The sequence below is a fragment of the Scleropages formosus genome, chromosome 1, assembly GCF_900964775.1.
Source record: "Scleropages formosus chromosome 1, fSclFor1.1, whole genome shotgun sequence".
NCBI lineage: Eukaryota > Metazoa > Chordata > Actinopteri > Osteoglossiformes > Osteoglossidae > Scleropages > Scleropages formosus.
This window is the reverse complement of record NC_041806.1, coordinates 12,741,882-12,809,024: the sequence shown is the minus strand read 5'-3', so window position 1 is coordinate 12,809,024 and position 67,143 is coordinate 12,741,882. Positions and strand designations below refer to the sequence as shown.

The following is a 67,143-nucleotide window of genomic DNA, read 5'->3' as shown; positions in this document are numbered from 1 at the left end:
CTGTAGCAGTGTGAGTTTTTTACGGGATGGGGTCGCTAGCCCCATGTTCAACCCGCCTCCTTTATCCGGGCTTGGGACCGGCAGGGGACCCCTAAGGAATCCGTAGGCGGAGTTAACTAAAGCTTAACAAAAGCATAATCATTCAAGAATATCACAAAAAGTTGTTATTACAAAGTGTGAAGGTGTTTCTACAAATAGAAAAAGGAATGGTGTGTTAATTCCATTTGGAACAATAACACATTTTTATAAAAGATGCAAAGATGGCAACTGAGAGAAGGACAACTTTAAAAGTAGCTGAATCTTGAGCTAACATATTTTGTGGCTTGGTGAATGAGCGATGACTCTTCACCTAATCTTGAGGGAGTACTGTGAAGCTTGAACTTTTTCTTTATTTTTTCCCCCAAAAAAGTGAATCCATCCGAATGCTTGAGGGGGTGGGTTCAAGGTTCTGATTGACAGGTGCATAAGCAGATCGGGGGGGACGTGCGCGTGCGCGTGCGCGTTTCTGACGCGTGCTTTGTTGCCGCCGTTATGTACTATTCATGTTACCGCGCAATCCACCCGTGACGCGCTCAGCGCCTGTTCGGGAGCGGAAGGGTCGCCGGTGGAAGCGGGGAACCCGCGTTCACAGAGCGCCTTCCCTGGGCGCCTAGATCAGACACAGCGGAAACCCTAAGGAGCCTACGAGACCTTCAGCATCGTCTCCGTCTGTCCGGCCGGAAGAGAGAGTGCTGGTCCAGGCAGGGTCACAGCTGAAGCTGCCGAGTATCGCGTCGAGGGCCGCACGCAGGTACGGAGCAGCCGCCGGGCCCCGACGGATGTGCATAATAATTGTCTGTGTGACTGTCTCCGGGTATGCGGGTTGGTTATGTGTTAGCGAGGACAGTCGAAACCCGGGGCAGCGGGTTTACACCACAGCGTCCCCGGGAAAAGAACGGTCGCCTGCGCTATAGTATGTGTGTGTTCTCCCTTCATTTTTGTCCCTGGTTCACTCTACTGCGTTTTCTATGCCGATGGAACCGCCAACGTTACGACCAAGTGACAACACAACGGGCCGTAGAGCCTCCACCGGAAGTTTGTGTGCGCACACAGCGTGTACCGGAATGTGTTCATCCGTGAACCCTGAGAACAAAAACCGGAAGTTAACATTTCCTAGCTCCCAAAGCCCCTTAAAAGTTAGTGAGTGAGTGAATGAGAGACAAAAAAAAAAAAAACAACATCATCATCCCACCTTGTGTGTGATGGCCTCCCTGTTGATCCTCAGTTCGTTGCCATGACATGTCAGGATGGGAAGGCGGACGCTTGAAAATGAAACAGTACATGTTTACTAATTTTGTCTCAGACATGACAGTGAGGCTTATATTTGAGTTAAACTTTTCCTTAGTAAGCATATAAAACAAGTTTGGTTTTATGTTTTAATCAAGTGGTGAACCAGTCTTTGAAGAGCCTTATTTTGGTCCGTCCTGAACCCATCAATCACAGGGCTTGGACTTTGCGCTGTGAAGACATCCTGAGCCCACTTGCTCTTGGGTGTCTATGAGACAGATGCCAGCTGTGTCTTCCAGGGCATTGCTATGGTAAGAATTTTTTTATACTCTGCTCTGTCCACACAGGGACTGCTGTTGTCTCTGAGCACTGATTCTGTAGACGTGTGTAACAATGACGGAGGCATGGCAGCAGCATACTGTGACCCAGCCTGTGGTGCACACCATACCCCCGGGAACAGAGAATGCACTGGGCTGTGCTGTGTATGGCATCGTCCTGCAGCCTGATGCCACCCTTCAGCAGCAGCAGCAGCAGACACAGCCACAGCAGCCCTCCCTACAGGTAGGGGGCGATGGAGGGCACAAGTGTGGAGCCTGTGGCCACGACATCTCTCACCTGGCTAACCCTCACGAGCACCAGTGTATGGTGAGTCAGGATCGCTCGTTCCAGTGCACCCAGTGCCTGAAGATCTTCCACCAGGCGACGGACCTGCTGGAGCACCAGTGTGTGCAGGTGGAGCAGAAGCCTTTTGTGTGTGGCGTGTGCAAGATGGGCTTCTCACTGCTCACATCGCTGGCTCAGCACCACACCGCACACAGTGGCAGCAACCCCATCAAGTGCTCCATCTGCGAGAAGACGTATCGGCCAAGCTCCTCGGGCAGTGCCACACCCACATCATCTGGCGCGAACCCCCAGCAGCCGTCAAGTGAGGCGGCAACAAGCGGCACTGCCCTAGGCACGCCCTCTGTGGTGGACCGGCCATATAAGTGCTCAGTATGTCAGAAAGGCTTCCGGCACCTGTCAGAGCTGTCACGGCATGAGCGCGTGCACACGGGCGAGCGGCCTTACAAGTGTGCCACCTGCGACAAGAGCTTCAGCCAGTCGTCACACCTTGCACACCACCAGCGCACGCACAGCTCGGAGCGCCCCTACAAGTGCGCTGCCTGCGACAAGAGCTTTAAACACCGCTCGCACCTGGTGCGCCACATGTACGCCCATGCTGGCGAGCACCTGTTCCGTTGCAATTTGTGCGAGATGCATTTCAAGGATTCATCAGAGCTTCTGCACCACCAGTGTCAGCCGGCTGGCGAGAGGCCCTTCCGCTGTGCCACCTGTGCCAAGGGCTTCAAGCGCCCATCGGACCTGCGGCAGCATGAGCGCACGCACTCGGAGGAGCGGCCCTTTCAGTGCGACGAGTGCCAGATGAGCTTCAAGCAGCAATACGCACTGGTGCGCCACCGCCGAACTCACAAGGCACCTGCCGAACGCCCCTTCAAGTGTAACCTGTGTGACAAAGGGTTCCTGCAACCATCGCACTTGCTCTACCACCAGCATGTACATGGCATCGAGAGCCTCTTCAAGTGCGCCTCTTGCCAGAAGGGCTTCAGCCAGTCGGGTGACTTACTGCGGCACAAGTGTGCTGGTGGTAGCAGCACAGCAGCCGAGGCTGAGCGGCCCTACAAGTGCGACGTGTGCGGCAAAGGCTACAAGAAGCCATCAACATTGCAACGGCACCAGAGCGCACACTGTGGAGAGAAGCCACTTAAGTGCTCACTGTGTGACCGTCGTTTCCTGTCTTCCTCGGAGTTTGTACAGCACCGCTGCGATCCAGCCCGAGAGAAGCCGCTGAAGTGCCCCGACTGCGACAAGCGCTTTAAGTACTCATCAGACCTGCAGCGGCACCGGCGTGTGCACACAGGTGAGAAGCCCTTCAAGTGCCCCAGTTGTGACAAGGGCTTCAAGCAGCGTGAGCACCTTGCAAAGCACCAGAGCGTACACGCACGCGATGCCCAGTTCAAGTGCGTGTGGTGCGGTGAGCGCTTCGGTGACCTAGGGGCGCTGCAGGAGCATACGGTCCAGCACACGGCTGAGGGTGGTAGTTACACTGTGCCGTCTTGCATACAGTAGCAATGCCCTTGTGCTCCGGACATACAGACGCACACTTTTGATCACCTGATCTGTGTTCTGCTGGTGCCATCTGGTGGATGGAGGTAACACAACACCATGGAGGGGTGTGGAGTGAGGGGGACTCATCTCTCACACTGTTAAATAATAACTGACATTTCATGATATGAACATGGCAGATATTTAAACATCTGAAGTGCTGTCACCATGGAAACAGCAATGCTTACCAAATTCTATACTTTACAGCATCTGACATGAACAAAAACTAAATGAGCTAATGGGTCAAGGAGTCCCTGTTTTTTTTTTTTTTTTTTTTTTATTATTATTTTTCCCCTCATTGGCTGCATAGACGGAACACGTACGTGAATCTGTGTGTATATCTGTGTGTTGATGCGTGTTGAATCATGGCGAATCATTCTGTCATTGGGAGAAATTATCTCCTGCTAGGAAACCTGCCAAGGATCTCTGTTATTACTGTATCTACGTAGTGTGTTACAGCTGTGCTCACACTGCTGTAGTCATCTCTTGCTGTTTAGGACCCTTCCAGTCCCAACCTCTTCCCCTACCTTGGTTCCTTTATACATGTGGCATTTTGGGGGCAGTGGCTGTCCTAGGAGGGAGTGTCACAGTTCATCATGTCTCCTTCCACACTCCAGCAGTAACGCATCATAAACCTTCCAGTAGTTTGCTCTGTGCAGCGTTGCTCCTTCAGCCCCCCTCCTGCACCCTGTACCCCCGCTAGACAGGAGACAGGACCTCAGTCAGCACACTTAGACAAGACAGCAGAGTGTCCCTTGGTGGACGTCCTGGAACTTGAGAATGCAGAACATAAAACAGGTTAGGTCAAGATTGCGACAGTTGTCATCTTTTTTCTTTTTCATGTTAGAACTGATGTCTGATGTTTTGTGCAGTGTTTACTGAAGTGGTTCTCTATCTTTGGGCTGTATGAAATATTATTCATCTGCCGTGGTTAGATGTGTGGAGGCAGCAGTGTGTGAGTGCCACAAAGATATGTTCTGTGAAACACAGTAGTGACTAGGGTCAGAGGTCATTCCCTCACTCACTGTCTCGTACATTCTACGACTAATACTAGTAAAGGTTGCTGTGAAACAACTATATGATAATTTACAATCAGTAATGAAATGTAAATAATGAAAAATATGGGACTCAAGACACAAATTCCTTATAATGGTTTAAGTGGGATCTTTTGTTTATGGTTACAGGAAATGTTTTTCTAGTAGCTTTTTCCATGTGTTTCCCCTTCCACATGTGCTATGATGTGCAGGGGGCCACTGCTGTGGCAGAATGGAGGGAATGTGAGTCTCTGTGCCAATGCCTTAGACATGGGGTCGAGACCTCCAGTGTTGGACTGTTTTGTTGGATCTTCTGTGCTTTTATTTGTCCTTTTATTGGTGTCTGGTTTTCCTGAGGTTGTCATGAAATATTCGAGTTTTTAACCTAACACTACAATTACGATTGTTAGATATAAAACAAGATGTTTCGTTATATGTAAGTTTGTGTGTATTTTTTATTTTTGATATTTTAATGTATTCTTTTCTATAAATGATTATATATGCGAAGCAGAAAGGCTTTGGGGCAGTCAGTGTGGTTTTTGGCCATGTTTTACTCCAGCAGTCTGTACCACCTGTTTGCTGTGCACATGTGCTTTGTTTGTTCTGTACTCTATTTCCCATATTTGTCCTTTACATCCCACCTTGCCTTCATTTTCTCAGTAGTCGCAGTGGAAGAGCTGTTTGAGTTCTCATGTGACACTGAGTGTCTCTTGTTTTAAGATAGCATAAGTGAACAAACACCACTAACAATTAAACTTTTTCCATTAACACCGAAGCAGTGTCTTTGATAGGTAGATGTTTATATTTGTAGTCCAGTATCATGTTGTCTCATTTACCTGAAATGTTTGCAGATTAAGGAAAACAATTTACTAATGGCGATTTCAGCAGCAGTTTGGTACTTTTAAAAAAGTACTAAAAGTAATATATATTGGAATCAGAGAGGGAAGACTTGAGGCTAATTACTTGACAATCTATGACTTTGGATTTGACACAAATTTTTTTTTGAAGACTTGATATTCTTGCTGGTGCAGTTCTTGTATTCCTTTATTGACACATTAATAACAGGATACATCACCAGGCTTCAGTGTATAGTGATAGGAGGAAAAATGTCTGCACAGACCAAGAACCAACTATGGCAGAGGCATGGACACCAAAGATTATTTTTGGATATAAACGGTTTACACAGTAAAACAGCTATTTGCAAAACCTGTCAGTCAAAAATGAGCAAACATACAAATTACATTAGTCAGTTCAAGACTCACATTTCAGTTTTCTCCAAAGTGACTTTCAATGTTAAGCAATTTACAGTTATTTACATTTATTAGTTAGTTCAATTTATTTTTATAGAGCACTCTTCACACGCAGTGACACAGCACTTGAACACAGGCATAAGGAAAAGAAACAAATACATCAGAACAAAGGAACAAGACAGTTCACTATAGATTAGCATAATACAAATGCTTTTATAAAGCTATAAGTATGGTTACTGGCCATGTAGGAAACAAACAAAAACTCCCAACTTTAAGTCTAGGGGGAAAAAACCTCTGGGGGTCCAAGTGCCAGAGGCTGCCCACCCCTCCTGGGCATTCTAAAGTCAATAAGAATTGTAAAGCAGTTTACAGGTAATAATGGTATTGTTGATGTATGGTATGTCTTGTTATGCCTCCTACCCCTCCTGGGGTGTAGACTTCCATTTATACAGCTGAGTAATTTTATTGGAGTAAAGAAAGTTCAGTAGGTGGTTTAAGGGTATGAAAGTTAGAGGTGAGTTTTGCACTACTGACCTCTACATCCATAAGCAGCTGCTCTAACTACTGCACTACCAGCTGCCCCATGAATCATCTGTGAATTATAACCATATAACCCAATTGTGAACAGCAGACAGTCCTAACTTTTTCTGTTGCTATTTCCAACCAATCAACTTTTCCGAAGTGGGGTCGTGGCAAGTCAGAGAATACCAGGAAACACAGGTTGAAAGGCCGAAGGGGAAGGGACACACCCAGGACAGGGCACCGGTATGTTGCAAGGTGACCCAAGGACAGCTTGAACCCCAGACCTGCCACACAGCAGGCACTGGCCAAAGCCACCACACCATCACAAAAGTTGTTTCTCATCTGAAAAATATGTTTATTGAAACTCTTTTTTTCTCCATTTTAACCACAGTATCTCGTCCTTCCATTAGCTGCTGAATGGCAACCTGTGTGTACCTGGAAATTCAACAAATGTGAAATATGAGATGTTACGAAACCAAAGTGTTTTACTTAGACACCAGACAACTGTAGGAAAATAACAAATGAACACTGAAGACAAGAATATCCATTCAGCATGAGTGCTATTTTACATAAATCAGAGGTTTGCATTCTCCAGGTTTTGAATTGTGCATACAGATGTGGAGTCTTTACAGTCTGCAAAATATTAACATTTCTACTGTTTTTTCCATCTTTAATTGTTCCTGAGACTAGAATAAGGGCATTAATTTACAGTCTTAGAATTGTTAATTTTTTACAGTGGAATAATTGGAATGTAAGCTATTTTCATGCATTGTCTTAAAAATAGCTAAAAAAACTTGAGTTTTAAATTGTTTCTCTGCTATTTAACATTTCACATTTGCATATGTAAAAACATCTAAACACTTCTTATCCTCAGCAGCCACAATGTACTCCTTTTACTCAGTTCCAGGAATGTACAACAAAAGTCTCAACTGCATAGAGCAAATATTTTTACAGTTTAGCTTCTTCCCATGTGTAGCTTTGTTTTGATGTGGAAATTATATACACACCTCTGTCAATTTCTGAAATTAATTCATGTAAATAGTGCTGATATTGAAATATGATGTGATTGAAATGTCTTTCTCTGCTATTTAAAATTTCACATTTGCGTATGTAAAAACATCTAAACACTACTGATCCTCAGCAGCCACAAAGTACTCATTTTACTCCGTTCCAGGACTGTACAACAAAAGTTTCCAAGATGCATAGCGCAAAAATTTTTACAATTTAGCCTCTTCCCATTTGTAGCTTTGTTTTGATGTGGAAATTATATACATGCATCTGTCAATTTCTGAAATGCATTTATTCATGTAAATAGTACTGATATTGAATTTTTTTCACATTACTGAAAGCCTATTTCCCTTTATTATAAATGTGACAAATAATAATAATGCATTTCCAGCCTGCCCAGAAAGCCCAGACCAATTGTCCCAAAATAACCAGAACACTGTGAAACACCTATGTAACAACTCACAATTTCAGCACAATATAGAGCACATTTACTGCTGTGGGGGTTTTCACACTTTTTATCAGTTCTCCACATTAGCCACAACCTAAACAAGGATCCACAGAACACATTGTGTTTATTATGGACAGTTTCTAAAACTCCACACTGCTGCTAAAATGTTCATACATGCTTAAAAAAAGCAAAACATTTCCTGGAATTTTCTCTGCTGTCCCCCCAGTTATTCAGCTAAATAACACCCAATACAGGTGAAGACACTGTTATACCAAAATTTCAGTGTTCGCAAACTGATAGATCCCTATAAATGCAAATTGTAATTTCATAACAAAACAGTTAATTCCTAGGCAATATCTAATTATTCTACTTACTGATTCTGATAAAGACATGACTTGTACTGCTGAATATTAACTTAACTTTCTTGACCAAGTATAGGCCAGCATGGTGGCACAATGAGTAGCGCTGTGGTGGTGTAGATGACACAGGTTTGATTCCTGCTCAGTCTGTGTGAAATTTGCATGTTCTCCCCCTGTCTGTGTGGGTTTCCTCCCAGAGTCCAAAACCATGCTGTTCAGGTTTATCCATAGTGTGTGAGTGACAGCGAGAGTGTGTTTCACTGATGTATGGATGAGTGACCCATTAGAAGTATTGTCTCTAGCAGTGTAAGTCACCTTGGTGAATAAGGTGTGTGGGCTGATAACACTACATAGAATTCACTGGAAGTTGCTTTGGAGAAAGTGCTAAATTTTTGTAGGTGTAGTGACATAACTTGTTAATGACTTGAAGGTTGACAGTTGAGACTTGTTTTTAACTTGCATAGATATGACTTACTACCACCTCTGATTGGAATTGCCAAGAAATGCTTCAGAGCCTAATGAAAAAATGGTGACTAATTGTGCTTTGACGAAATATCTTCAACACCCTTGTCTCTCATTGTTAGGTACTAATCATCTCTCCTGATTTTTCCTTTTGTTGTTCTCACTAGTTGTAGCTTGTGGGCAAACCAGTCATGTCTGTGTCTTCAAAGTGCTTTAGCCATGAACTGATCGCTGGTGTTCATGCAGACAGCTCCACAGGCAGGGTATAGCAGTGAAATTCAGTGAGTGTACATTATCCCCCACAGCTGTTTGTTTATGCTAACATATGACTGAAGCAGCTGACATTTTTCACGCAGATGTGAAATGATGGATAGATATGATTTGGTAACTGTAGCATGTGTGGCAGAAACACCGTGTGCACAGAATGACCGGCCACTTATTACAGGCCAGTCTGGAGATGGGCCACAACACATTTCTTCATTTAGCAGTCCCCAGAGTGACATACATCGCCTAGGGAATATAATATGTGCATTACATTACCAGAAAGAGAGACTTAAACGCAGACATGTGCTTCTTTCTACAATATAAATCAATGTACAGCACACAAGTAGCTGTGTTGACAATTCCTGCCTAGTTTTTTTTTTAACAACATTTAGCAGAAGCTTTTCTCCAAAGTGATGTACAATCTAACAGGAAATACAATGTGTGCATTACATCAACAGAAAGAGACAGATGCAGACACATGACACTAGAGCACAGATAATTTGTTACTTTCTAGCATATTTACATCCCACAAGTAGCTGCATAAAAGTTTAGCCAAATCGACAATTCCTAACCCCAATTTCTTTACACTACTACATGTTGCATGAGTACTTGCATAAAAGTTGATTTATTTGACAGTTATGATCTCAAAATTAGAGATCATCAACATCAGATGTACTTAGATCACTGGAGAATGGAGTTTGGAAGAGGTGAGTTTTAAGATCATTCTTGAATATAGAGAGAGATTCAGCAGTTCTAAGCAAGAAGGGGAGGTCATTTCTCCATACTGAAGCCAGAACCAAGAATCTTCAGACTTTTCAACCTTTTGTGCATGGGACCACCCAGTGGGCAGAAGTGGAGGAGTGTAGCCGATGATCAGGTCTTGTACATATCTGGGAGCAGTTCCATTTATGCTTCTGTAGGCCATAAACAGTCTTGAATTTTATCCACATAGCTATAGGAAGTTAATACAAAGAGACGAGGAGGGGAGATATGTAAGAACACTCCAGCTAGTCAAACAACTCCTGCGGCAGCATTCCGTATCAACACGGAATTTGTCAAGACTGGCCACCACTCGAAAGTAATTATACCACCCGTTCTTACAGACTGCCAGAAATTGGTCTACTTTAGTTTTTTTTTTTTAAAAAAATATGGGTGAGCCATGCCAACACAATAAAGGTGAACCCTACTCTTAGTGATACCCCTACCAAATTAAACAAAAATACATTATGCTACCCTGTTTCCCAACTGAGAAAAGAAAAAACAGGAGAAAACCTGTACAAATAAAATAGCATGCACCTCTTTTTGGCTGTTGCTTATTTATACTTACTTTCAAGGAATTATTTACAATACATAATTCAGGTTACATAGACCACTTACAAAGTATCCCCACCACTCATAATAGTGGGTAAGATCTATGTGTCATACAACAAGACATAGTTCCAACCACTGTAATCATAACACCAGCAAGAATCACATAATTTTCTCTGCTATATTCAGCCCTTTATCTTGCTTAGCTGTCCTTGTTGCTTATTAGCTTTCTTCATTATCAGCTGACCAGGAGCAGCCCATTGCCAATTAGTTTCCAAAGCTTCACCTGTGAATGAGAAGAGGGGGGGAGAGAGAAACACCCAAAATACCACAGACTTAGAAGGGCCATAACAAACCACATTGCAGATGCCAGCAGTATCTACATACACTGCAGGAAGCTAATAAGTACCACATGCTAAGAAACGGGGGTCCACCAAACACGTGCTACCAAAGTGCTGGGGTCTGGAGATTGTTATAGTTATTGATTCTGAGCACCAGCAGTTACAAGTGTGGCAGCCGGTGCATGTGTTCAGCAATATCGAGTGTTGCACTCCGGCCTGTCGAACATCCGTACCTCTGGGTGGCGCGCTCAGTCTCCGCCCTCTTTATCATTCTACACCTCTGAACAGGTTACATCCACATCCGGGTTACTGTACGGCGGTGCGTTCTCTGAACACGCCACTGAAAGCCGATCTGTCGGCCGCGGTTCTGCAGCGCGCTCCTAGGACGTTACTTGTCGGTCTGGTTGCTTGTCGCTCAAGGTTCGGTCCACACGGAGCGGAACCTCCGCCGAGCAGCTCGCCTCGAGCTCCTTCGTCTGGCTGGGGAAGCTGGCGGGTGCCGTCCTGCGCTTGCCGCTGGCCGCGCGGCTGCTGCTTCGCCTCGGCTCCCCGCCGGCGCGTTCGTCTCCGGTGCCGCTGTGCGCGCAGCTCGCAATGCCGGGCCCCGCGGCGGGTAACAAGGCCCGGGTGTACGCGGATGTGAACACGGCCAAAAATCGCGAGTACTGGGACTACGAAGCGCATGTGCCTACCTGGAGGTGAGTGGCGACACACGCACGCAGACACTGTGCCTGATGCTCGGCATGGCGCACAGACAGAAGTAAGTTAGTTACACACACGCCGGCGTTAAGTGCTGCCAGTGCTGGCTTTAACACATAACACCAGAGCACAAGCGTATTTCAACCAGCGAACCTGACGTCTGTGTTTGGACACGGGCTGTCTGTGTGTATTGTGTTCAGACAGTCACACAGAGAGACTGTGTGTGCTTGTGCCTGGGTCCTGAACTGTAAACAGTGGAGTGGTTGAACTGCCTCAGTGTGACAAGGATCATGACGTGCATGTGTGTTTTCATCGTGCCTAGTACTGCAGGCCTGATGCTAGTAAAAATGAAAAAGCTTTTAAATTAAACCCAATTGTGAATAGCAGTGTCATAGGGTCAGGTGCACTTTGTCACATGTCTTCAGAGGTTTGTCTGCTCATGTTGCCATAGCAACCAGGAGGACTACCAGCTGGTTCGGAAGCTTGGCCGTGGGAAGTACAGTGAAGTGTTTGAAGCCATCAACATAACCAACAACGAAAAGGTGGTCATTAAGATTCTCAAGGTGAGCGCACCTGTGCTCGGCTCTGATTGGCTAAGCTGTTGGAGGCACCTCTCCAGCTTGTTGCTGTTTGAGCACAATAATCAATCGTGATAATAATGACAGTGACCCCGATGTGTGTTTTTCCTGAGAAGTGCAGTTCTTGTGTGCGTGGCTGGGCTTTGAGTGGGTCCTGCCCTTTGTAATTGGCTCCACTGGTGTTGAGCTCGTGGTGCCATGGGATTTAGGCCTCATTATGATGCTATGACCCTGATTGGCAGCCTGTGAAGAAGAAGAAGATCAAGCGGGAGATCAAGATTCTGGAGAACCTTCGTGGAGGGACTAACATCATCCGCTTGGTGGACACTGTAAAGGACCCTGTGGTATGAGCTGCTGACCCTACACCGTAGTATGTTTTTAGTGTCCTAGGTGGAGCTGCTGCTATCATGGGCTCTTGTTAATGTTTTTTCTTAAGGGTGAATTGCTTCCCAGATTAAAAATGTCACTTGAATAAAATATTAAATGATTACAAAGGTAATGCAGCTATATTTTATATTATTGGTAAATTTGTTTTTATCTTGTTAATGATATTTTATCAATCTGTCAGGCTTTGGCTCTGTTTGGTTTGTGGGTGCTTACAATATGAAGTTAGTGGGGCCTCTGCATGTGTTGCTGGCTCAGACATCGTGTGTGTGTGTGTGTGTGTGTGTGTGTGTTTCTAAGGCCTGTGTGACAATAGATTTCTGTTATTGAAGAGCTGCAATAACAGTAATTAAATACAATTGGCTGTGATTCATATTTACCTTAACTGATTGGTGCTACGATAGGAAGTGGGAAAGTAAAAGTTGGTTTTCTTATGGAAGTGTAACTGTTCCTAATGATCACACTTAATGTACTGTCATGTATTTAATGTACACTTAGACTGTAAGCATACGGTACTGAAGTCTAAGATGCCAGGTGTGTATATGTGTCCCAGAATGTGCAATATGAGCTTCTGAGAATAGTAAAATACTCCACGAATGGACAAATATGTTGTTGTACTGAATTATGACTGTTGTATATTTTATAATCTGCTGTGGTTTTTTTGTTGTATGTGATTTTTTTTTTTTTTTTTTTTTTTTTTTTTTTTTTTTTAAAATGGAAAACATAGTCCTGAGAGTATGGTACATTAACACATGTAAATATATCACACACTTTTCTCCAAAGCAAAGTACATTGGTTGTTACCTTTATCACATATCTTTGGACTCTGGTAGGAAACCCACACAAACATGAGGACAATATGCAAACTTCACACAGACTGAATAGGATTTGAACCCACATTTTCTTGCATTGTCCAGGCTCTGTGCTAGTTGTGCAGTTGTCATTGCCTGAGAATTGAACCTGGGCATCCTGCATAGCAGGCAAGAATTGTACTGCTGAGCTACTGCTGCTCAGTACATGTGACACACCCAGCCTTTCACCTCCACCTTTTGGAATCCAACTGTTTGTTATAGAACCTCACGTGTCAGACTGCTATCCGCTCTCATGCATGAGCGGATCGCTGATTCTGATACTCGCCTAAGTTGCTGTGAAGGAGGACTTGCAGTCACTGTTGTCCCTCTTTGTGTCCACAGTCCCGTACCCCTGCACTCGTCTTTGAATGCATCAACAACACTGACTTCAAGGTAGGAGTCCTTCTTGCTTGCTCCCTTGTTGCCATTGGATCGGTGCTGGGGTGGAGGCATTCTGCTCATATGTTTCCTCTCCTCAGGAGCTGTACCAGAAGCTGACCGACTATGACATTCGATATTACATGTTTGAGCTGCTCAAGGTGAGAGACACAAGCTTCTGTTGTTGGTGCTTGCTGGTTGTGTCCCTCCCATGTTGAACATGTGCTTAAGCATACCTTTTCCGTGTATGTCCTTGTCCTCAGGCCCTTGACTACTGCCACAGCAAGGGGATCATGCATCGGGATGTGAAACCTCACAACGTGATGATTGACCACCAGCTGCGGAAGGTTCGTGGAAGGTTTGTGACACGCACAGCCGTTTCCTTGGGACCTTGTGCTGTGAGCTTAATTCTGTCTGTCCTCTGTCCATGTGCCTGCCTGTGCATGTGTGGGTGCTTCTGTGTGTGCAAATTGTAGCTGCGTCTCATAGACTGGGGCCTGGCGGAGTTCTACCACCCTGCACAGGAGTACAATGTCCGGGTGGCATCCCGCTACTTCAAGGGTCCTGAGCTGCTGGTGGACTACCAGGTAGGTGTAAGTGCAGGTGGTGTCACATTGCAGGTTTTGGTGTGTGTCACTGCAGATTGCAGTGAGTGTGGAGCTTGGCGCTGCCTTTTATAGAGCCACGTCTTCTCCCCACACAGATGTACGATTACAGCCTGGACATGTGGAGTCTAGGCTGCATGTTGGCCAGCATGATCTTTCAGAAGGAGCCCTTTTTCCATGGCCAGGACAACTATGACCAGGTATGTACCCACTGGACAAGACCCCAACAGCCAGGGGTACCAAGGCAGGTGTGCAGCACAGTGTTCCACTTATATTTACATTTATTCATATAGCAGACACTTTTCTCCAAAGTGACGTACATGTCAGTGAAATTTGACACTTGATCTGTGACATTGCCCGATGCCTGCTTGTAGCGGCACCTACCACGTGTAGAGACAGATTTTTGAGTGTGTGATGTGCTAATGCATTTGCTGCCTTTTGCTCCGAGCTCGTGCGAATAGCTAAGGTTCTGGGGACAGATGAGCTCTTTGGCTACCTGCGCAAGTATCGCATTGAGCTGGACCCACGCTTCAAGGAGCTGCTGGGCCAGTGAGTACCACTGGGTGGCACAGGGTGGTGGGAGGCCTGCAGGGCCTTTGGCAGCTCATGCACTGTGGCGCTCCTTGCAGGCAGACACGAAAACGCTGGGACCAGTTTGTTCAGTTGGAGAACCAGCACCTTGTGAGTCCCGAGGCCCTGGACCTGCTGGATAAGCTGCTGCGCTATGACCACCAGCAGCGACTCACCGCCACCGAGGCCATGCAGCACCCCTACTTCTGTGGGTGTCCTTTTATACTGCTGCTCACTGCAGTAGCTAGTAGTGTGTGGCTGCCCTGCTGGGTGACTGAAGTGCTCTGTGGTCTCATTCTCTCTCTCTCTCTCTCTCTCTCTCTCTCTCTGTGTGTGTGTGTGTGTGTGTGTGTGTGTGTGTGTGTGTGTGTGTGTGTGTGTGTCTAGACCCAGTAGTGAAGGATCAGTCTCTATCCAGTGCTGACGGCACTTTGGCATCCAGCGGTTCCACTACAGCACGATGAAAGAAGGTGAGACATCCTGTGTTTTTCTTTCTCTCTCTCTCACACACACACAGACTCTCACAATTACCATGAGAGGCATTCAACATGCAGATTTGACAGCTGTGTGGAGACGGCAGTGCAACACAAACATTTCACTGGTTCTGTATGCAGTTTCACCAGCCAGTGCTGTATGCCACACACTGTACTAGTTATTAGTCTCCCAAGGGTTCATTTACTGGAGGAAGTTCCTCTGACTGTTCCTTTTTAATTGTACTTTCTTGAGTTATGTGTCCTGCAGCACATGTGACCACAAAAACAGTGCTGGCATGTAGGAGCACCTTAATGCAACTCACTTTCACAGTGTTCACAGCTCTTGTCTACTATAACTGTCAGTCCTCAATATAAGGAATACTGTACATGCTCAAGGGATGGGTCAGTCATCCAGCACCTAATTGAAAATGTGTCCACAAATTCCTGTCATTTAAGTTTAATTTAAATGTAGTTAAAAGTTTGTGGAACTATTTCCACAAAACAAAGTTTTGAGATTTTTGCAGAACATAACCAGTGAAAAAGCTGAGGTATGTCAGTATTAACTTTTTGACAGGCCTTACGAACACATTGTTATAAACAACTCCAGTCCTGTGATATTTGAGAGGAGTTCCAGTAATGGTGAATGAGACCAGTTCAGAAAATGTTTACTTTGTTTCCCATCAAGTGTATTTGTGAGTGTTGCTCTTCACTGTTGAGGACGAGTTCACTAATATAGTGTCACAAATATAGTAAATACTGTAGCTGAAGGTTTCTGGTGATCTTAACATCTAACTGCTGATGGTTTGCGTGACTGGGGGTTCTTTTAGCAGAAAGAGAAGTAGGTTGATTTGAAAGCTGACACGTATTGGGGAAACTTCATACCCTGTGTTAAATTCATGTGCCCGTCGTGTTCATGCTGTTTGTCGTGTCCGGTGTCAGCAGGTGGTAAGCGGATCTTGTTTGGAACAAGTGTCAGATGGTCCCTTCCCAACCCCTTCGACCTGGTTCTCTGCCTATTGCAACACGGGGAAAAAGGCAATGGGAAAGCGGCCGAATGCTGGTCACTGACATGCAGCTATGTGTGGGTTTTAGGAGACCTGTGCTGACCTCTACGTGAACCCTTCATGGGAGAGACTGGACCAGAACATCTTCAGCTGTCAGCACAGAACCACATATGCGCACAGACATGGTCTCCCCAAATGGGCCCCTTGGCCTGCTCACAATGTTCAGCTGCCAGCCTGGAACTCTCTCAGTATTACCTGACCTCTAAACCCTTTGAAGTGCAAATGTATTTAAATGCTCCTCTCTGGACCCTACGTACACATGCATGGAGGATGAAGGTAAACGGTGCGTTACCCTTCCACTATGTGGTGCTGCTAGCAGAATGGTAAACCCCCCCTTCTTACCATGGCTAGAGTAATAGTAGTAATAATGAGAATAAATGATTTTTATGTAGGTTTCTGTGTGGGATTATTGTCAGCACTTTTGGTTCTGGAGACATTTTTAAGATATTAAAATGTTTTATTTTCATTCCATTGGATGCTTTTTTTTTTTTTTTTTTTTTTAATAGATGCCCTTGCCTGTGTCCATGTCCCATTCATCTAGATCTTACTATGAAGAATGACTCTTAGTCCTTGATGTTCACACTCTTTATTGTAATACATCTGTCTCACCCACAAGGGTACAAGGCAGTGATGTGTTAGGGGGAGATGGCCTGCCCTTGCCAGATCTGGAGGGAAGCCAGTCCACCAAGAGGGCCTGGTCAGTGACATAACTTCCTTGACACAATGCTTAGGTTACGGCAATAGACTGTGTCATATGGATATCAGGAACTTTAATTACAGTGGCAGTCACAAGTAAGCGTAGTGTCACCCGAGGGAATTTCACTGCATATCTGAAAAGGGAGGGGTTCAGTTTTCGTGTCCGCGGAGGAAGAATGCGCAACTGTGCTGTCCCTCTGCAATATCACTCCTCTGTTGCCCTGGAGACCAGTGGTCTGGAGGTGGGTTTGGGGATGACCTGCTGCCTAAAACAGTTTAGTTTCATTTCAGGTGAGTGCCATAACAGGGTAATGTCACTATGGTAGCAGACACAGGCAGTGTAAAATGAGCATTGTTAAGAGGGACTGCTCCTTGCTATGTGTCACCTTCTCAGCTGTAATGAAAGCTTTTAGCTTCCTGCAGGGGAAACGCAGGCTATTGGTTCCTGTAACGGTGTTCCGTTAACACAGAATGTCTGCTGCTGGCGTTCCAGGTATGTTAATGACAGTAGCTCCTCAACACTGACTCTGAGCAGTGGTGGTTGGTTGAGGTCACAACTCACCTCACCATACCTCCAGCAGCTACATCCTGGCTGGGTACCTCCTGCATGGCACGTAACAGCTGGCAGATCTGTCGGATGGTCATCTTGGGAATGGTGCTGATGAACCGTGGGCGTGGCCCCCTGTAGAAAGCGGATGAGCCGAATAGGGAAGGGGGCTGCCCTGCTGGGTAGTTGAACAGCTGCAGGTTCCTGGGAGTGCGTCTGGTGTAGCAGGAGGCTGACTGCTGAGGGTGTGGCAAGACAGAGCATGAGCAAAGGGAACATTGTCATAACACCCTCCTCTTGTGTCAAGCGTGATGAGCTATGTGGTGGAAACCATCTCTCAAATGTTTCTGACAGAAAACCAGAAACCATGTACTGTCCCTTAAACCTGTGTCTGACAAGAAATGGGAAACCAGGTACTGACCTTTACACCTGTGTCTGACAGGAAACCAGATACTGGGTACTGACCCTCACACCCTCATTTGACAGGAAACTAGAAACCAGGTACTGACTTTCACAACCTTATTTGACAAGAAACAGGAAACCAGGTACTGACCCTCAGATGCTTGTTCAACAGAAACCAGGAAATGAGGTACTGATCCTCACTCATACCCTTATCCGACAGGAAACCAGGTATGGACCCTCAGAAGCTCGTTCAACAAGAAACTGAAAAACAGGTACTGACCCTCAGAAGCTCATTCAACAAGAAATAAGACAACAGGTATTGACCCTCATCCCCCCCACTCAACAGGAAACGGAACCAGATACTAACCCACACACCTTTGTTCAACAGGAAACAAAACCAGGTACTGACCCTCATACTTATGTCTGACAGCAACTTAGCTCACCAGCTCCCTGGAGAACTCCTGTTCTTCTGGTGAAATGTACTCCCACCAAGGAAGATGATATTGACTAGCAGAGCTGATCATGGGGCAATTGACCAGAACACTAGTCCACTATGACAACTGAGCCTGCGCAACACAGAGGCCACAGCACATTGTGACATCATCATACCACCCTGACTGATGGAGAACATCGCTGACCATTATGACCAATAGAGAACATCGCCGAAGGCCCAGCACCTTCCGTCATTCCTCAGAATTAGAAAAGTAAAGTCACTCTGGTCACTTCAGGATACAGATGGACACAAAAATGAGAATCCAGAGGAATTGATAAACCCCATGATGGAGAAAACATCTTGTAGACTCACCGGGACAACAGAAGCCATGGTGTCTTCTACAGATGCCCAGAGGACTGTGACTGAGGTCTCACCCTGGGCCCTTTGTCATATACCTGGCAAGGGTACAAGGAGTCAAGAGTCTGGCCAATCAGAGCTGAGATGTGACTGGACACCCCAGGTGGAGCTCCCCTTTCGTCTGGTACTGTTCCAAAGCTTCACAGGAACTTCTCCGGTTTCTGGGTCCAGGTGTCTTACTGTATGGAGGGATGTCCACATGTTCATGAGCCGTTGCAAAGAACCACCAAGGCTCTTGGACAAAATTTTGAATTGTCATTATTGTTAACAGTTATTTATCTGACAACTTTGTCCAGGGTCACTTAGATCAGCAAATAATCCCTTGTACAATGATTTACTCCTTTGCACGTATAATTACTGTATCAATTCAGATTCAGTACCTTTATCAAGGGTACTACAGCACAAGGTGAGATGCGAACCCAGAACTTTCAGAGAGAAAAAGAATAGTTGCAGGTAGTATGGCGCCTGCTGTCTGCTGTTGTCTAGCTCAGTGCTCCTTCTCCCCTGAACAGGCACAGGTGTTAGCGACCACAGCTGACTCTACCTGTTCTTGTTTCCCCTCCATTGCAGGTAACACACAGTAACATGGTGGCCTCCAGGTAGTGCTGGACACTGGTTTCGATTGGACTGGAGAGGTGTGCCCATCGCTGGTGTGATGGGCAGAAGCGGAAGGGCAGATCTGGAGGGAAGCTGGTCTAGCCAGAGGGCCTGGTCAGATAGGAAGGGCGACACACTCAAGGAAGATGAGTGCAGCTTCATTCCTCAGATGCTCAGGCTGGCAATGGGGAACAGCCACTTCTTGCTCTGCACATGAACTTTGACCAGTACCCCGTCAGCATATGAAGAGCTGTGTGTGCACAAATGTCCATGATTCAACAAGGGTCTCATGTCAAAAATAAGGTGTTAAGTGATACCGGCTTGTGCCTTGTCTCACTGTGCTACAGGTGACAAAAAAAATCTCTTCAATTCCCCTTCTGTGTATGTCTGTCTATATGGCTGAATGATTACAGCAGCTTCAGTGTCTGTGTTTGTGTGTATGCATCCATAGATGGCTGAATGATTGCAGGGGCTTTGGTGGATGTAGCTTTGAGAGTTGCCTTGGATACGTCTCACACACACACATAGTCTGAAACCGCTTATCCTGAGTGGAGTCGCGGCGAGCAGGAGCCTAACCTGGCAACACGGCGCAAAGGGACACACCCAGGATGGGACACTGGTCCATCACAAGACACCCCAATCAGGACTCAAACCCCACACACACCAGAGAGCAGGACTCAGCCAAACCCTCTGCGCTACCGCACCCCCCCCTTCTGGATACATCACTGTAAATTAACATAGGTTTGTAGTATGGACTAAATATATTTCAGTAATATGTACATTTTTTGCTGACGTTTGCTGAAAACTATACTGTAGAAGTAAATGCAACTGAAAAGGCAAAAAAAAAAAAAAAAGCATTCCAAACACACAGCAAACTTGACTGTTTGGTTATATACCATATGAATTTATAACTACATACCTCAGGTTTATTTTCTGTAATTTTATTGGGGTCTTTGCTGGACACAGGTGTTCATGTGGCAGACAGTTGTTTGTGATGGTACTATTTCTACAGACAGGTCTCTCTAAAGATGTTAATTTTACACATGGGTTTCTCTAAGGATGTACAGACACTCCTCTACTTACATAAATCGGATTTACGTATGTCACGGTGCTTCCTGGGGGTGGAAGCGCTGGACCCAAGTGTAGAGCACAGGAAGGTTTCTCAAGGGGTAATCCAGAAGACATGGTCGAATAAACAGGCAAGGGGTCACCGATGTGCAAACGGAATCCGAAGGGAGAATCCGAGAGTCGTAATCCAGTAAACAGGCAAGAAGTCGTGGTAAGCCAGGAAGTCGTGGAGATACAGGAGAGGACACAGGGATACGAGGAGGAGGATGGGGATGAGGATGAGGAATCAGGGAAGTCAGGAAAGCAGAGGCAAGATACTCCCTTTCATGCGCCCGTCCCCTGATCTGCCGGAGGTGCTCCTTGTTGTGCTGAGGGTGGCATGACAATGTAAATCCAGATTCATGTAAAAAATTCCCAGCATACACATTATTTACAGATAACGCTTTTATTTTACACAAAACGTGAAATACGCCAAGCGCAAGTCGGCATAGCCAGACAAGGCAGGAAGCCGCAACTTCCTAGTTTCTGCATTTTTGAGCCGTGAACGCATCTCATCTCGTTAGTGTAATGCTTTTTTTTGCATATTTTTTACCCATTTTATTATTCACCATGTATGGTGCTAAACATGCACTTGGAGGATTCACTTACTGCTGAATCTCTGTCCACATTTAAAAAGGGTCTTAAAATTCACCTCTTCTGGACTCAATTTGACCATGATCTACTAAGTTCATGTAATGTGTGTCAATGTTCATGTGGGGTGTATGGGGTGTCAGGGAGGGGTAGGACCTCTGACGAGGAAACAGTCATACGCTTAGGAGTAGCTTGCCCTCTTTGGTCCTGATCCACCTGATACTCAGCTCTCACCTGTGGCTCCAAGTAGCTGTTTTGCATGCGACAGCAGCCACACCCCAGAAACCGCTTTGACTGGTGGGCTAAACCAGGTGATGGTAGCCAATGGGTCTGAAACCCACGGTGAGTTAGGGCTTGTCTGCCTATGCATGTGAAGACCAGATCAGGCAGACTGAGCAGCAGAAACCTTACTGATTCAATGGTCAGGAAGGTGGTGACAATAAGCATTGTGGAATGCTCAGAACACAACACGTAAGGTGTCTTAGTTATCCACTGCGCCTGGCCCTATCTTCAGCCATCTTGACTTTTGTCCTGCCACTGGATACAGATGGAAACTGGGAACAGAGAGTGAGGCTGACATTATACAACTCTCCCTCACTTTAATCCAACTCACGGGCAAGTCTTGACACCTCCTTATCAAGTCCTGTGGCACTGGGCGAGCGACGAAGCAGCACAGGTGTGGATACACTGCAAGCTGTAGCCATGGACCTGTACACAGATGGCTCAGGCTTAATGGTCGTTTCTTCACTGATTGAAGCAGCAGTGGAGCGCGGCATCTTCCTGAGTGACTGAGCAGCCCTATTTAGGATTGCATTGTTCACCTCCATAGCATGAGGTAGGGGCTAGAAAAGGTCCCATAAACATTGACTGCTTCACCTTACCTTTGCCAGCATACCACGGCTGGTGGGGATCCCACTTAGTGGTCAAACTAATACAAAATGCAGGGTGACATTGATCACCATTGGCACATGGAATGTGTGCATGTTACTGGACAACATCACAGCAGACAGACCGGAGAGAAGATCGGCACTTGTTGCCAGAGAGCTCACACATTACAACATTGACATTGTAGCCCTTAGTGAAACTCACTTTGTGAATGAGGGCCAGCCGTCTGAGGTAGGAGGTGGCTATACATTCCTCTGGAGTGGCCTCAGCTGCGATGAGCGTCGCGAATCTGGAGTTGGCTTTGCCAGCAAGAGAGGTCTTGTTTGTAAACTTGCCAGCCTCCCCAAGGGTGTGAATGACCAACTCATGACAATGCAGCTCCTGCTTCAAAATGGAAGACAATCTACCTTGATCAGTGCATACGCCCCCACAATTACCAACCCAGAGAATGTGAAGGACAAGTTCTATGAAGAACTAGATGCCCTGCTATCATCAGTGCTGCAGTTCAAGGCACAGACAAGCTGATTCTGCTTGGTGATTTCAACGCGAGAGTAAGGTATGATGCTTCAGCCTGGGAAGGAGTCGTCGGGAGAAATGAAGAGGGCAGGTGTAACAGCAACATCCTGCTTTTTCTGAAAACCTGTGCAGCACATGACCTTCTAATCACCAACACGGTCTTCTGCCTCCCTACCTGTAGCAGGACTTGGGGGATGCATCCTCACTCTAAGCACTGGCATCTGATCAACTATCATCATCAAGAGAAGGGACAAACAGGATGTCAGGGTGACAAAGGCTATGTGTGGTGCTGATTGTTGGACAGATCACAGGCTCATAGTATCCAAAATGAAGCTTCGCCGAAAAGATGACCACAAGGTTGTAAGGCTATCAAAGGGATCAACCTGTTGAAGCTGAAGAATAGTCACTTCGCTGAAAATCAAGTGAAAGATCTAGAGAACAAGCTTAGTGATTTATAACTTGAGGATGATGCTAAGAAAATTGGGAGTAATTCCATACAGAACAAACTGCGCAAAGGACTTGTGGCTGAGGGCAAAAGCAAACACAGCTAGGTGGAATTACATTTCGAGGTGGAATGCCTGAGTAAACATGTAAATCTTTAGTCTGGATTTGAAGACTGATACGGAAGGGACATTTCTGACAGTAACTGGTAGACTATTCCACAGTTTAGGTGCTCTATAACTAAAAGCGTGACCGCCTACTGAGGTCTTATTGATCACAGGTACTTTAAGGTAACCTGCATCCAATGAACGAAGATATCGTCTTGGGGTATAAGAGTCAACAATTTCACAAAGGTAAGCCGGAGCAATGCCATGTACTGCCTTATAGGTCAAAAGTAGGATTTTTTTAATTGACTCTAAATGTAACCAGGAGCCAATGCAATGATTTAAGTATCAGTGTTATATGGTCATACTTCCAAATTCTAGTAACAGTTCTTGCAGCCCCATTTTGTACCAACTGTAGCCTGGATATAGTCTGGCATGGGCAACCCAATAATAAAGCATTAGTCATCCAGCCTGCTTGAAACAAAAGCAGAACCAATTTCTCAGCATCCTGTCTACATAGGAATTGCCGTAATTTAGCTATGTTTCTTAACTGAAGGAAGCAAGACTTAGTCAAAGCATTTACTTGAGATGCAAATGACAGCTTCCCATCCAGCAGGACACCTAAATCCTTGACACAATCTTTATGCTTGAAAGTAATACCATTTGTGGTAAAGATTGTAGTGATTGTGTCAAGAGTTTTGGCATCACCACCCACCACAAGTACCTCTGTTTTACTGGCATTTAGAGATGAATTTTTTCTCATCCATAGTTTTATATTGCTAAAACAATTAGCTAAAGACACCATATGTGAGGGGTCATCAGGCTTAAACTAAACATATAGCTGCGTCATCGGCATATGAATGGAAACTCACGTTGTGACTGCGAATAACGTCATCCAAGGTAACATATACAGTGAGAGCAGTAATGGACCCAACACAGACCTGTGGCACACCATATGGAGCTGTAGTTGTGATGGAGGAGGTGCAGTCATCAGATTTCAGTACAAATTATTCAGTTAGCTAAATATGAGTCAAACCAGTACCCCTTAGTTCAACCAGGTTTTCAACTCTATTCAGTAGGATATTATGGTCTACAGTATTAAATGCAGCACTTAAGTCCAATAATATAACAATAGAGATATGACCAGCATTAGAAGAGATGCCTGAAACCACCTGCCCAAAGAGGTGTCACAGGGAACCGGAGCCTAACCTAGCAATGCAGGGTGTAAGGCTGGAGGGGGAGAGGACACACCCAGTATGGGATGCAAGTCCATCACAAGGCACCCCAACCAGGACTTGAACCCCAGACCCACCAGAGAGCAGGACCTAGTTAGCCTGCTGCGCCACCATACCCTCCTTTAGAAGAGATGAGATTATTATTTTATTATTATTATTTTTATTTTTTATAGAGCGCTCTTCTCACGCAGTGACACAGAGCGCTTTAACACAGGCATACAGCAAGAAAAATTGATACAAACAAAGAAGACCGTCAGCTAATGGCTACCATAATGAAGAACTTATAGAGCTATAAGTCTACCTACTGGCCACCGGGGAAAGGAACAAAAACTCCCAACTGAAGGTTGAGGGAGGAAAAAAAAAAAAAAAAAAAAAACCTCTGGGGGTTCACGGGCCAGTGGTTGCCCACCCCTCCTAGGCATTCTAGAAAGTAACAATTTGTAAGCCAGTGTTTAACAAGTAATTATAATCTTGGTAAATGGCATCTTGGATCTCCAGCTCGGCATGGAACGTCTCGATCGTCACAGCAGATGGACATCACCCTCTGTCAGCACGGGATTCGTCTGTCACCACTGGCCGGCCTTCTCAGGTCTTATGTAGTGAGGTAGTGCTCAACAAGAAGATAGGCTAGTAATTTGTTACTTCAGTAAATTTAAAATGCATTTTTGTAAAGGTGATAAAATAAATAACCAAGGCACGTTGAATTACTTTACGAGGTGGAATGCCTGAGTGAACATATAAGTCTTTAGTCAGGATTTGAAAACAGAAACAGACGGGGCATTTCTGACAGTAACTGGTAGAGTATTCCACAGTTTAGGTGCTCTATAACTAAAGGCGCGACCTCCTACTGAGGTCTTATTGATCACAGGTACTTTAAGGTAATCTAATGAACGGAGATATCGTCCTGGGATATAAAAATTAAATGATCTCACAAAGGTAAGCTGGAGCAATGCCATGTATTGCCTTATAGGTCAAAAGTAGGATTTTATAATCAACTCTATAAGAAACCAGGAGCCAATGCAAGGATTTAAGTACCAGTGTTATATGGTCGTACTTCCTAGTTCTAGTAACAATTCTCGCAGCAGCATTTTGTACCAACTGTAGCCTGGATACAGTCTGGTACGGACAACCCGACAATAAAGCATTACAGTAATCCAGCATGCTGGAAACAAAAGCATGAACCAGTTTCTCAGAATCCCGTCTCGTTAATATTATTAACAACACGTGTGAGCCTCGTTTCAGTGCCATAACCAGTGAAGAAACCAGACTGAAATTTTTCAAATATATTATGATGATTAAAATATTTCTAAGATTTTGGATAAAATACATACGTATAATATGTACTATGTATTTTATATATGTTATACATCACAACAGGTACCACACACGACCCCGGGAGTCAACTGTAAGTGAGAGCTGACATGCTCTGGTCCCTCCTCTCTCTCTCCAGAGCTGTTCATCGAGGTGCACAGATCCAGTTTCCCCACTGTTTTCCTGGTGGGCAAGGCTGGGGGTGTGGTCCTTGCTTAAGTACTGCCTCCATCAGTTCCTGTTCCACATGCACCCGCCTACCCACAGCTACTGCCTCATCACCATCCACTTCCTTCTGCATAGTCTACACCACAAGGTAGCAAAGAGCACCCACTGGTGGCCAGCTTACCCAGAAGCTTCACTGCAGCATTGTCCACACTCTGCCTTTTAACCTTTGTCTCTCCTCTTGGCCCCACCTCTCCAGGCCCCATTTGACAACTCCTGCCTGATGTTCCCTCCCCTCGCTGCCTGGCCCTTTGTATCGGCCATGTAACTACTGCTCCGCCTGCTGTTCCTCGAGCCCCTTAATGCAGTTCTGTTTACAGGGGTGCCCTTTGGCTATGTGCTCTATGACATTATTCACTACTACCTGCACCACAGTACATCAGGACACGGGTCCCACTTGGCTGAGCTCAAGGTCTACCACATGAGGCATCACTTCCAGAATCAACAGGCAGGTGGGGAGAGCTCTCTCTGTCTCTCTCTGTTTCCCTGTCCATCTGTCTCCTGTGATATTTGCACACTATGCATTATTATGATTTCCTCTGCCTCATTTCATTATGTTTATATAATAACTGTATGGTTATTATAGTTATTAACAAATGGTGCTTGTCCACCACAGGTTTTGGAATCACCACCAGGTTTTGGGATCGGCCCTTCGAGACAGTGATTCCACAGGAAGATGATGAGCAGCTACACTGAATAGGCCACTCCAGAACTCTGACTATTGCCCTGGTTTCTCACCCTAAAAGCTTCAATAGAGTACAGACCCCCATTTCCAGACACCTTACCATGCTACACAGTTACATAGCACCCAAAGCACAAGCAGAACCCACCCAGAGTGCTGGATAGACTCACCTATTAGAGATGCGGAGCTTGCCTTTGGGCAAGGTGTAATGATGTTACTCAACCACCTCAGACCAATGTCCGAGTCAGGGAAAGGATATCTGTTATCTAGATTAAATGACATTTTCAAACTCTTGTGTGTTTAAAATGGAAAAGTTATCAAACTATGTAGAACTTGTGTCTCATCAAATAGTGTGTGTGTGTGTGTGTGTTGCAGGCACCTGCCATCTGTCATAATTTCCCTCTGGCATGAATATAGTTTCATTCATTCATTCATTCAATCAATCAATTGCATGTGAAACAGTCATTAGGCCCCAGTTTGTTTAGGCTGCAGGTGGCACTCTTGACACTGTGGAGTTACAGGGATGAACACATGACTGTCACACATTGGTTTCTGAGCAGCTCCACTCCTCTCCATAAAGCTGAATTAATACTAAAAAATATCAGTGGGATATCTGGCTGTTGTTGAAGAGGGAAACAAGTAGAGAAAAAATGATAGAGAAAACAAAAATGTAGTTCATATGTTGCATTTCAGTGATAATTACACATGGAAATTCTACAGACTGCAGACAGTATTTGACTTCATCCTTGTGTTCTTGAAGCTTTCATTACTGATAACACACAATACCATATACACCTGTTAGTCACAGTCCTCTGGTAGAGAAAGGGTAGGTGGTTGAGGCCTCCATTACAGTGTTGTGTTTGTGAGTGTGCGTTTACTGAGAGACTGCTGACTGAAAGATCCAGAGTTTACCCTGACTTTTAACATACTATGTGTTTATGTGTGTGGCTGTGTGTGTTTACCGCATCATCTGCTGCAGCACCCCCTCCCTCTTCCCTCCTCCCTGCGGCTGCTGAGTGATGCCCCTCCCATGGGGTCTGCTGACTCAGGGGCTGACACGTAGTGCATGTGTGTTTACTGAGGGGCATGAGCAAGCACAGCACAGGAGGAACGAGCCGTCAGGGTGTGAGTGGCCAGCCGACTGCGCACAAAGAGGAAGAGCAGAGAGCAGTGCAGGTAAGATTCACCCCCCGCCCCGGTCTAGATCCTGCGACATGGAGAGGAGGAGGAAGTGAGAGGTTCTGGTATCATACTTTTCTCCCCTGTGGAGCTGAATCATGGATGTTGAGACGAATGTGTGAGTAGTAGTGCCCCCACCCTGTGTTCTTGCATAATTGCTGTTTATTGATTTAAGTAAGTAAGTCGAGCTTTATTGTCATTCCACTACATGTGTGGACATACAGTGGGACGAAATGTCGTGTCTCGCAGGACCACGGTGCTGTGTAAATAAGCATAAATATAAACATACAACACTAGACATAAGGACAGCTTTTAGACCTACATAACTAATTTACTAAGTCGGTAATCTGAAATTAGTGCAAATATACACACACACACACATTTTCAGAACCGCTTGTCCCTTACGAGGTCACGGGGAACCGGAGCCTACCCGGCAACACAGGGCGTAAGGCCAGAGGGGGAAGGGGACACACCCAGGACGGGACGCCAGTCCGCCGCAAGGCACCCCAAGCGGGACTTGAACCCCAGACCCACCGGAGAGCAGGACTGCGGTCCAACCCACTGCGCCACTGCACCCCCTAGTGCAAATATACATATACTATAAACAGTTAACTATACAGTACTTTCATAATGACTGTACATGATATGTGCAATAGAGGTATTTAAGAAGGAATAGTGTAATATGATTTGTAGTGCATTCACAAGTAAACATTTGTGTTATCTTATTAAGTCCTTGTAACATTGGGGGTTTTATAAAAAAGTGTCTGGTGCATATAGAGAAAAAAGTGTATTTGCATATGGAAAGGAAAAGAGTGTGTTTCCACAGGAGGTTTCCAACAGTTTACATGTGGTGCGTGTGGTGTGGTGGGTTGGGGTGGAGAGTGGTTCTTGGTTCAGGAGCTAAGGTTGTGGATGAGGTTTCAGAGGGTGGCAAGGTGATTGCAATTGAGGGCTTTCACAGCCTGGGGGAAAAAGCTGTTGAGCAGTCTGGCAGAGCAGGCTCTGATGCTCCGATACCGTCTTCCTGATGGCAAGAGCTGGAAGAGACTGTGAGAGGGATGAGTGGGGTCTTTCATGATACTGGTGGCTTTACTGGAGCATCGTGCAAGGAAAATGTCCAGAATGGAGCGGAGAGGGGCACCGATGATCTTTGCAGCTGTGTTCACTGTCCGCTGTAGGGTCTTGCGGTCTGCTGCACTACAGTTCCCGTACCAGACAGTGATGCAGCTGGTTAGCACACTCTCAATTGTTCCCCTATAGAATGTGATGAGGATGGGAGGAGGGAGACTTGCTCTTTTAAGTCGGCGCAGGAAGTGGAGCCGCTGTTGCACCTTCTTGGAGAGTGATGTAGTGTTGGTGGTCCAGGTGAGGTCTTCTGTAATGTGTATCCCCAGGAATTTAGTGCTGCTGACTCTCTCCACAGTCGAGCTGTCGATGGTCAGTGGGGGGTGATCAACAGAGTTCTTCCTGAAGTCCATCACAACCTCCTTTGTCTTACTCACGTTGAGGGACAGGTTGTTTGCACCACACCATTCAACTAGTTGTGCCACTTCCTCTCTGTAGGGTGTTTCATCATTGTTGCTGATGAGACCTACCACCGTTGTGTCATCAGCAAACTTGATGATGTGGTTGGAGCCGAACTTGGCAGTGCAGTCGTGGGTCAGCAGCGTAAAGAGCAGCGGGCTGAGCACACAGCCTTGTGGGGCACCTGTGCTCAGTGTGCCAGTGCTGGAGGTGTTGTGGCCGACACAGACTGACTGAGGTCTTCCGGTTAGAAAGTCCAGGATCCAATTACAGAGGGAGGCATTTAGGCCCAGCAGGTTTAGTTTGCTGATGAGCTGTTGTGGGATTATTGTGTTGAATGCTGAGCTGAAGTCGAATTTCAAAACAAATCCCCTGGTCATCTTGTTTGTTGAATCCAACTGCAGGGGGCAAGTGTGGACACATGTTTGTATCTGTCCCTGTGTTCACAGATGTACATTTACATTTATTTAGCTAACATTTTTCTCTACTGTCACACTCAACTGAATGCAAAGAAAATTGCATCAACAACAAAAGAGCTTCAGTCAGACGCATGATTATCTAATTGTTTCCGGAGTGTCATGGAGGATCTCTGTCTCAGAAAAGTTGAGGTGGAAGTCTTATCTGGGTGTAGATGTCAGAAAGAGATACTGCAGTGTGTACAGATGTTTACATTTATTCATTTAGCAGACACTTTTGTCCAAAGCGACTTACAACAGATACTATGTAGTGTTACTAGCTCACACACCTTATTCACCAAGGTGACTACACTACTAGATACATTACTTACAAGGGGTTACTCATCCATGCATCAGTGAAACACTCACTCCATGACACTCACACACTATGGGGGAACCTGAACAACATGTCTTTGGACTGTAGGATGAAACCAGTGCACCCAGAGAAAACCCACACAGATACGTGGAGAACACGTAAACTCCACACAGACCGAACAGGGATCGAACCCACGTTCTCTTGCGACACCCAGGTGCTGTGCCACCGTGCTGCCCAAGATATGTGTCTTGAGTTTTGACAGAAAGTGCTGTGCATCACCTGCACTGATAAAAGCCATGAGAAGCAGCATGGATGAAGAGTTAGGGGCCTGGGGTCAGTTGTAGAGGAGGGGTGGCCACAGATACAGAATTGAGGCACAAGAGAGTAAAACTTCCCACAAAAGAGGTTTTATTCTAGCTCAAACTACCAAAACACCAACAGCCTTTGCCTACCAGCTATACTCCCAAAACACTCTTTTGAACTCTTAATACCAGCTGCCCTTATAGGCCTTCTATTGGGCCATTAAGTGTTGGCAGGTGGTTATCATTATATAATTAGGGCAAGAGTTGGTTCCTGGGAGCTGGTCTTCTTGATACTCCTGCTTGCTGCTTGGATTAAACCACCCACCAACTCATAGGCTGAATTTTGAGGTGTGTGGAGCAGCTGTTGAGAGAGATCAAATGGTGGAGAAAGGAGTTGTGCTAATGCACCTGGTAAGATTCAGAAGCTATAGAGGGTGTTCTTGAAGCCATCATTACTGATAACACCCAGTACCATACACACCTGTCAGTCACAGTCCTCAACCTAGTAGATAATATTAGTAATTTTTTGCTGTGATAGTAAAACCTTAATGTTCATTTCAGGTTCAGGCTATTGGGTTGGAGCTGGAGTCTGTTTAGTTAATTTGAGCTGTGCATGTCCAAGTGTTGTCAACTATTAGGCTTGTAATCCGAGACTAGTGTTTCTGAGGGACCTGCAGGCTGTGACTTCCAGAAAGGGACAAATATTTGGCTCAGAGCTGCTGCATCAGTGAGCTTACTGAGCTGGTGAGGGGGGGCTAGCCTGTACCATACTATAGCCAGGGTAAACTAACTTTGGAACACAGTTTTTGCTATGACATGTAGCATGCAGATGTTTTGACCCCACAGTCACCTTCATTGCATGAGAAAAGAGTGGTTTGGCAGGGCCTGCAAATGTGTACTCATGTGCTTGTAACTCTAGGAGGTGGGGTCACAGAGCTCCTTATATGTTTGCTCATTGAGAAGCTATTCTATGAAATGAGTCAAAGCAGGTGACAGTGCAATCCCTGTGGCTGTGGTAACTGTAGGTTGGTCACTACAGGATGGCTTGGTTGCTGGATTATCCCTTCACAGAAGAGAAGCCTTTACTGGAGGAGCAAAAAGGAGCCCAGGACACAGACATGGTGGGTGCATCAGCCATGCATGTTGTGTGTTATGAGAAAGCATTATATTTATTTGTTTTAGCAGACACTCATCTCCAAAGTGATGTACATCTCAGAGAAAAACACAATAAGTGCATTACTTCAACAGAAGGAGAGAATTGAATAGACATGTAATTCTAAAATACAGTCAACTTGTCACCCTCCATCACATGAACCAGTATACACAAGTATATGGGTATACAATATCACACAAGTAGCTGCATAAAAGTTTATCAATTATTCATCAATTTCCAATTACAAAATTCCATCCATTGTCAATAATTTAACAAATATTTCAATTGCATGAGCAGCTGCATAAATGTTTAATGTGTGTGTGTGTGTGTGTGTGTGTGTGTGTGTGTGTGTGTGTGTGTGTGTGTGTGTATACACAGCAGCTTGTGCATCTAGGGTAACAGGTAGTGGCTAAGGATTATTATTTTTTATAGAGTGCTCTTCTCACGCAGTGACAAGATTACTCTGAACATACTCTACTACATGCTCTGAACTGTGCAGTCTGTTTGTGTAGACTGTGTTTGCATCCTACTCTGTGTACACAGAAGGACAATGTGAGCACTTTGTGTGTCTCTCTGCGAAGTTGATGGTGTGTATGTATGTTTCTGTCTTGCAGGAGCACTGCAAGCCCTTTGTCTCTCTGGGAGACTGGAAGGTACTGGAAATGGATGAGACAGAAGAGGAGTGTCCATTACAAATCTCCTGCCTATCTTTGAGGAACAGTGCAGTTTCTGTCTCTGTGTGTGATTCAGGAGTATGACATCAAGACCCCCCTTGGGTTGTTGCATGTGGAAATCCGGGGACAAGAAAAGGGGAATAAACCAGCTATACTCACGTACCACGATGTTGGGCTCAACTGTGAGTTTTTCATTTATTAACTTCCATTCAGTTTTATTTGTTTAGCAGAAACTGAGGAGAAGGACACAGGTACAGAAAATCAATCTGAGTAAAGTGGCCTCAATCAGGGTGTTCTTCAGATGGGGTTTTGCTGATGCATGATGATAAATCCATCACATGCCTGGACCAGCAGTTAGGTGGACATTGGGCTGTTTCCCATGGTGATAATGAGGTCAAAGAGGGCTTAAGGATCAGGTGGACTGCAAGTGGTACTGGGTCATCTAGGATTAAACTGAGCCTCTTCCTTCACTTTTGATAGTTTAAATATATCAAAATAGTCAGTTTCCTAGCTTCATACACACCGTCTGAAACCGCTTATCCTGAGCGGAGGTTGTGGGGAACTAGAGCCCAACACAGGGCACGAGACTGGAGGAGGATGGGACAAACCCCAGACAGGGCACCAGTCCGCGGCAAGGCACCCCAAGCAAGACTCGAACCCCAGACCTGCCACGTTGCAGGACCTGGCCAAGCCTCCTTAACCACCATGCCTTCTTGGTTTCAACCAACGTCAATATGGATGAATATTTGGCTGCAATTATGAATGACTGAATGAATGAGCAAGCTTTATTGCCAATAATTTGTCTTGGTGATAGGAACTTCCATAGCACAGCCAGAATGACAGTGACAAGGCACAGATGATAAAAGTAGAGTAGGCTAATAAAAGATTAAAAAAATATATTGAGTATAAAGTACACAAGTGGGTCAGCAGGTGGCAGTAAAGATATATACACGCAGACACACACGCATGCATGCATATATATTGACTGAAGCTGACAAGCTCACTGTGTTGTCCTCCATTTCTCTCCAGATCAGCTATGCTTCAGCACCCTGTTTAACTGCCACGAGATGCAAGAGATCACAAAGCACTTTGCCGTGTGCCATGTGGATGCTCCTGGCCAGCAGACCGGGGCAACCCAGTTGCCTCCAGGGTACATACTCATTTGTCCTGTTCTGTTTGAGGAGTTCTCTGTTTACTATTTGTTCCTTGTTATTTTACCTGCCTCAGATACCAGTACCCAACTATGAAGCAGCTTGCAGGGATGCTGCCCAGTGTGCTACACCACTTTGGGTGAGCAAAGTGGTCAATGCAAAAGGGTACTCTTGTCCACTGTGGCCAATGCTGTGTATGAATTCTGGTTCCCTGCTCCTCTTCACAGGATTAAGAGAATTGTGGGCATGGGTGTTGGTGCAGGAGCCTACATCTCGGCCAACTTTGCAGTAAGCGAGGAGATTTGTCTCCAGTGTGCAGTAGAACACAGGCAGAGCCTCCAGCTCTTACCCCTCCCCCTCCCCCCCCCAACCCCACTGGTGTCTCATAGCTGCTCTTCCCAGACCTAGTGGAGGGCCTGGTCCTGGTCAACATTGATGCCAGTGGCAGAGGCTGGATCGACTGGACCACCAGTAAGGTCAGTGCAGAGCACTGCATATTAACACACACTTTACATGGCCTCCTTACAGAGGCTTACAATGGTTCCTTGAGTTATGAACCTTCTTCACTGGTATGTCTCCAGAATTGCACTTTCTACAGAAATCACTGCAGCCTCTGTTAGAACACTGGTGGCAGTAGAACACATTGACAAAACAGGAGTATGGTATTGCCTTAATTCATCTTATTTACTGCTCCAAGCCAATAGCTGACAGTAAAGAGCAAACAGACATTAATGTAATGTAATACACACACACACACACACACATTTTCAGAACCGCTTGTCCCATACGGGGGAACCAGAGCCTACCCGGCAACACAGGGCGTAAGGCCAGAGGGGGAGGGGACACACCCAGGACGGGACGCCAGTCCGTCGCAAGGCACCCCAAGCGGGACTCGAACCCCAGACCCACCGGGGAGCAGGACTGTGGTCCAACCCACTGCGCCACCGCGCCCCCTGTAATGTAATATTAAAATCTATTTTAATTTACTGTAACTACATGAAATTCTCACTGAACCTGACCAGTAAAAAAAGTGTGTTAGTATTATTAATCTTCAAATGACAGAGACAGAAGTGACTGTGAAGTGACGTTAGCTAATACATTCTGGGTCAGAGTTGTATTTGCAAGCTCAGTACTTTTATGCGCACAGTGACAGTACAGCTAGTAGCATAGCGGCTAGAGCTGCTGCCTTTGGACCCAGAGGTTTGAATCTCACCTCTGGCTCTTGTACCCTTGAGCAAGGTACTTGCCCTAAATTGCTCCCCTAACATTACCCAGCTGTATAAATGGAGTTAATAACTGTAGGTAGACTAACATTGTCAGTTGCTTTGGAGGAAAGTGTCAACTGAATGAACAAATGCAAGTAAGGAAGCACTTGGGTTACAGTCACAATACTCTCTCTAGCTCACTGGGCTGACCAGCACTCTGCCGGACACCATTCTGACACACCTCTTCAGTCAGGTGCGTTCCTTGCTTACTTACCTGTATGAGGAAGCGTCATTCCTTCCACGCATGTAGAAAGTGCATGTTTGTGACCCTGACCTCATACTGAATGTTCATTGCCATCTCCAGGAGGAGCTGGTGACTAACACAGAGCTTGTACAAAACTACTGGCAGCAGATTAGCAGTTCCATCAGTGAGGTCAACCTGCAGCTCTTCTGGAACATGTACAATAGGTAGCATGTACACACTTGCGCATTCTCATAAACCTTTCTCTGTCATGCACCCAACGTGTTATTTCTTCCTCAGCCGATGGAGCTTGGATATAAACCGTTGTGGCACAGGTGTGAATGCAAAGACTCTACGGTGGGCATTCTGTTGCAGTGTGTGTGTTTTTGTGTGCCTTTAGGCTCCTGTTGCACGATTAAACCTCACCACTGCATGACGCATTACTTCATGCACTCACAGGTTCAGGGTTCATCCTTCTCCTTCATGAGCGGCTCAGCTATGTATGTAGTGTGACCTGCGTCTGTCTCTCTACCAACCCCCGCTCCCATCCCTGCCCCACATAGTACCCTCCACTTGTATGGCCCGTCTGCCCAGCTCTCGCAGCGCCTCGGTCTCCAGCGCTGGCCCCATAGACACCATGGGCTTTCGGACCTGCCGCTGCTTGGATAACAATGAGGTCACGGGTCACCTTCGGTCTTCCTCATGATGGTACCATTCCTCACCTGTACCTGGGAAACACACCTGTACTTAGAAGACACCTACTCCACACCTGTACCTGGGTGAAAAAAAAATCCTGTGTCTGGAAGTCACCCATTACTCACCTGTACCTGAGAAATATTTGCACCCACAGGCATTGAGTTTGAAGCCTCCTGCTTAAATGAAAACAATTTACTAAAATGAATGACCTGCTGTTCTCTTGCTGTGTCACCTGTAATAAAATCAAACCTTTTTCCAAGTGATGTGTACTTGCAGGGAACTGAGTTTTCTGTCTAACAGAGGATGACACACCTGTAACAGGCAGAGATACACAGTACCAATACAAACTGAGAAACCTGCACACGGGCTCACTACCAGTGTCCATATAATAGACAATGTACATTTGCCACATGTGGTGGTGCCATGACATTGTAACAATAATATTTAACACAGCTTAAAGAGCAAAGACAGTAAAACATAACACACAGCACTGTGGAACCAGTGCAATTCACAGAAAAATCTAGAAACATTTTCAGTTAACACAAAGCAAATTTATTGTGTGAACAAATTCTTTGTGGTTGACTGATTTCTGCTGACCTTTCCACACTTCCTGTAGACTAGACCTTTTAGAATATGCAAATGTGTGCTTCCATCCTCAGTTTGGACAGATTGAGTAATTCAGGGAAGGCAGGGCAAAGGACTCAGCCAAATGTCACCTGGTATGTAAGTACATATGAGTCACTGTACACATACAACATGCGGTCCCTGGGGTTATAGTTCAGGGACTGGATGTTTGTGGATGTTTTCTTAAAGAGCAGATTAAGGTCAAAGCGCTCCTGCCCTGTGGCTGTGTCGAAGGAGTAAAATACCTCCTCGTTCTGCTTGTCTATGTAGCGTGTGCCATACAGCACGCCACATGCCATGAATGTGTTGGTGGCTGTGCGCTTGTTTAGCGAAGTGTTCCAGGTGCGGCTAAGGGTGATGTCACTCCCCACCTCCACTTTACTCAAGACCACATTGCCAAAGTTCTGAGGAGTGGTGTAGACAGCCCAGACACCGGACTCATCCGTAGCCACATCAATGTCTGTGTAGCCGTAGCATGCATCCAAGTGACAGAATGGGAACTTGTTGTTGTAGCCAGTGGTGGGCAGTGCCACGCTGGAGATGGAGCGGGATGTCATATCGAAGCGGCAGACAGAGGGAGAGTTGTAGCAGTTGTAGTAGAGGGCATTGCCATACAGGACTGCATTGGGCCCCTGCACTGTGTTGGTGGTGGGGTTGCCTGATGCAATGCTCACATCCCCTGCACTGACACCCAGTATGAGGGCGCTGTAGCTGCTGTACTGCCTTACATAGTTGGCATAGATATTGCTGCTGGTCAGTGCCACCAGCCAATACCAGTCCTCCTTTCCAAGGGCAGGCTTCGGGTCACGACCCCAGGCACCATATGGGTAGGAGGTGCCATACTGGGTGGTGATGTAGCTGCTGGGTCCCATTACATTCAACAAGTGTCCATAAGGACAGTTCCCTGTAGAAGGAGAATGATTTTAGATGAGTGAGAGTCAGAGATTCCTGTACAAGTCTTCTCATGTTGAACAGAGGAGTGACCACAGGTCATGGAGACTGAGTTCCATAGTTTGGGGCCTAGCAAGAGAATCCCTCACAGAATACACGCAGGATACCAGAGTCAGATGACTGAAGACTGTGAGGTGGGAACAGGCTGACAGAAGATCAGAGAGGTGGAGAGGTGCCGAGCTGTGTAGAGTTTTACATGTGAGCGAGAGGATTTTGAAGTTAGCTCAAACCTTTGCAGGAAGCCAGAGTAGGCATTCTAACACAGGCATGGTGCAGTTACTTGTGCAGCATGTGGACAGGACTGTAACTGCAGAATCAGAACAAAAGGGCCAAGAGCTGAAAAGCAGGAGGAAGGGAATGTGTTCAAGGTGAGAGGTTGGGAGTTGCACACTCATCACAACTTTGTTCAGAACTTCCAGCAGAAGTAAGACAGAGTGCAGCCAGTCAATGGAGGAACATGGAGAACTGAGGAAAATTGAGTATAACAACTGAGTTGAATTGAGTTGAATTGCATGTGTTTTACTGAGCCTTCTTCTCACAGTTACTCAGAGCACTTAGCAAAGGATCAGGAGAGAGAGATCAAGCATTCGACATGCACCAGATAAGATGTAACCTTCCATGCAATTATATCAAAGACTGTACACTAGGCCCAGTTACACAGATTTCATCACTTTACACATGAAGCCCCAGAGAAAACAGACAATGCCATCATGCATCCCCACAAATCATGACCAAGCGACTTAATCTCTTCCCCAACCACCACATTGAGTCACATGGTGCCAAAATGGGTATTTCATTAAGGTCATCAAGTGGACATCTCCCTTCATTGGTGTTTAGTTGAGTTAGGCCCACCACACTTCAGGAAGGCTCAACGCTAAGTCTGCTATCCCAGACACACCCCCCTCCATACATACCAGATGCCCTCCATGCACATCAGATGCACCAGTTGCATAGAAAATTAACGTAACTCAAACCACACCTCCATACTTACTTAAGAAACTGTACCCCACTGCAAGTCACCTCCTGCATACCTCAATGAAACATTACTAACTACCCTCCAAACCTGCAACCCCAACCTGTTTTCTTCTCATTCATAACTACTGACTAGCCTTCTCAGCAGCCTCTTTCAAGTTTCAAGTTTATTGTCATAGGTACAAGTACTGTGTACAAGTATCATGAAATTCTTGTTGAATGCTTTTCCACAGACTATGAACAAAAACAATAGATAATGCTGCACAAAACAATAATGATGACAATGAGTAATGCTAATAACAATAACAATAAATAACGGTAACAATAATACCAAAAAAAGAACACAGCTGTTGTGTTTACTCAATAAACACACTGAGAATGATATTGTTAACTGGCACGTAGCCTCGTTTAATGTTCACGCTGGGCTTTCACAACCATGTGCATTTCAGTATCTCCGCTAAATCCGCTTCCTTGCTGCCTCCGTATCCTTCCTGTACCTACCAAACACTTCTGCCCTCTATAGGTATTAACAGAAAACACAACTGATCACCACAACAGCCAGAGAACTCAAAACATGAGAATGCTTAAAGCGACAGTGTAATCTACCAATGTGCTAGGAAGGAGCAGTCCAACTCTAGTTACAAAAGGTGGCACATTGGTGAGTGTTGTATACTCTTACAGCAGTGAGGTAAAAGCTGTTCCTGCACCTAGCAGTGTGGGTTCAAATGGACCTGAGCCGCTTTCCAGATGGCAGAAAAGAGAAAAGTTCCCGTGCGGGGTGACTATGATCTTTCATGATGCGCATCGTCTTTCTAAGGCAGCGTGTAGTGTAGGTGTCCTGGACTGCTGGTAGTTGTGTGCTGATGATTCTTCACTGCTGCCCTTAGTGAGCAGCCACCAATACCAAATTTTACCAGGAGCGATCTAGCTGATTTTGCGACAAATGCTCTAATGCCTGCTTCTACAGGTCCTCACGTTTGCCAGCCACCCATGCTACCTTGCCTCTGCCACCAAACCCAATCCAAACAATTAGTTTATTGCAGACAAGATAAAATCATTCATAATATGAAATGACAATGAAATATCACCTGGTGCAGGTATGGTGGGAGGAGCTAAGGTCACCTTGGCCTTGGCCTCACACTCTTTGAGGTCCCTCGTGAGCCTTTTGTTCTTCTCCTTCTCCATAATAACTTTTGTCTGGTCAAACTTCTTCAACCCCTGCACCTCACTTCGCAGGTTCATCAGCTGCAAATGGGAAAGCTGATTTAGTTACACTATCAGGTACACCTGTCACACTGTGGCTCTGGAGACGTACAAGAGCATTGCAATATTTCTCACCTGAGCACCAGTGTTGGCACTGATTCTCTGCTGAGCGTTGTTTGTGGCATTGAGTTTTACAAAGAGGTCCGTAATCTCAGCGAGTTCAATCTCAATAATACGCAGGGAGACTGCCCCAAACAGGTCCCCGTCGTCTTCTTTTTCCAGCCTTGTTATGTCCCCTTCCAGCTGCAGGAGGCGGTAGTGAAGCTGATCCAATAGAACATCAATTTCTGAGATCTATAGGGAGAGGAGACACACTGTGATTATTAGGGTAACAACAGTTACTGTAAGTGCAGTGCCTATTAGTAGTTTTAGGTAGAAGTCCCCCCAAGGGCCTGAGTTACCTGTTCTGAGGTGATTTCCTGAGTACACCTGGTTGCTAGAGTTTTTACGTCTTGCAGCCGTTTGTCAGGGAACATATTTCCCAAGTTCCTCAGTTCACAGAAACACGTCGCAGATGTTTTGGATCCCTGCAGGACCACAAGAACACAATAACTAGTTTAGATCCTGACACCCATTCAGCATCTGCAGTAGCCTCTTGGCTGCCTCGTACTCCTGTACCAGCCTTAAGCGAATTGGTTCCCAAAGCTGTTGGTTCAAATTCCAGTAGAGCAGTGATGGTTCCGATGGCTCTTAAGGTCCACGCTTGCCATAGCAGCAAGGTCTTACCTGGATCAAGAAGGTGAGGACAACAGCAATAATGGCGGTGGCTGCTGCCTGAAGCATCATGGTCACCAAAAGACAGAGGAGGGGTTTGAACCACTGTACTTGAGCCAAGCTGTGCAAATGTAAGGCGTATCTAAAGTGTGGTGTGGCTTTTACTGGAGAAGAACTAGGCGTTGACCTGCTAGCATCAGCACCCAGGGCTTCAGTAACTCTGAAGGAAACACCGCAGCAAAGAGAAGTGAAATTGCTCTTGTGGGTTTCGGAAATTTTAAGACTTCAAGAGTCATCAGTTTAAAGCAGGAACTGCAGAGATGTTCTGACTGCAGAGATGTTCTGCTCAGTTCAGATCTTTCTGATGTTGGGAAACACAGGAAACACAAGGCAGGCTGGTTCCAGCCCAGTAAAAGTGAGACATAAGCCTTTGGACTTGTTGCTCCTCTTCTATCCTTGAGAGATTTCCTTCACCCCTCTCACCTCCGGGATTTTCTACATACAGTAGCATATGATGCACATTCCACTGGCTGTTAATGTATGTTTAAATTTTATAGTGCTCATTTAGCAGACACTTTTCTCCAAAAGCAAAATACACTGATTGTTAGCTAGTATTTAACTGACTGCTTTTACATTCCAAAGTGATTTATAGTGTTAGATACACTAAACTACCTACAGTCACTCACACATCTGTACCGTACAGTGACACACACACAGACACTACAGGTAAATTTGACTCCCCAGTTCACTTTAAACACATGTCTTCAGATTGTGGCAGGAAAACACAGCACCTGGAGGAAACCCACATGAGCGTGGGGCAAACATGCACACTGCACAAAATTTAAAAAAAAACAGCACAAACTACACAATCACTGTTCTATGAGTAATGAGGCAGAAACAAACTCTGGATAGAACATGAGTGACACAGCAGGTAGCACTGGTGCCTCACAGTACTTGTGCTACCTGCGGTGTCACTCATGTTCCATCTACGGCTTGTTCCTGCCTCATTACCCCTAGAACAGTGATGGACTACAGCTCCCTGTAACTCTCTCCTAGACAGGCAGCTTTAGAAGACAAATGAATGAATGGACAGCAGTTGAGAACTGGTCAAAACTTTAAACCATATGATTACTGTAAGCTTCATGATGTTTCTACTCTCTTCAATACGGCATTTCCAGATGCTTTAAATTGTGTGTGTGTGTGCGTGCCTACTCCATGTGTTACAGAAACCATGCAGAAGAGGGGAAGTTGGCCATGTTGAGTACACTGTCAGCAAAAGTGTGATCCTGAGCTATGTTTCATTTCCTCCTTGGTATGAGGAACACAGCTGTCATCAGACATGCTAAGGCCTGCAACAAGACTGACCACATGGCCGCAGAGTGTCCGCTTGGATAAACGAGAAGAGTGTGTTTGTGCTGGGCAACAAAGTTCCATTGGTGTTGGTGTCTTTGCAGTGAAATGATTCACCACAGCAAACAATGCGCTTCTCTGTGGAGCACAGTGAGCCAAGGAGTCGAGCTGTGGGCATCCAGCTGTCAGAAACAGGTCTCAAGGAGCAGGTCATAATATGAACAGAGGTAGGAAGCTGACGGAACACCTGTTGAGAAAGATTGAATGGTACAGAAGGATCCATGCCAAACCACCTGGTAAGATCTACCAGGGGTGTTTAAGGCTCATATCAGTGATATTTTTGACACCAGTCTTTTCTAGTGAGATAAGGAGGATGTGGTGGTTTACTTTCTTGGATGCAGAGAATTTAATGAGTAGGAAGAGGAGGTAGCTCTTGGAGATAGTGTCAGTAGCTCTTCAGTCTAGGCTGACATCCACTATGAGGTCACCATGTGCAAAGTCTGGGGGTAACTGGCTGCAAACAGTACTACAAATTTTTTGACAAAAATAGCAAGGATAGAAAAAGTCTAATTCTGGACTCGGTTTGGATCCAGGGAAGGTTTCAGTGGGGAGACTTGGACATTTCTGAAAGAAACAGCCTGAGGGGAGAGATGCTAAAAATGGATGGAATGAAAGATTGTTTGTGTGTACAAACATGTAATTTATGTAGATGGTTTATTTGTGAGTTTATTGCATTGACACTGACAGAGCCACAGGACAGTATAAAGCGGTGGTGCTTGACAACCTGAACCCACTGCAGCAGTATCTTGGGTCTCCTTTACGGTTGCAGCTACAGCGAGTGAAACCAGACACTTCTGCCATCTTCTTAGTTAGTCCAGACTGCGGCAACTTATTCGCAACCAGAGGGGCATGTACCCCTTCAGCCTTCTTTAAATGATCTCACTGCCTCTAGACAGGTTTCCACTGATCTCTGGCCGAAATACTTCTGTCAAATATCACTTACAAATTTACCCACCTGCTGCTGTTTCCTCAGGCAATGTGGCATTCTGCTCACAAGTAGAATAGTTTGAGCTGCAAATACAGACCTCTGAGGAGCACATTACCCTCTCCACATCCCATTCGCACGTGCTATCCAGCCTTTCTCACACCATGCAGGAGCGACTGCGAAGTGCAGAAATGCCAAGCATGAGCAGCGCTGCCTGGATCCAGCAGGTGTGCTGCCTCTTCCAGCCTCTGCTACACGGGAACAAAAAAATTCCTAACTTTTAAAATTTTGAAATAAATAGCTCTCCCTGCCAGTTAAGCAAATCATTTGACAATTTATAATGCCTTTGTGCCAACATGTCCTGTTATACAGTAAGGAGTTAAGAGAAACTCTGCAGTCTTTCAGTTGTTCAAATTTCAGTGTATTTTAAGGGGTATTCAGAACTCTAAATGAGATTGTTCCAAAACTGAGACAATTCCACAATGGAGAGGACATGAAAACTTGCAGTGTAAAGCTTACTGGCTGCCTGCCCATCCTTATTATTCTATCAATAGACAGCTAAGATAAAATGTGTATATTGTGCGATCACAAATTTTTGTATGATGTGTTATTCTGTGAGCAGCAAAGAAACTGTGGGATGCCTACTGTTCCTCTGTTGCAGAAGCGAGAGGAGGAGCTATGCTTCCTGTGTTCCCAACCCATTAGCGACAACCCCTGGGTGAAGAGGAGCTTGTCTGGCTTCCCTGATGCAGAGGTAAGGTGCTATTCAGTGCTGGTGTTTTGTGCTTGGCTCTAACCATTCCTTTGTATATTGCAGTATTACTCCACTCCGTAATGCTTAGCTTTTCCATAATGTATTACATAATGTCCATAATATTTTCCATTTCCATAATGTATTCCCTCCACAGTTCATTCTAGCTCTTTCCATTTTATGTTGGTGCTTGGCATTAACACCTTTCCTGCTTTCTAATACAGCCCTCCCAACTCTCAACTCCTTATAAATATTGTCAAATTTGTCACTCACTCGTGCATTATATTCGCGTTGGAGGATCACTGCTGCAGTTCGTGATTCCTGTAAGTTTTTGTTTTGCTACTGCTATACCCCGACCCGCATCCTTATTGTGTAGTTCTGCTCATAGATAAAAGTAATCAGTTTTGTGTTTGTGTAGTTGTCGATTGTATTTATATTATTTAATTTATGGTTAATTTGTAAACTAATTGTGCTGCCCTCTTCTGTTTATTTTGATTACAATCTCAAAGTAGTTTCGATTTGGCCTCTCACCTGATGTGAATTAGCCTAGTTGAAAGTGCAGCAGGTGATGAAGGAGTGAAAACTTCGGGGTGCAAAGACAGGGGAGTCTACCTATGGGAATCCACTGAAGGAGGCCTCCGCCACTACTTGTTCTGCCATCAACATTGTGTTTTGCAAGGGATCATGTGTCAAATATGAAAGTTGTCTATGGCAACTGAACTGTGCAACATCACCATTATCAGAGACCCATAAGCTCCCGCTGCTACACTAACCTGATTTATCCTTGTCTATCAAGGCTTCCTTCCTGTTTCAACCTCTCTATGGGACTCTGAAACCGCCGGTCTGGTGTGAGAAAAGCTGATTTCACCCTGCCCTATGCTTCCCACCTCTCACTGGACCTCCTGGCCTTAACTGAAAACTGGGTTACCCCCAGATAACACAGCCACACCCACAGCCCTTTCCCTGATCTACTCATTCTCCCACACCCCTCATCCCTCTGGCAGAGGTGGAGGCACAGGCTTGCTCATCTCTTCCCAGTGCAAATATTCTGTTCTCCCTCTCCAGCTGCATGACTTGTTCTCCTTTCAATTGCATGTTGTGTCTATCACTGCCCTGCTGGTCACACTCATGGTGGTTGTTCTCTATCGCCCTCCCGGCTACTTTCTGGATGACCTTGACATTTCGTTGAGCTCTCTCCCAGGAGACAACTTTACATTGATTCTCCTGGGTGACTTAAACCTGCATGTTGAGGACATTCATGCAAGTGGCCTTCTGTTGTTCCCGCAGTCCTTCAGCCTCTCTTTGTCCCAGTCCCAGAAGACTTCTCCCATAACTGTCGCTGTCTGTTACTCCACTTCATGTCTCTGATCATTTCTTCATCTCCTTCCAGCCCTGCATCACTTTTAATCCTCTCCTGCTTCTGCACCCATTGGCACCTTCCGCCGCACTCTAAAATCTCTCTCGCCCTCCTGATTTGCCTCTGCCACGCTATCTTCTCTCTCTTCTGCTGCACAATTCTCAGATCTGTCAACAGACAATGCTAATGTTTTCCTTTCTGCCCTATCTTCCTCTCTAGATTCTCTCTGTCGCCTAACCTCCAGACCAGCACACCCCAGTTCCACCCTATGGCTGACTAATATACTATGTGCCAACAGGACCAAATTCTGGGCTGCAGAACGATGATCGTGAAAATCCAAGACTTGCACTGACCTGGATATGTACAAGGATCTCTTAGCAACCTTTCGCTCTGCTGTTTCTTTAGCTAAAACCACCTTCTTCCACAACAAAATAGTCTGCAATTAACAAACTTCATATTCTCTACCACATTCTCATCCCTACTCTGTTCTCTGCCACCTCCTCCTCTTATCTTCTCTCACTGCTGATGATTTTGCTTTGTTTTTCAGAGACAGTCAACACAGTCATGGACAAGTTCTTGGCATCCGTCCACCCTGATCATACGGGACCTCCATGTAAAGTAAAGCTCTCCGAATTCAAGCCCCTGTCAGAAACTGAAATTTCAGTCCTCCTGCTGTCACAGAGAGCCACCATCTGCTTGCTCGATCCCATCCCATTGGCACTCCTACAAACCATCTCCCCACAACTTTCCACCTTCATTTTCAAGATCATGACCTCCTTGCTCTCTGCTGGATGCTTCCCATCTGCCTTCAAGACTGCCCTCATTTCACCTCTGGTAAAGAAACTCTCTCTGGATCTTCACTCAGTCCTAAACTACAGGCCAGTCTTCCTCCTCCTTTTTCTGTAAAAACTCTCGAACAATCAATCAATTTGTGATCAACTGTCTGCATTCCTCACCCAGAACCATCTCCTTGACGAATCTCAGGCTAGATTCAAAGTCAGACATTCCACTAAAACTGCCCTCCTGGCAGTATCAGATGCTCTCCAGTTGACCACAGTCCTCATCCTTCTTGACCTGTCTGCAGCATTCAACACTGTCAACCACTGGATTCTATTTTCCTCTCTTGGTCAGCTTGGCATCAAAGAAACAGTGCTGAAATGGTTTGAGTCCCATCTATGTACGTGGTAGTGTGTCAGAGCTCCCATTCATCTCCTCAGCGTTTGTCAACTGGTGTCCTGCAGGGCTCGAAACTGGGCCCCCTTCTCTTCTCAGTCGACACCTCTTCAGTCAACCCTGTCATCGTCTCTCATGGATTCAACTACTACTGCTACATTGATGATACCCAGCTCTTTCTGTCATTTCCACCTGGAATAGCAGACATTTTTTCATGCATCACTGCCTGCCTATCGAACATTTCTGCCTGGATGTCTAATCACCACTTACAACTCAACCTCACCAAAACAGATCCTTCATCTCCCGGCTGACTGGTTTTTCTGTAGTGAACTTTATCAAACTGGACATCTCACTGAATTTGCCTACCTCCTTGGCTAATAGTCCAGGAGCAATGATTGACTCAAGTCTTCCTGTCAGCACACTAAACCCACAACTTGGACCTACAGATACATCCTCAGGATCCATCCCTATCTAACAACCGACTCTGCACAGCTACTTGTCCAGGCCATGGTGATATGCCTAGACTACTGCAACTCTCTCCTGTCTTGCCTTCCAGCTACTGCTTTCAAACCTCTACAACTGATACAGAATGCTGCTGCACGAGTTGTTTGACCTGCCAAAGTGTTCCCATGTATCTTTCCTCTTCGTCTCTCTGCATTGGCTTCCTATAGCTGCCCAGATCAAATTCAAGACTCTGATTATGGCTGTCAAAAGCATAAGTGGAACTCCTCCCAGATATCTACAAAACCTGATCATCCCCTACACTCCAACCAGACTTTTACACTCCACCTCTTCCCACTTGGTGGTCCCATGCACAAAAGGTCCAGAAACAAAAACAGAAAGATTTTTGGTTTTGGCTCAAATGTGGTGGAATGACCTCCCCCTCTCATTCAGAACTGCTGAATCTCTGTCTACATTTAAGAAGGGTCTTACAGTTTTTCTCAATCGATTTGATACATTACTCCAAACTCCGGTCACTGCTCTCAAAACAATTAACATAGCCATCTGAACACTTTGTAATTGTCCTAAAAAGATTCTAAGTTCTTGTCTATCTCATACTACTTACAAATGACATGCATATGTTTCCCAAAACACTGTGCACAAAATTCTGCAATTTTGCATAACAGTTCATACAGCCAACCAGAATTGTAATAAATCAGGAAAAAAGAAATTGCATGTTTCTCATTGGTTTAACACAAATCACACACATTTATGTACCATTTCTCTGTCATTTATTCAATGCTCAGTTACACATGGTATATTCTCAATGAGCCCCAAATTGATATCTGCTGCTTTAGTAATACACACAACACAGGAAATGCAAATTTCCTAATTGATTACACAGTTATCACAATTCCTACAATTATAAAAGGGGAAAAGAAAAAAAAAAAAAAGACAAAGAAGAAGAACAAGAACGAGAGGGGGGAAAAGAAAGCTGTGTAAGAGTGAGAGGTTGTGGCGAGTGTAGAGGAAGATGAAGAGTGGAAGGGGTAGAAAAGGGGGAGGAGCAGAGTGGAGGGCAATGGTGTAGTGGAAAGAGCAAGAGAAGAAAATGTAACAAGACATGAGCAGAGAGGAAGGGGACAGCAGGGTGGAAGAGGAGGGAAGAGAGATAGAAAGATAGGGTACAGACAGGTTTCAAATGAAATGAGGGTCACTCTAAGACCATGTCATAAATCATGGTCTCTCCTTCCTCTCCTGCTACAGCCCAACATAAACAGATCCACAGTGGCTTCAATTCTGGCGAAGATAAGTGTGTTTAGTTGGCTATCTTAATTGTTTTGAGAACAATTATATTAATTTGGAGAAATGTGTTGAATTTATTGAGGAAAAACTGTAATGTATGAATTTCCTGCTTGACCTGTGTTTGTTCTAGGAGTCAGTTATTTAGCTTCCAAACAAGAGCCTTTGGTAACTTTTAAACGGGCTTGGGAGGAAAAAAGCAGCTGTGATGTGTTAAAGGAGTACTGTGAACAACTGATAAATCATTAAACATCTAGATACCAGCCAATAGTCTATTTAGGATTGTCTTTATTGCAGCAAGTGTACAATCTCTCACACACACACACACACATTTTCTGAACCGCTTGTCCCATACGGGGTCGCGGGGAACCGGAGCCTACCCGGCAACACAGGGTGTAAGGCCGGAGGGGGAGGGGACACACCCAGAACGGGACGCCAGTCCATCGCAAGGCACCCCAAGCGAGACTCGAACCCCAGACCCACCGGAGAGCAGGACCCGGTCCAACCCACTGCGCCACCGCGCCCCCCATTATTATTATTGTTGTTGTTGTTGTTGTTGTTGTTGTTGTTGTTGTTATTATTATTATTATTATTATTATTATTATTATTATTATTATTATTATAATATATTGATGTCCAGCATGTTTTAAACTTTAAGGAAGAAACAATTTTTCCACTTTTGGACTTGTACAAGAATTATACAAAAGTATTTATATGGCTATCTATGTATCAAATGAATGACTTAATGATAATATCTTTTGTTAAAGCAATTAAAGTAAATAATTATGCTGCATTATTCAATAAAAATTTTCAACGTGCACATTTAACATTCAGTATGTCATGGTAATTTTCACACATGCAGCCCTCAAACCATTTCAAAATGACTGTGTACCTTTGCCTAAATAGGTTAGACATACCTGGCTTAAGACACAACAGCATGATTGCACACTTCTAAAATATAGCAGTTATAGGCTCAGCTGGAACGAAAAACTGTACAACATACTGTATATTTTGTAAAGACTACAATTTCCCAACCCTGCTTGTTAAGAAGTGTACAATCAGTCTTAAGGAAATCCCCTTCTCTGTATGTCAAGAAAATCAAATTTGTCCAGTAAAAGTTTGTTGGAGTTGGATGGAGAAGATAATTTTATGGACAGATTGTCGTAAGCCTATCTAATATTATTGTAACGATCCCACGTTACTGTGTTTGAGCGGGAAATGTGTTTATTGTAATTGGTTAGCTTTTGGTGACGTACGGGAAATAGAAGGGGGTGATTGCGGCTGCAATGGGGGGGAAAGAAGAGAGAGCATGGGAAGGCTGTGAAGGCGCGCAGATCCTGGAGGAAGGGGGGTCCTCTGAGTGAGAGCATTATCTCCCTCTCTGTGCCGGTGTAAAATAAAACGTTCGAGATGACGCTGTGTCTCTCCCCCATCCAAACCCACTGCGCTGCGCGCCACAGTATTAAAATCCCCACCAATAATTATGAACGCATTAGGGTATTTAGTTAACCAGTGCAGAAGCTTATTTTCTAACGTATCAAATAAAATACCCCTCTCGTGCAGAACCATCAATTTACTTTGCTGGAAGTAACACAACTTGTGCGACAAGATCCCCGTGCGTTTACTGTAACGTCCAATGGGATGGGTCATGCGCGGTCACGTGGCGAAGGTTGTTTCGGAGCATTAGTCAAGATGGCGGCACCTAAAGGAAAAATGTGGCTTTAGTGGCGCGAGTTGCCTTACATTATATCACATCCTCTTTACGGTACACTTTATAAATATAAAAAAAGAACAGAGAGTACTACATAATTAATCGCGAAGGATGAAGACGTTCTGTGGCCGAGCGAACCCGACCACCGGAGCTCTGGACTGGGTGGAAGAGAGTGAGGAGTACGATTACCACCAGGAGATCGCCAGGTAAGGAGAAAACACACACACCTATCACCAAGAGATCCCCACGTGAGGAGAAAACAAACACACACAGGTCATGGTTCTCACAGGGCTCGTACACACTTCCCACAGGTCCTGCTATGCCGACATGCTGCACGACAAAGACCGGGTGAGTCCCTGGCGAGTGCACCCCCGCCCCCATCCGCATCTCGTCACACATGATAATAATTGATCATATATGTGCACGCATGCCCTCAGAATGAGAAGTATTACCGAGGCATTCGGGCGGCCGTGGAAAGGGTGAAGGCGAGGGGAGAGCAGGCCGTGGTACTGGACATTGGGACTGGGACTGGACTCCTGTCCATGATGGCAGTCAGTGCTGGAGCTGATTACTGCTATGCTGTAGAGGTGAGTGTGTGTGTGGCATATGATTTCAGTGTTCCCCTCCCTTATGGTAACCTCAGTGCCTCTAACCTGTCTTCTGAGTCTGGCCAAGCCCTGAGCCTAGTTCAGTTCCTGACCCTGTATCTCACCCCTCCCCTTACCCAAGCTTGATTCCTGCTTCCAGGTCTTTAGACCAATGGCTGAGGCAGCAGTTTGCATTGTAGAAAGAAATGGCTTCAGCAACAAAATCAAGGTCATCAACAAACACTCTACTGAGGTGACAGTGGGGCTAGGTTTGTCTTTCTCTTCACCTTGATACATACACAAGATTTTGCGTTCAGTTTCCCTCACCCAAAATGTATAGACATTATTTTCAAAATGACAGCCCACTTATCAGCAATTAGAATAAGACTCATCAGGTATATCTGGTGTGCGTTTGACTGCCAGGTGGCGACATGGAGACCCGGGCCAACATATTAATCACAGAATTGTTTGACACTGAGCTGATTGGGGAGGGAGCCTTGCCCAGCTACGAACATGCCCACCTGCACCTGATGCAGGTAAACACACATCCTCTTCACTATGCTGCCTGGACCTACTGGCATGCTCTCGAATGTGTGTAAGACACCCTCTGTCTCCCTCAGGAGGGCTGTGAGGCTGTGCCACACCGTGCTACTGTGTATGCACAACTTGTGCAGGCGGACCAGCTGTGGAGCTGGGCCCAGTTGCAGCCCATAGAGGTGACAGGTTTCAAGCTTCTGCCCCCACCTGCTGTGAGACGGTGTGCAGGAGCACCTTCTGTGTGTGACATCCAGCTCAGCCAGGTGCCACCTGAGTCTTTTACCCCTCTGAGTCCCCTTTGTACCATGTTCAGGTGAGAAACATCTTTTCCACTTAGCTAATGTTGAAGTAAACAATACGTAAACATTACCTTGAAGGAACCACATGATCTTTCGCAGTGAAGGTACCAGAATACGTATCCTTGTGGTGAAGAGAAGAAAAGGCAGAAATGTTGCAGCAAATCTAATCTTTACTGACTGGAACAAATAAATTTTTCCCATTTAAATAGTTTACATGAAGAATTTGTTACATGCAGATTTTCAGAAAGATTATGCCCTTTACAAGAGGGAAGTCAGCACATCATCTCCTTTCCTGTTCAGTGCAGACTGTTGATCAATTCATCTCATAAATGTTTCACACAAAACAAAATTTTTAGAAATTAAGTGGAAAAAGTGCATGTTTTGGAACAAAAAATGATTGTAATGTATAACTCAGCTGTTCATATGTGAATATGTGATTCAGCATCAGCTCAATGAAGCAGATAGCATTTTATTTTAAAGAGCCCATTGCCAAGGACCATTGACAAGACCATGTTGTCAGAGTGAATAATCCTGAGGTCTTGTTGTGTTGTGTTGGTCCAGGAGGCCGTGACCAGATATGTACCATTGTTTTGTGGTCAATTTCATGCCTCATTCACGTATCAAGCAGCCAGCGATGGCTGTAGAGCAGTTTCACTTTTGTAGTCCATGGACCCCTTCTAAAAGTGTCTACCAATAAATTCTGAGAAAATTATGCAATGTGTATTGCTCTGAAACCTTATTATCCTCACACAGAATTGTCATAGGTAGTAATAGCCCAATAATACTGTATATAATACATATTTTACTTTTTCAAAAGCAAGTTTTCACTTCAGTTGAAATATTGCATAAAAGGCCCCAAACATCTTATTATTCATTTGAGTTTAATCTACAAAGGTACACTATGAACTTTCAGACCTGAAAACCTGAGGCTTTTGAGATGCAGGTGGATCAGGAGACTGAACGTGATGAAAGGGATTAAGGATGTTTATTTTTGGGCGCTCAAATTTGGCACCTGTCACAAGTGCCCTTCCTGCCTTCAAGTGTCCCAGTACTAACCAAGTCACCTTTTGTTGGTGTCCAGCATGGAATTCAGCAAACCAGTGAGCAGCACACCTCAGTCCCATAGCTGCCGGTTTGTGGCCCAGGCCAGCGGACAGGCCCAGGTAGTTCTGTCCTGGTGGGACATCGATATGGACCCCAAGGGCACCATTGTGTGCACTTTGGCCCCCCGCTGGACCTATGACAATCCCCGGTGCTACCCTGTGAGTGTTCATCTGCAGATGTTGCGCCTCAAAAGAGAAATGTCAGATGGTCACTGAACAGTTGAGCAACAGAAGATCTGAGTGAGCAAAATTAATAAATTTGTTCATTTTAATTCTTTCTTTTCAAAGTATAAAATTCAAAAGGACAACATTAAGATCATCCTTTTGCAAGCTAGAAGCTTGAAACAGAAGCCGTATAGATGAATGAGACCTAAAAGCAGCATTGATAGTGTCCATCACCATCCCTTACCAGTGAATCATTTGTTTTGATTGGCTGTCTGTGCTTGCAGTGGCGCGATCACTGGATGCAGAGTGTTTACTTCCTACCTGCAGAAGAGAGAGTGATGGAGGGTGATGAGTGCAGTCTTACTGTTTCCCATGATGATTACAGTTTGTGGTTCAGTCTGCAGCCTCACAGGTAACCTGTCACACATCTGCAATGAGCACCAGTGCATTCCAGGTATGTGGCATGCATTTTCCACACACAGGACTCTGTGTTTTCTTTGTTTCTCCTCGGTCAGCCAGCAGATCAGCGAGAAAGAGGCAGTGGTTTCTCGACCATATTGCACCTGCCAGGCACACCTGGTTTGGACACGGCCACGCTTCGGCGAGCTAAATGATACTCAGCGGACTGACTGCTACGTGCGTGCTCTGAGAAGCGTGAGTCACTCAGACGATTGTCAGCTGAAGGCTGTCACTGTGTGAAAGATTATTTACCTGTGTGAAGTGTATTCTAGTGTGTTTCATTGTGTGTAACGCTCCTGTGTACTGCAGGTGTTGAAGGCAGATAGTGTGTGTCTGGGAGTCAGTGATGGGAGTCTCCTACCTATCTTTGCTCACCTGCTGGGAGCCAACAAGGTTTTACCCTCTTATTTATTTATTTAATCCCTAATTTAGTGACCATCTTTTTCAAGACTCTTATTTTCAGCACTACTGGGTTAGTTTCAATTCTACTGATCAGTTGTCTGAGTTTAGCAACATTGCTTATAATGTCTGTCTGTATCTTTCCAGGTGTACAGTCTAGAGAGTTCAGGACTGTCCAAACAGATCATAGAACAGGTTGGTGCCATTGCTGCTGAGAGATGTCTATCATCTGGTTTAATTTAGTGTCTGTTTATATAGCCCCTTTCCAGTATCCTCGTAACAAATGGAAGCAAACTCATGACATTTAATCAAGACGGGATGAGAATCATCAACAGAGCACCATGGTAGCTCAACGAGTAGTGCTGATGCTTCAACTCCTGAACCATGGGTTTAGAGGAGGGTTCAGATCCGGTTCAGTCGGTGTGGAGTTGGATAACCACACAAACACGGAGAAAATGCCATCTGCAGTCCAAAGACATGTGTTTGACTTGAACTGCAGACCTTAAATAGCCTGTAATGTGAGTGACTGACTGTAGCTAAAATTTGCTGCGGAGTGAAGCACCTGCTGAATTAATACATGTAAACAGAAACACCTTTGTGACTCTACCCATTTCTCCCCCAGGTGTTGGAGGCCAATTCGCTGAAGGGGGCGCTGCAGGTTCTCTTGGTCCGACCAGAGCAGCTGACTACTGATGATTTGGGAGGCCAACAGGTAACAGCTGACCTATGATCTTTGTCTTTCTCTCGATTCACCTGTGTGCTTCACTTGCTCTACCTTTCCCCAGGTTTCGGTGCTCATGGGCGAGCCTTACTTCAGTACCAGCCTGCTGCCCTGGCACTCCCTGTTCTTCTGGTACAGCCGGACGGCCCTGGCCAGGCTGCTTCGGCCTGATGCCGTCATCTTGCCCCAATGCGGGATACTCTACATTGTTGCTGTAGAGTTCCAGGTGGGCGTAGCTCAGGATTCAGGAGGCATTATATTATTCTTTGACAAGGAAGTAACAGAGATCCCTCTCACACTTAGGACCTGTGGAGGATTCGGGCCCCATGTGGTACGTGTCAAGGGTTTGACGTACGACCCATGGACAAAATGATCCAGGTGATAATTGTTTACCAAGTTGGTTTTTCTCATTTTTGCAGAAGTGATGTCATGTCATGTCATAAGTCCAGTCAGTTTAGTCAACATTATGTTTTTTGCACCCCAATGATGTGTATGCTCTCCTCTGTTCCTCTCATGACCCACTCTGCTCTGACTACACCCTTTGTCCTCACACACACGAGCAGCAATCTCTGGACTTTCGAGAGTCTCGTGAAGCCGAGCCTCATGCACTTTGGGAATACCCATGCCGAGCACTGACTCCACCCTATCCTGTCATGACCTTTGACTTTACCCAGCTGGTTCCCGAGGAGCCACTCAACAGCGAGGGAACTGTACCCTTCATTAGGTGAGCATTTCAACCTGTGAACCTGGCTGTCAGCCATAAACTATATTACTGACACCAACCATGAGTCTGCATCTTTGTTTTAACCACAGTAGAAAAGCAAAATAAAAATACTGAAATGAGTCATGTCTTGTGCAGGAGTGGTCTGTGCCATGGTGTTGTCCTGTGGATGGAATATCAGCTGACTGATCACGTCACTGTCAGCACAGGCCTCATGGGGCCAGTCACCGAGCAGGTAACATTGTGTACTGTAGTCAAAACCTACTGTTTTGCTTCTGAGTGAGTAAAATTGCCTGAAATGAGACCGTGTCGAGTGTTAAGGCAGAAGCTCCATGCTGTGTATTTTCCGGCCACAGGGCACTTGTCACTGGAGCCCCCACCGCAAACAAGGCGTGTACTTCTCCCCGTCACCCTGGGACAGTCCTGGAGACAGCCGAGCTGCTCTGTCTTACAGTCTCACCTTTGAGCCTAGTGTTGGAGACATCAGGATGGATTTCTGTTCCACAAGCACTTTGTGATGTTTGCTCTGTACATTAAACACAACTGTACAGCTTGAAAGAAATGTCACCTTTATTCCTGGTTAAGTTTTAACTTTCTTTTGAAGGCTGGGGCTGAGGAGGGGAATGCAAGGATTGTGGGTAGGGCTCCATCATCAAGGACATGCACTTAAGGATCTGTGAGCTGCATGCTAGCCAGGACAATCTTCTCACCAGGCTTGAAGGCAGGCATCCCCAGGTATGGGCAGCTGGCGCAGCGGAAAGCATCACCTAGGTAACACTGGACATGGGAAATAGTTACACGCTAAACACAAGAGACGGTCACTGATGCATCACATTGCTGATGTCAGATTTTAAAGTGGACAGAGCAACAAATCAAGTGTCATATCAAAAGGAAAATTAATCTCTGCGTTTATGGCATGATCGGCGTGGGAGTGCTGGTCAGTGACACTCACATTCCCACAAGCCGACTTGGGCTGGCTACTCTTCTCCACATTTTGAGACTCCTGCTCCAACTCTTCAGCCAAGCCACAGGTGCTGGAAGACACAGTGCATCACTGCAAGTCTCTGTCACAGTGGTTCTACTGTGCGTGTGCACACATGCTGTTCTCACCAGTTCTTGCAAGCTTTTTTCTTATTTGTTGCTGAATCTCCACAGGATGGAGCTCTTAATGAGGCTGTATCAGGCATCCTCAGATCCTCAGCATCCAGGAGGGCATCTGAGTCCAGCAGGTCCTGAGCCAGATGACAACAGGAGGAATAGGAAGGGTCAGCAGTGACAGGATGAGGAAAGATAAAGACAGTGAAGTAAAGATGTCACACTCACAACATCCTTGTCATCCATGTCATTAGCTGACAGTGTCCACATCTTGGCAGCAGTGGGGTCCAGAGCAGGTTTTTCTTTAGAGGAGAGGAAACTAAGCCATCAGTAAGGGTATGGGAGGGGCAGGACTGAATGGCACACACTTGGTGATTGGCAAGGCATTTTCTCACCTGACTTGGAGACATTTTGCCCAGAAGACAGCTTCAGCTGGCTGGAGGAGCCCAGCTCATAGCTGGGCTTTGCAGCTGACATGCGCACTCTAATCAGGGTGTTCCCCTGGAACCCAGTGGCCTCCTGAAGCACAGCTGTTGCCATGGAGCTCAGAGTACCAGAGTTCACCTGGAGAGAGATGCCCAACTAAAGATAAGGGACTGCAGCAGCACCTTGCACCCAGGGTCAGGTGCTGGCTGCTAGTTGACTCACCTCTGTGACAGAGATGAGGCCCGAGAGTTTCAGGGCGGACTTCAGCTTTGCAGCCGTCCTTAATGGCCCGTCATCACTGCCTGTGCAGATGAAGCAGACAGTGGTGTTTGAGGAAAAGTGAGAGGATTTGAGACTGAACAGACTCTTTCAATACATTTAAGCTGACCCAAGGTAATTTACAATGTTAGATACACAACTTGCAATGAATCACTCATCCATGCACCAGTGAAATGCACTTTCTCCCTGTCACTCAAATGAACCATAGGTGACAATCACAAATCCACTTGAACAGCATATCTTCAACTGGGAGGAAACCCATGCAAACTCCACCCAGACTCAGGAAGTCCTCTTGTACCAACCAAGCAAAGTGAGACAGTAGTACTACTGACTTTGCCTCTGTGCCACCCACATAAACAATTATATATTTAGAAGTTTAATAGTTTAAACACAAAGTCATTAAGGAATGGAAATTTTTTAAATTCGTGAATGTAGGCCGGACAAACATCTTCACAGCATTCTTGGTTAATTTTGTGTAGTTCTTTTGGTTGGTGTAGCTGTTGCATAGGTGATACGGAATATGTACTCATTTAGCGGATGCCTTTATCCAAAGCAATGTACAAGTCAATAAAAAAAAGTACATTTCACCAACAGACAAATTCCCGAACCACAGTCTAACAGTAAATTGGTAAAGGGTGCTGAGTAACAGCGGATACAAAACTGTAAATATAACACCTATGATATTCTTTGTACACTTTGTCTCCTCCATGGACCCACCTGTGACTGGCTCCTCGAGCACCACAGACCCCCCAGGCTTGGTAACCCGCACCAATTCAGCCAGCAATTCAGAGCTGTGGATGAGGCAGCTGTCTGGCACCAGGCCTGAGAGAACCCAGTCATATATGGACTCTGAGTGGGGAGCTGGAACAGTGAGAAGAGGGACCTTAACTCAGTTTCATTCACACACTTTACTAATTTTTAAATAGTATTACCTATCAAATGTTTCATTAAAACCAATTTTAGTAAAACATTTACACATCCTGACTGCAACTAAACATGCTTGCAGTGACTCTACTGCAAGAACATGGGAACAAATAATCAAATGTAGAAAAACATTAATAGAAAATTTAAGACAACAAATAGGTACACATATATAAATAAATCCACAATAATATAAATACAATTACCAGAATATAAATCAAATGATATTTTCTAGCACATTGTTCTGTATATCAAAGTGCATCATGGAAAGTGTCCTTGAGACTGACTGTGGGAATTTGTGAATTCACGGAAGACTGTCCTCAGGGGATTGCCTGGACTGCACGGTCAGGCATCCAGTCACTCACAGAGCAGTAGTCTCTCTGCGTTCTCCAAGGACACGAGGTCCTGGTTACCCACAGCACCTCCCAGCTGCTGAGCCAGCTCTTTCAAGGCCACAGGAGGTGATGGATGAGCCCACAGCAGGAGAACCCGGTCCCCAGGCCGGAAGCCCAGGTCTGCCATGGCGGCCTGTGGGAGACAGGGGTACACACCCAGAACTCTTGTCAGCAGGTCATAAGGCCAACAAGATACACACTAACCAAACACTGAGCAGCTGAAGGAGTGGGATTATTACTGATATTATTAGTAATATTGTAATATTATTTAACTCTGCAAGTTAAACAGTAACACCATTATTCACATACATGGCTGCCATAGCACTAATAGAGAATACTATGGTGTCCATTAACGTGTTAACTCTAAGTCTAGATGAAAAAGCAGCAGCTCTAACCACTAAGCTACCGGCAGCTGTTATCGGCGCAGGTTCGAAACCTGTAGTACGTGACGTCCCTTCACCTTCTTGTGCAAGTCAGGTAGGTGCTTCCTAAAATTGCTCTAGTAAAATTACCCAGCTGTATATAATCATGGATAAATAAACTGTAACGTACGTTAACATTCATTGTACGTCATCACATGAAAAGCCTCAAGTAAATTGTGCCCTTGGTTTTTTATAACACACTCAGGCTTCACTCACAGAGAAACCGGAAACAAACGCGTTTGCGTTTTTTTTTCATAAAAATCCAATACTGAATCTTCCTTCGTAAACGAATTGACAATTTTGGTTACATTTAATTAATATATTTAAATAATCGACGAGAGTTTCACCGACTCCCTAGGCTAGTAGTTATACAAAATAAAAACAAACGAACCGTCATTGCTCCATTGATTCATTCGTTTACGCCTAGTGACGCAGTCGCAGGTGATAAGAAAACACTGTAAAATTTCCTTACCTGACAATGTTCGGTAGATCAACAAAATATAGGAAATGACACAAAAAAAACGGCAGTTATGTTAGAACTCAAACAACACGGGCCAAAAGTGTCGAGGGAATGCGACGTCATGAGCGTGCTGAGCGCCGGTCGAGTCGCAGAGTGATGTGGTCATAGTAAAACGCACAAGGTGGAAATCTATTTTGGAGGCAGATACTGTTCATTGTTTTCTTTACGGGCTTTAATTTTTTAAAATATCGATAGCTATTGCCCTTGAATAATTTTAGAAAGCATCAGGGCTTTCAGTACATATTATTATAATATTAATAATAAAAATTAATACCTAAAGACAATCATGTCTTTAAATTCATTTCTTGAAACAACCAAAAAGTCCAATTCCTGATTACACAGAGATATGTCTTTAACAGGTAGAATTCCGTAAACAAAAGCGAGTTCACCGAACTGAACTACACTTATTTTGATGCATTGTTCAAAACAACGAGGGTCGCGGGGCTCGGTAGGTTTGGCCGGGTCCCGCTCTCCGGTGGGTCTGGGGTTCGAGTCCCGCTTGGGGTGCCCTGCGACGGACTGGCGTCCCGCCCTGGGTGTGTCCCCTCCCGCTTCAGCCCCACACCCTGCGCTGCCGGGCTAGGCTCCGGCTCGCCGCGACCCTTCTCGGGAAAAGCAGCTTCATACTGTCTGTGTGTGTGTTCAAAACAATTGATAAAATGCTATTCAGACATATATGGAAGAACAGAAGACATTATGTGAAAGAAAATGAATCTGTTATGAACACCAAATTATGTGTGGGTGTGAATTTCCTTGGTTTTTCAGCAATGAAGAACACCTTCAAATAAATTTACTATGTTTTTAAAATAACGCTTCCTCAACTGGAATCTTATTTACAATCTTACTTCTGGATAGCTTGCTTGTCGCTAGCGTAGTGGTTAAAGTTGCTGCCTCGGTGGACAAAAAAGGTTCCAGTTTCAATTCTGTCACGCCTCAGACACCGCAGCGCGACCCGCCCCTGCACCGGCTGGCGACCATTACAGGCAATAAAAAGGAGGAACTCGCTGGACAACAGACTGTGGAGTCTCATTTATGCACCGCTTTCCTAGACCTGCTTGTCTGTCGTTGCTTAGTACGCGTCCCTGGCTTCCTGACCTCCGCTAGTCTCTCCGACTTCCGATATCTGCTAAAACCCCCTTTAATCTCGACCTGTCTTTTGTCTCGCCCTTCAGTAAACAAGCACCTGCACATGATCGTGAGTCCGGTTTCCTGGTGTCCCTTGGAAAATGACAAATCCAAAACTCCAGCTTCAAATCAAGCTTAAACAAAGCTTCAAATCTCAACTCCAGCTTTGTAATCTTGAGCAAGGTATTTACCGTAAAACTACTCAGCTATAAATGGGTGAATAATTGTAAGTTGCTCTGGAGAAGTGTCAGCTAAATAATATTTTGTGTAAAATGGATGAACTTAGGTTCTGCAAGTCTAATTATGGTGTTATAAAATCCCTACCACCCTGTCCCCTTTTCATAGGCAAAAGCTCTTAGCTTGATCTTACAGGCACAACACACAGATATGTAATTTGTAATGATAAGGATATGATACAAAAACAAATTTTTGGGAAGAATTACATTTTTAAGTGGCTTTCTTATGAACCATATGATGAATTCCTGTCAAAATACCTATTACTGAAATTGAGCTTTGCAAAATTTTTAGTCTTTTTTTTTCTTTCTCCCCTCCAGACTAATGACTGTGTCTGCACTTTTAAGGAAAGGAGGTAGATGGGAGGTCCCCATTGTCATCCATTACAGTTTAAAAATTTAAGCTTTAATTTAAATTCAGGTTGAAGACTCACTATTTTCTCCTGCATTCTCTGATTAAAGCTGTTTGTTCTGTTCTGCCTGCTAATCTACCTGTTTATATTTTTGTATATGTGGTGCTAAGTTTGTTAAACATGAATGTCTGCTTCCCTTGGACCCCCTGCAGTGAACTGTGTTTGCCAACTGCAAGCTGAACACAAGGCCCTGATTCCCCCAATACTGCTGTACAGTTAGTTTAGAAAGACCTGGCACTGGCCTGCTCAGACCCCCATCTGATGTCAACAGTAAGAAAATGTCCCTCTTCAAAGATGGCTGATCTGCCTCCTGTTAATCCACATAAACTGGGCAACAGCGAGGTCTGATGATACCACTTGCTTCCACTTGTCAGTGTCCACAATGTGAGAGCCAGCCATCTTAACCACAGTTGTCTGTCTTATTTCATGCCAGTACCCCATGGGAGGCACTAGTGACAGAGAATGTCTGATGTATCTCACTGTTGTGAGCTGACAACTGATGGGATCAGTGACCTTAAGCCTCGACCTAGGGCCTAGTACCTAGTCCTGCTCTGTTGTTTTGTTTTGCTTTGTGTTTGTTTACAACCTTCCAACGCCTTCCGTCTGTACTCTTTGTTTATAACCCTCAACTGCACCTCCATGGTTCCCCTCCAGTGTACATTACAAAGAGAGAGCGGTAGCACAAAAAATTTCAAGATACTTGTTAAATATATGTGACAATAAAACTTGAAAGGTAAGAAAATTTTCAGCCTCCATAGTTGATAGCTTGGTTATGAACAGTAACATTGGACTTTAAAATTTTAGACATATTGACACAGGTCCTTTGTCACTTCAGTAGGGTTTGACACAGCCCAGAATGGGTTGTCAGCCACTGGTACCTGGACTGCTAGTTTTTATCCCTTTGTTTGAACTCTGTGTTTTATGTTTTCCTTTCCCCTGTTGCTGGCTGGTGTAGTCTGTTGTTATTTATGTGTTATAACTGTAATTTAACCTTGCTTGTTCAAACCTTGTTCAGTGCTCTTCTTCACTTTTGTGAGAAGAATGCTCTATAAAAATAATTTAATTGATTGTTAAGTTTCATAAGAGTTGATCACAATGCCTGTTCCAGAGTCAGTTTGAAACTAGCGTTCATACTGATTGCAGTACCAGCGTGGGAACCGATTCTGGATCAGTGTCTACGAGTAACAGTCACCTCCCTGGGTAGGAACTCTTCAGCGAGGTAGAAGGAACCGGGGGTTTATTTAGCGGACGGAGTGTAGGAGCGGGATGGCGGCCATGGAAACGTGGAGACGCCGAATTCATGAAAGTGGATCGAAACATCATCGTGTTGAGGATTCAGGTCAAGCTCGTTTTTGTTTCAGGTTGTTGTGTTAGAATCATATCACGGTCTGTGTTTAACCGTGTTTACAATCCGCGTTACTGTTTGTGGAATCTTCATCGTTGTACATCAATCAAAAGCTTATATGCTGAACTTCCTGTTTTACTTTGTCAATGAAGTATTGCCATGGCTTTTTATGAGGTTTATGCTCATCCGGCTTTACTAAGATACAGAACGACGGTTTGCACCAAGGCGACGCTGTTTGTTGTCGCCGTACTGTGTGTGACGTACACAGCGCCCCTGCTGGTGGCCTACAGGAGCCACGGTGAGCTGCACGGTGCACTTTCTCACGCTTCTTATTATGGATATTAAAAATTATCGTACAATTTTATCTTTGTGTGTCCCATTGGCTTTTACATAACACTTAATGGCATTGGCAAATAAACAGTGGATTGAGCTTCTTTACATTAGTTACCATGTGCAGTCATGTGCAATTATCTACTCATTTGGTTTGCTTTCTAGGTTTCATGAGACTGAAATATTTGTCTAGTTACACCGTATAATTTATACCACAATTAACTTAATATTCTTAAATGTGTGTGTGTATTGGCTACATTATTATGCACACTAAGCTGAGTTATGTGTAGGATAAGTTGTACTGTAAGTTTTGTGCACCTCCAGGTTTCTGGCTCAAACGGAGCTCGTATGAAGAGCAGCCCAGAGTTCGGTTCCAGTACCAGCTTTTGCTCATTGCAGCCACCAGCACCAACGGGGACTATGTGGCATGGAGCACATTCTCCAATTTCAACAGCCTTCAGGGGAACAACCTACGAATCCCCTCCGTCTCGGCATGTTCTCTCCTGGCTCCAGCCACAGATGCAGATAAAACCCTTATAATGTGTTTATAATCACTATTTAATTAGAGCAAAGTGGGACTTGAGTTGTGTAAGGCCTGTGGTTTGACTTGCCCCTTTCCACCATACACCCTTTCTCAAAGTGTGTGTTTGCTGCTGGTTCCACAGGCACGAGAGGAAGACCAGAACCAAGATGGCAAGCTGGACAGGCTGAACCTGCAGCTGGAACTGCCACTGAGGCCTGAGGAGCAGATCTACAGTGTCCAGCTGCTGGTCACTTTCTCCTACCAGCTGTTTGTGCGTAAATGTCAGGCTTGTGTTAACTGGTAACGCACACCCTATGACTCTGTGTGCTCACACATACACACACTGCTTTGCATGCCCCTGTAGAGGATGTCCACTGTAGTGATGCAGAGCCTGTTGCTACTCCAGTACTCCTCCTCCGTTCCTGGGTCACAGCTCTTCATCAGCGGAGACCTGCGCTTACACCAGCGAGAGCCACTCCTCCACCGGGGCTTGGACACTCGCTACAACGTGAGTCTCTGTGTCTGTTTGTGTGTGTATGTGTATATGTATGACTCTGTGCCTGTGAATGACCCTGACTCTCCTCCCTCAGGTATCTCTCATTAATGCGAACAGCCCTTTCTCCAGCTCCTATGACTTGGCTCAAATCATTGAGATGTACCAGGAGAGAAACTGTAAGAATAAAGTGGTGTTTGTGTGTGTGTGTGTGTGTGTGTGTGTGTGTGTGTGTGTGTGTGTGTGTGTGTGTGTGTGTGTGTGTGAGTGAGTGAGTGAGTGAGTGAGTGACGTGGAGATGTGTTGAAGAGCGTGTGGAGATTTTCTTCTCAGATAAGCGCTCTAGTCAATCTCACTGGAATGTAACCGTTTGGACAAAAGACCTGGAGCTGACTGCAAGACAATGAACACACTGTAACACGTATGTAGAGCTGTGTCAGTTTCCCCAAGAGAGACAAACATGGAGAGAAGGACCAATAATAACTGTTTATGATGTGTCTGTCTCCCTTTCACACTACTGTTTCTCTGGTGAATTTGACACAAGACAGATTTAAAGTGTGTATTTAAACATATATAAGAGCAAGTAGGTGTGTTACCTTAAGACTGGTACTGCACGGTGAGCTGAGGGCTGTGGATGCAGAGTAACCCTGTTCAGCTACTGTGTAGTCTGTACTGAAATCTTAATTATTCCACTTTTATTCACTAGTCCTACTTTAAAAGTGACTCATAAAGATCTAAAAAGACTTATCCTTGTGGCAGTGAGTGAGAACAGCTGTCACCTCAGATTTGCCCCTGTGTTACACCAGTGACCACAGTTCTCTCCAGTCCAAACCCTGTGTGGACCATTGGTCGAGCTGCTGCTGCTCCATTCCAGCTCAAGGCTGTGATCCGCTACCCTGTGGAGGTCATCAGATATCCTTTCCATCTTATGTGTGTGTCCATATATGTATTGTCATGCTGAAAATGCGATGCTGAACCTGCTTGAGTAAGAATTTTTCATCACGGTCCAGGTCTTCTCGGGTTTTGGGGAAACTGGACTGGAAATCAGTATTCTTGCTTGAGGTTTTTCCAGAATAGCAGTGAGTGACATCATCCACATACTTGCTGTTGTACTCCTTCTATTCCCACGTGTTCCTTAAAGGTCACCTGACACAAGTTGACACTTGCTGCAGCTGCCGGAAGCTGTTGCATTTGGCTAAAATGTTGAAATAAGTTTACTCACAAAGTCATTCTTCAAACATAACTTTGCATAACAATCTTTAACCAATAACAACTTTTTTGAATCATGAATCAGGGAGAAAAGTGTGTGGAATCAAAACTTATGGGCAAGAACATCATGTCAGAGTAGTCATCTTCCTTTAATCATGAAAGTAAATTAGATTTAAAGTGGCTGACAGCAAAACAATGTTGATTAATGTCAGACACTCTTAAACTGTGTCTGAAAAACCAGCTAGACCAGTTCAACCGCATTCTGCAGCCTCAGCCCTGTACTGTCCTTAACCCACCTCATACCTACCAGCCGGGCTTCTGGGAGATGGTGAAGTTTGCTTGGGTGCAGTATGTCAGTGTACTGCTCATCTTCCTCTGGGTTTTCCAGCGGGTCCAGACCTTCGTCTTTCAGAATCAGGTTCTGCCCACGGTGTCAGTTCCCCTCCTGAAGCAGCACTGTGCCTGACCCCTCTGGGCTGTCCCCTGGAATTCTGGGATATCTGACTCCTCGGGGCTGCCTGTAGCATACTCTGTTCATATGTGCATACGTACGTGAGAGTTTGTCTCCCTGTCATGGAACGTCTGAGGTCCATAGAGCTCCCAACTAGTCACCTCCTTGACACATGCTGCAAGTGGCCTGGTTCAGTAAAAATAGCTAAAAAGCATTCAGCTAAATGTCTGTGTGTGTGTGTGTGTGTGTGTGTGTGTGTGTGTGTGTCAATTTAATTGTACATACACATATGTAGAGATTTATGGCTGAGAAACCTAATGTTGCCAGTTTTTAGTACATTTGCTGAAATGAATACATCTATTCAACTTAAGAGTTTTAAAATGCTTTATACTTCTAAATATTTACATAATATCTGAATTTGTACCTCAGTCAGAGGATGTTGATTTTGCTTAAGTTCCCAATCTTAATTGTCAAACTGAATTTTTAAAAATGTAATTTTCTAACTTAGAATGATCAAGTGGACACTGTTGCACAGATATGGTTCTGTCTTTATAAGCATAATTCTAGTAAGCATATATGATTGTTTTTGTGTGTAGAACAGCTGTTCTTTGTAAATCTCTGAAAATTCTGTTTGAAAAGATTTTAAAAAAATTATAATATGTTGTAGAAGATGCATTACAATACAATATGAAAAATTTAAATGGCTGCATATTGTCATTTAAAAACCTCAGACCCTATTATTTGATTTTCTCAGTCTCTCCTTCTGTAGATGTAATGTACTCATTGTATTTTTCTCTGAAACGTATTTGGCTTTGGATAAAAGCATCTGCTAAATGAATACATGTAATGTAAATTGTTGAGTCTGTGGTGTTTGGACTTTTTACTCATTACTGGGGAATTTTCAACATTTACATTGATTTAATTTTTACTTGCTTTCCTCCAGAGCGACATACAACTAAGTAAACAAAAGAGTAACAACAAGCAGAAACACAGTCAGTCACATAGTACAGTCAGTGTCCAAAAGTGCAGTTTAACCGGCACACTTTACATGTGTACGGCATATACAGTATAATTGATACCGATCAACCAAAATGTTAAAACCACTGGCCTGATATTGTTTAGGTCCCCCTTGTGCCACCAAAGCAGCGCTGACCCATCGAGGCATGGACTCCACAAGACCGCTGAAGGTGTCTTGTGGCACTAAGACGTTAGCAGCAGATCCTTTAAATCCTGTAAGTTGCGAAGTGGGGCCTCCCTCACTGGATCGGGGTTGTTTTTTCTGCACATCCCACAGATGCTCGATCAGATTGAGATCTGGGGAATTTAAAGGTCAAGTGAACACCTTGAACTCTTTGTCATGTTCCTCAAACCATTCCTGAACAATTTTTGCAATGTAGCAGGGCGTGTTATCTTGCTGAAAGAGGCCACTGCCATCAGGAAATACCATGAAGGGGTGCACGTTGTCTGCAACAATCTTTAGGTAGGTGGTACGTGTCAAAGTAACATCCACATGAATGCCAGGACCCAAGGTTTCCTGGACTGTATGTTCTGACACCTTTCTGTCATGGCCAGCATTAAGGTTTTCGGCAATCTGTGCTACAGTAGCTCTTCTGTGGGGTCGCAGCAGACGGGCTAGCCTTTGCTCCTAACGAGCATCAGTGAATCTTGGGCACCCATGACCCTGTTGCTGGTTCACCAGTTGTCCTTCCTTAGACCACTTTTAGTAGATACTAGCCACTGCATATTGGGAATACCCCACACGACCTGCCGTTTTGGAGATGCTCTGACCCAGTCGTCTAGCCATCAGAATTTGGCCTCTGTCAAAGGGGCTCCAATCATTACGCTTGCCCATTTTTTCTGCTTCCAACACATCAAATTCAAGAGCTGACTGTTCACTTGCTGCCTAATATATCCCACCCCTTGATGGGTGCTATTGTATCGAGATAATCAATGTTATTCACTTCATCTGTCAGTGGTTTTAATGTTGTGGCTGATCGGTGTATAAAAAAGATAGGTGATCAGGACAAGTAGCTCTGAAAGAGATTGGTTTGAGACCCTTCTTGAAAACTGAGAGAGATTCAACAGTTCTAAGAGACAGCTGGTAACACAGTGGTTAGAGCTTTGTTATTAGAGCTTTCTGAATTGTAAGTTCAGAAAAGTGAATTTCACCAAAATGAAAGGGAACCTCCAAGTAGTAGCCTCCTCAGCTGTCTATTCAGCACTTTTGAAATCAAATGAAAGCTCAGTGGTTATACATATATGTCTAATATGTATAAAATCCTACAGAACGTCTTTGCAGGAATGCAGAAAAATTATTCACTTGCGACCTGTATCACTAAATTCCTTGAACTTTACCATGCTTGTTGCTCTTCCTTTCAGCTTCATTTCATAAACTGTAAACAAATTGCTGGTCTGCAATGCAAAAATCATGTCTGTAATCTCTTTGCTTACCATTTAACAACTCAACATTTCCATTGTGCTGGTTAGCTGGTGTGGGGGGCGCAGTGGTGCAGTGGGTTGGAGTGGGCCCTGCTCTTCCGTGGGTCTGGGATTCGAGTCCCGCTTGGAGTGTCTTGTGATGGACTGGCGTCCCGTCCTGGGTGTGTCCCCTACCCCTCTAGCCTTACGCCCTGTCTAGCCACACTGTATGGGACAAGCGATTCAGACTGTGTGTGTGTGTGTGTGTGTGTGTGTGTGTGTGTGTGTGTGTGTGTGTGTGTGTGTGTGTGGTTAGCTTGTATTGCAAAACCAAGAGGAGTGAACCACTTACTGTATTTCTAGGTGGTCCTTGGGCACAACCAACTCAACAGGGGTGCTATGATTAATGTTTTTATATATTGTGAAAGAGGGGTATTTATAACAAAGAAAAATGTTTTATATGTTTTTGTATTTATTTTGTTGGGTGTTGTGGTGAGCATGTCTTTTGGAATTACTTGTTGAAGCTGTTACGGTGTAGCCAGAAGGGCGAGATTATTGCTATAAAAAGTTGTATTAGGTCATTAGTTGGGAAACAGAGAGAAGAAAGAACAAACAAAAAGAAGAAACTTCATTGGCGGGGAAGGAGCCTGAGCTAGTGCAGGAGGTTGAGAGATACCATCTAGCTATAGTCGGGCTCACTTCCACTCACAGCTTGGGTTCTGGAACCACTCTTCTCAACCAAGGGTGGACTCTCCACTATTCTGGCATTGTCCACGGTGAGAAGCGGCGGGCGGGTGTGGGCTTATTAATAGCCCCCCAGTTCAGCCGCCATGTGTTGGAGTCTACTCC

At 45.0% G+C, this 67,143-nt stretch overlaps 7 protein-coding genes and 1 long non-coding RNA gene across 22 annotated transcripts; 6 read left to right on the top strand and 2 right to left on the bottom strand.

Annotated features, from left to right (window-relative positions):
• Window positions 1-527: 527 nt before the first annotated feature.
• Window positions 528-4,977, top strand: LOC108933944 (zinc finger protein 319-like). Of its 2 annotated transcripts, none has more exons than XM_018751371.2 (2): window positions 528-790; window positions 1,614-4,977. In XM_018751371.2, exon 2 carries the CDS (start codon window positions 1,660-1,662, stop codon window positions 3,391-3,393), a length of 1,734 nt encoding a protein of 577 aa, XP_018606887.1. In that variant the 5' UTR covers window positions 528-790; window positions 1,614-1,659; the 3' UTR covers window positions 3,394-4,977. The 2 variants fall into 2 exon arrangements, with proteins under 2 accessions (XP_018606887.1, XP_018606886.1); XM_018751370.2 differs by having other exon boundaries at window positions 1,483-4,977.
• Window positions 4,978-10,561: 5,584 nt separating this feature from the next.
• On the top strand, window positions 10,562-19,456 carry LOC108933961 (casein kinase II subunit alpha'-like). 9 transcript variants are annotated; one of them, XR_003797818.1, is made up of 14 exons: window positions 10,566-11,123; window positions 11,576-11,687; window positions 11,945-12,046; window positions 13,279-13,329; window positions 13,416-13,475; window positions 13,578-13,661; window positions 13,791-13,901; window positions 14,018-14,119; window positions 14,368-14,468; window positions 14,549-14,697; window positions 14,877-14,959; window positions 16,055-17,987; window positions 18,102-18,645; window positions 19,092-19,456. XR_003797818.1 is itself a non-coding variant. In XM_029253540.1 (12 exons), exons 1-11 carry the CDS (start codon window positions 11,020-11,022, stop codon window positions 14,951-14,953), a joined length of 1,053 nt encoding a protein of 350 aa, XP_029109373.1. In that variant the 5' UTR covers window positions 10,562-11,019; the 3' UTR covers window positions 14,954-14,959; window positions 15,905-16,048. The 9 variants fall into 9 exon arrangements, 3 of the variants coding, with proteins under 3 accessions (XP_029109373.1, XP_029109370.1, XP_018606917.2); XR_003797819.1 differs by having other exon boundaries at window positions 18,060-18,645; XR_003797822.1 differs by lacking the exons at window positions 18,102-18,645; window positions 19,092-19,456 and having other exon boundaries at window positions 16,055-16,723; window positions 17,712-17,770; window positions 17,892-17,988.
• Window positions 19,457-27,312: 7,856 nt separating this feature from the next.
• On the top strand, window positions 27,313-35,278 carry LOC108933973 (protein NDRG4-B-like). Of its 2 annotated transcripts, none has more exons than XM_018751426.1 (12): window positions 27,313-27,391; window positions 31,031-31,112; window positions 31,759-31,797; window positions 31,895-32,000; window positions 32,848-32,968; window positions 33,046-33,108; window positions 33,197-33,257; window positions 33,359-33,445; window positions 34,371-34,427; window positions 34,539-34,642; window positions 34,716-34,772; window positions 34,979-35,278. In XM_018751426.1, exons 2-12 carry the CDS (start codon window positions 31,032-31,034, stop codon window positions 35,082-35,084), a joined length of 882 nt encoding a protein of 293 aa, XP_018606942.1. In that variant the 5' UTR covers window positions 27,313-27,391; window position 31,031; the 3' UTR covers window positions 35,085-35,278. The 2 variants fall into 2 exon arrangements, with proteins under 2 accessions (XP_018606942.1, XP_018606941.1); XM_018751425.1 differs by having other exon boundaries at window positions 31,017-31,112.
• Window positions 35,279-35,640: 362 nt separating this feature from the next.
• On the bottom strand, window positions 35,641-39,860 carry LOC108933976 (olfactomedin-4-like). Its single transcript, XM_018751431.1, has 5 exons — window positions 39,648-39,860; window positions 39,323-39,448; window positions 38,997-39,215; window positions 38,747-38,903; window positions 35,641-36,639 (listed from the first exon to the last, which is right to left on the bottom strand). Exons 1-5 carry the CDS (start codon window positions 39,705-39,707, stop codon window positions 35,813-35,815), a joined length of 1,389 nt encoding a protein of 462 aa, XP_018606947.1. The 5' UTR covers window positions 39,708-39,860; the 3' UTR covers window positions 35,641-35,812.
• A 1,167-nt stretch (window positions 39,861-41,027) lies between these two features.
• On the top strand, window positions 41,028-45,171 carry LOC108933981 (uncharacterized). Its single transcript, XR_001966100.1, has 3 exons — window positions 41,028-41,212; window positions 42,632-42,724; window positions 44,626-45,171. It is a non-coding gene; the product is annotated as an uncharacterized LOC108933981 (long non-coding RNA).
• A 3,486-nt stretch (window positions 45,172-48,657) lies between these two features.
• On the top strand, window positions 48,658-54,246 carry prmt7 (protein arginine methyltransferase 7). 2 transcript variants are annotated; one of them, XM_018751445.1, is made up of 17 exons: window positions 48,658-48,911; window positions 49,017-49,053; window positions 49,143-49,292; window positions 49,453-49,561; window positions 49,716-49,828; window positions 49,913-50,142; window positions 51,210-51,390; window positions 51,681-51,808; window positions 51,912-52,050; window positions 52,165-52,248; window positions 52,402-52,449; window positions 52,877-52,966; window positions 53,040-53,201; window positions 53,279-53,353; window positions 53,539-53,699; window positions 53,835-53,931; window positions 54,053-54,246. In XM_018751445.1, the coding sequence occupies exons 1-17, from the start codon at window positions 48,817-48,819 to the stop codon at window positions 54,212-54,214; spliced, it is 2,061 nt and encodes a 686-aa protein (XP_018606961.1). In that variant the 5' UTR covers window positions 48,658-48,816; the 3' UTR covers window positions 54,215-54,246. The 2 variants fall into 2 exon arrangements, with proteins under 2 accessions (XP_018606961.1, XP_018606959.1); XM_018751443.1 differs by having other exon boundaries at window positions 49,435-49,561.
• ciapin1 (cytokine induced apoptosis inhibitor 1) lies at window positions 54,157-58,677 on the bottom strand. 2 transcript variants are annotated; one of them, XM_018751447.2, is made up of 10 exons: window positions 58,600-58,677; window positions 56,783-56,945; window positions 56,214-56,357; window positions 55,440-55,519; window positions 55,187-55,355; window positions 55,020-55,093; window positions 54,807-54,928; window positions 54,649-54,730; window positions 54,265-54,473; window positions 54,157-54,164 (listed from the first exon to the last, which is right to left on the bottom strand). In XM_018751447.2, the coding sequence occupies exons 2-9, from the start codon at window positions 56,937-56,939 to the stop codon at window positions 54,363-54,365; spliced, it is 939 nt and encodes a 312-aa protein (XP_018606963.2). In that variant the 5' UTR covers window positions 56,940-56,945; window positions 58,600-58,677; the 3' UTR covers window positions 54,157-54,164; window positions 54,265-54,362. The 2 variants fall into 2 exon arrangements, with proteins under 2 accessions (XP_018606963.2, XP_018606962.2); XM_018751446.2 differs by lacking the exon at window positions 58,600-58,677 and adding an exon at window positions 57,707-57,832.
• A 76-nt stretch (window positions 58,678-58,753) lies between these two features.
• tmem231 (transmembrane protein 231) lies at window positions 58,754-64,989 on the top strand. Of its 3 annotated transcripts, XM_018751448.2 has the most exons (10): window positions 58,754-58,826; window positions 58,927-59,062; window positions 59,434-59,468; window positions 60,669-61,168; window positions 61,525-61,691; window positions 61,866-61,994; window positions 62,088-62,231; window positions 62,314-62,395; window positions 63,023-63,128; window positions 63,729-64,989. In XM_018751448.2, exons 4-10 carry the CDS (start codon window positions 61,030-61,032, stop codon window positions 63,889-63,891), a joined length of 930 nt encoding a protein of 309 aa, XP_018606964.1. In that variant the 5' UTR covers window positions 58,754-58,826; window positions 58,927-59,062; window positions 59,434-59,468; window positions 60,669-61,029; the 3' UTR covers window positions 63,892-64,989. The 3 variants fall into 3 exon arrangements, with proteins under 3 accessions (XP_018606964.1, XP_018606965.1, XP_018606966.1); XM_018751449.2 differs by lacking the exon at window positions 58,754-58,826 and having other exon boundaries at window positions 58,983-59,062; window positions 60,730-61,168; XM_018751450.2 differs by lacking the exon at window positions 58,754-58,826 and having other exon boundaries at window positions 58,983-59,062; window positions 62,130-62,231.
• Window positions 64,990-67,143: the final 2,154 nt, after the last annotated feature.

What these genes read in the sequence shown, in the direction of transcription:
- LOC108933961 (XM_018751401.2), top strand. Translation starts at nt 11,020, where the DNA reads ATGCCGGGCCCCGCGGCGGGTAACAAGGCCCGGGTGTACGCGGATGTG. An exon ending in ACACTGTAAAGGACCCTGTG is followed by an intron (nt 12,047 to 13,278) that starts GTATGAGCTGCT and finishes TTGTGTCCACAG; the next exon opens with TCCCGTACCCCTGCACTCGT. An exon ending in ACATGTTTGAGCTGCTCAAG is followed by an intron (nt 13,476 to 13,577) that starts GTGAGAGACACA and finishes CCTTGTCCTCAG; the next exon opens with GCCCTTGACTACTGCCACAG.
- LOC108933973 (XM_018751426.1), top strand. Translation starts at nt 31,032, where the DNA reads ATGGCTTGGTTGCTGGATTATCCCTTCACAGAAGAGAAGCCTTTACTG. An exon ending in GCAACCCAGTTGCCTCCAGG is followed by an intron (nt 32,969 to 33,045) that starts GTACATACTCAT and finishes TACCTGCCTCAG; the next exon opens with ATACCAGTACCCAACTATGA. An exon ending in TGACACACCTCTTCAGTCAG is followed by an intron (nt 34,428 to 34,538) that starts GTGCGTTCCTTG and finishes TGCCATCTCCAG; the next exon opens with GAGGAGCTGGTGACTAACAC.
- ciapin1 (XM_018751447.2), bottom strand. Translation starts at nt 56,939, where the DNA reads ATGGCAGACCTGGGCTTCCGGCCTGGGGACCGGGTTCTCCTGCTGTGG. An exon ending in GCCTCATCTCTGTCACAGAG is followed by an intron (nt 55,356 to 55,439) that starts GTGAGTCAACTA and finishes ATCTCTCTCCAG; the next exon opens with GTGAACTCTGGTACTCTGAG. An exon ending in ACATGGATGACAAGGATGTT is followed by an intron (nt 54,929 to 55,019) that starts GTGAGTGTGACA and finishes CATCTGGCTCAG; the next exon opens with GACCTGCTGGACTCAGATGC.
- LOC108933976 (XM_018751431.1), bottom strand. Translation starts at nt 39,707, where the DNA reads ATGATGCTTCAGGCAGCAGCCACCGCCATTATTGCTGTTGTCCTCACC. An exon ending in AGGAAATCACCTCAGAACAG is followed by an intron (nt 39,216 to 39,322) that starts GTAACTCAGGCC and finishes CTCTCCCTATAG; the next exon opens with ATCTCAGAAATTGATGTTCT. An exon ending in GTGCCAACACTGGTGCTCAG is followed by an intron (nt 38,904 to 38,996) that starts GTGAGAAATATT and finishes TCCCATTTGCAG; the next exon opens with CTGATGAACCTGCGAAGTGA.
- tmem231 (XM_018751448.2), top strand. Translation starts at nt 61,030, where the DNA reads ATGGCTTTTTATGAGGTTTATGCTCATCCGGCTTTACTAAGATACAGA. An exon ending in CTTTCTCCTACCAGCTGTTT is followed by an intron (nt 61,995 to 62,087) that starts GTGCGTAAATGT and finishes ATGCCCCTGTAG; the next exon opens with AGGATGTCCACTGTAGTGAT. An exon ending in TACCCTGTGGAGGTCATCAG is followed by an intron (nt 63,129 to 63,728) that starts ATATCCTTTCCA and finishes CCCACCTCATAC; the next exon opens with CTACCAGCCGGGCTTCTGGG.
- LOC108933944 (XM_018751371.2), top strand. Translation starts at nt 1,660, where the DNA reads ATGACGGAGGCATGGCAGCAGCATACTGTGACCCAGCCTGTGGTGCAC.
- prmt7 (XM_018751443.1), top strand. Translation starts at nt 48,817, where the DNA reads ATGAAGACGTTCTGTGGCCGAGCGAACCCGACCACCGGAGCTCTGGAC. An exon ending in ACGTGCGTGCTCTGAGAAGC is followed by an intron (nt 52,051 to 52,164) that starts GTGAGTCACTCA and finishes TGTGTACTGCAG; the next exon opens with GTGTTGAAGGCAGATAGTGT. An exon ending in CCATGGACAAAATGATCCAG is followed by an intron (nt 53,354 to 53,538) that starts GTGATAATTGTT and finishes ACACACGAGCAG; the next exon opens with CAATCTCTGGACTTTCGAGA.